This window comes from Manis javanica, chromosome 10 (genome assembly GCF_040802235.1).
Source record: "Manis javanica isolate MJ-LG chromosome 10, MJ_LKY, whole genome shotgun sequence".
Taxonomy (NCBI): Eukaryota; Metazoa; Chordata; class Mammalia; order Pholidota; family Manidae; genus Manis; species Manis javanica.
In genome coordinates, this window is record NC_133165.1 from 21,204,922 (window position 1) to 21,276,546 (window position 71,625).

General features: G+C 45.3%; 1 protein-coding gene and 2 long non-coding RNA genes across 3 annotated transcripts; 1 reads left to right on the forward strand and 2 right to left on the reverse strand.

The window, feature by feature from the left end:
• Positions 1-30,368: 30,368 nt before the first annotated feature.
• On the reverse strand, positions 30,369-58,307 carry LOC140843837 (uncharacterized). Its single transcript, XM_073214247.1, has 5 exons — positions 58,293-58,307; positions 57,594-57,716; positions 56,762-57,437; positions 52,359-52,434; positions 30,369-30,666 (listed from the first exon to the last, which is right to left on the reverse strand). Exons 1-5 carry the CDS (start codon positions 58,305-58,307, stop codon positions 30,552-30,554), a joined length of 1,005 nt encoding a protein of 334 aa, XP_073070348.1. The 3' UTR covers positions 30,369-30,551.
• Positions 31,548-37,547, forward strand: LOC140843990 (uncharacterized). The gene is made up of 4 exons (XR_012122003.1): positions 31,548-31,685; positions 33,436-33,762; positions 35,514-35,840; positions 36,991-37,547. It is a non-coding gene; the product is annotated as an uncharacterized lncRNA (long non-coding RNA).
• A 2,421-nt stretch (positions 58,308-60,728) lies between the features above and the next one.
• Positions 60,729-63,321, reverse strand: LOC140843993 (uncharacterized). Its single transcript, XR_012122006.1, has 3 exons — positions 62,987-63,321; positions 62,572-62,636; positions 60,729-61,610 (listed from the first exon to the last, which is right to left on the reverse strand). It is a non-coding gene; the product is annotated as an uncharacterized lncRNA (long non-coding RNA).
• Between the last annotated feature and the right edge of the window lie 8,304 nt (positions 63,322-71,625).

Consider the following 71,625-nt stretch of genomic DNA (forward strand, 5'->3'; position numbering starts at 1 on the left):
GCACTGCCTCAGGACGGAGTGGGAGAACTGGACTCAAGAACCCTTTCTGGGGTGCCTTGGATCCAAGCTCCCTGGGTGCGGCTGGCGAGAGCACACCATCTGCCGTCCATGTCGCCAGCACGCCTCAGAACACGCCCGGGTTTTCAGGTGAGGTTTGGAATGGGCTCAGTCTGCAGTGCCAGGCGCTGTCTTAAGTGCTGACACAGTCTCCGCATTCGGAGCTGTATGCTGTGGTGAAGATTTAGATGTTATCACAGAAGTTATCTGTAAACAGCGTCAGGTAGCAGTGTAAGCCATAAACGGAGAAGCTATTTAGGTAGTCAGCGGCAGCCTTTCTGAGACAATATCAAACTGTTGCCATGGCCGCAGTTCCAGAGTTGGGAGCAGGGACAGAGGCGGGGGTGTGAGCACGTTGCAGGCACAGGAGCAAAGGGCCGAAGGCAGAGAAGAGCTTATGTTTTCATGAGCAGAGAAGAGCCAGGTGTGGCTAGCGGTTATAAAGGAAAGTGGAATAAAATGACATTAAGAGACACGCAGAAAGGAAGATCATTCACGGCCTTTAAAAAAATTTTTTTTTTTTGGTATCTATCTACAATTACCTTAGGAACGTTATGTTTATGTGGCTCCCCTCTTCACCACGTACCCCGCACAAACCCCATTAGAGTCACTGTCCATCAGCTTAGTAACATACTGTAGAATCACTACTCGTCTTCTCTGTGTAGCCTAGCCCTCCCCGTGCCCCACCACATTATACATGCTAATCATAATGCCCCCTTTCTTTTTCCCTGCCCTTATCCCTCCCTTCCCACCCATCTTCCTCAGTCCCTTTCTCTTTGGTAACTGTTAGTCCATTCTTGGGTTCTGTGATTCTGCTCCTGTTTATTTCCTTCAGTTTTTCCTTTGCTCTTATACTCCAGAGATGAGTGAAACCATTTGGTACTTGTCTTTCTCCGCCTCGCTTATTTCACTGAGCGTAATACCCTCTAGCTCCAAGCATGTTGTTGCAAATGGTAAGATTTGTGTTCTTCTTATGGCTGAATTATATTCCATTGTGCATACATTCATCTACTGATGGACACGTAGGTTGTTTCCATTTCTTGGCTGTTGTCAATAGTGCTGCGATAAACATAGGGGTACATCTGTCTTTTACAAAACGGGCTGCTCTATTCTTCGGGTCAATTCCCAGGAGTGGTGTTGCTGGGTCAAATGGTATTCCTACTTTGAGCTTTTTGAGGAACCTCCGTATTGCTTTCCACAATGGTTGAACGAATTTACGTTCCCACCAACAGTGTAGGAGGGTTCCCCTCTCTCCACAACCTTGCCAACATCTGTTGTGTTTTGTCGTTTGGATGGTGGCGATCCTTACTGGTGTGTGGTGATATCTCATTGTGGTTTTAATTAGCATTTCTCTGATGACAGGCGATGTGGTGCATCTTTTCATGTGTCTGTTGGGCACCTGAATTTCTTCTCTGGCCAACTGCCTGTTCAGCTCCCCTGCCCACATTTTTATTGCAATATTTCCTTTTTGTTTGTTGAGGTGTTTTAGCTCTTTATATATTCTGGATGTCAACCCTTTATCAGATCTGTCATTTAGGAATATATTCTCCCATACTGGAGGATGCCCTTTTGTTCTGTTGATGGTGCCCTTTACTGTAGAGTAGCTTTTAAGCTTGATATAGTCCCATTTGTTCATTTTTGCTTTTCTTCCCTGGAGAGATATGTTCACGAAGATGTCGCTCATGTTTATGGCCAAGACACTTTCGCCTGTCCTTCTCTAAGAGTTTTATGGTTTCGTGGCTTCCATTCAGGGGTTCGACCAATTTTGAACTTACTTTTGTGTATGGGGTTAGACAGTGATCCATGTTTCCTCCTTTTTTGCAGCCATCAAGTCCGGCTTTGGAGCAGTGACCCAGAACACCAGCTGTGGGACCCGTGGTACATCAGGGTTTGGCAGCACCATCCCAGCGCCCTTGACATCCAGGGTGTCAGCAGGCCCCACTGGCAGTGGAGGCTTTGGGACGAGCGTGGCTGCCCCCCACAGCAGCTCCACCACTGGGGCACTTGGCACTGCCTCAGGACGGAGTGGGAGAACTGGACTCAAGAACCCTTTCTGGGGTGCCTTGAATCCAAGCTCCCTGGGTGCGGCTGGCGAGAGCACACCATCTGCCGTCCATGTCGCCAGCACGCCTCAGAACACGCCCGGGTTTTCAGGTGAGGTTTGGAATGGGCTCAGTCTGCAGTGCCAGGCGCTGTCTTAAGTGCTGACACAGTCTCCGCATTCGGAGCTGTATGCTGTGGTGAAGATTTAGATGTTATCACAGAAGTTATCTGTAAACAGCGTCAGGTAGCAGTGTAAGCCATAAACGGAGAAGCTATTTAGGTAGTCAGCGGCAGCCTTTCTGAGACAATATCAAACTGTTGCCATGGCCGCAGTTCCAGAGTTGGGAGCAGGGACAGAGGCGGGGGTGTGAGGACGTTGCAGGCACAGGAGCAAAGGCCCGAAGGCAGAGAAGAGCTTATGTTTTCATGAGCAGAGAAGAGCCAGGTGTGGCTAGCGGTTATAAAGGAAAGTGGAATAAAATGACATTAAGAGACACGCAGAAAGGAAGATCATTCACGGCCTTTAAAAAATTTTTTTTTTTTGGTATCTATCTACAATTACCTTAGGAACGTTATGTTTATGTGGCTCCCCTCTTCACCACGTACCCCGCACAAACCCCATTAGAGTCACTGTCCATCAGCTTAGTAACATACTGTAGAATCACTACTCGTCTTCTCTGTGTAGCCTAGCCCTCCCCGTGCCCCACCACATTATACATGCTAATCATAATGCCCCCTTTCTTTTTCCCTGCCCTTATCCCTCCCTTCCCACCCATCTTCCTCAGTCCCTTTCTCTTTGGTAACTGTTAGTCCATTCTTGGGTTCTGTGATTCTGCTCCTGTTTATTTCCTTCAGTTTTTCCTTTGCTCTTATACTCCAGAGATGAGTGAAACCATTTGGTACTTGTCTTTCTCCGCCTCGCTTATTTCACTGAGCGTAATACCCTCTAGCTCCAAGCATGTTGTTGCAAATGGTAAGATTTGTGTTCTTCTTATGGCTGAATTATATTCCATTGTGCATACATTCATCTACTGATGGACACGTAGGTTGTTTCCATTTCTTGGCTGTTGTCAATAGTGCTGCGATAAACATAGGGGTACATCTGTCTTTTACAAAACGGGCTGCTCTATTCTTCGGGTCAATTCCCAGGAGTGGTGTTGCTGGGTCAAATGGTATTCCTACTTTGAGCTTTTTGAGGAACCTCCGTATTGCTTTCCACAATGGTTGAACGAATTTACGTTCCCACCAACAGTGTAGGAGGGTTCCCCTCTCTCCACAACCTTGCCAACATCTGTTGTGTTTTGTCGTTTGGATGGTGGCGATCCTTACTGGTGTGTGGTGATATCTCATTGTGGTTTTAATTAGCATTTCTCTGATGACAGGCGATGTGGTGCATCTTTTCATGTGTCTGTTGGGCACCTGAATTTCTTCTCTGGCCAACTGCCTGTTCAGCTCCCCTGCCCACATTTTTATTGCAATATTTCCTTTTTGTTTGTTGAGGTGTTTTAGCTCTTTATATATTCTGGATGTCAACCCTTTATCAGATCTGTCATTTAGGAATATATTCTCCCATACTGGAGGATGCCCTTTTGTTCTGTTGATGGTGCCCTTTACTGTAGAGTAGCTTTTAAGCTTGATATAGTCCCATTTGTTCATTTTTGCTTTTCTTCCCTGGAGAGATATGTTCACGAAGATGTCGCTCATGTTTATGGCCAAGACACTTTCGCCTGTCCTTCTCTAAGAGTTTTATGGTTTCGTGGCTTCCATTCAGGGGTTCGACCAATTTTGAACTTACTTTTGTGTATGGGGTTAGACAGTGATCCATGTTTCCCCCTTTTTTGCAGCCATCAAGTCCGGCTTTGGAGCAGTGACCCAGAACACCAGCTGTGGGACCCGTGGTACATCAGGGTTTGGCAGCACCATCCCAGCGCCCTTGACATCCAGGGTGTCAGCAGGCCCCACTGGCAGTGGAGGCTTTGGGACGAGCGTGGCTGCCCCCCACAGCAGCTCCACCACTGGGGCACTTGGCACTGCCTCAGGACGGAGTGGGAGAACTGGACTCAAGAACCCTTTCTGGGGTGCCTTGGATCCAAGCTCCCTGGGTGCGGCTGGCGAGAGCACACCATCTGCCGTCCATGTCGCCAGCACGCCTCAGAACACGCCCGGGTTTTCAGGTGAGGTTTGGAATGGGCTCAGTCTGCAGTGCCAGGCGCTGTCTTAAGTGCTGACACAGTCTCCGCATTCGGAGCTGTATGCTGTGGTGAAGATTTAGATGTTATCACAGAAGTTATCTGTAAACAGCGTCAGGTAGCAGTGTAAGCCATAAACGGAGAAGCTATTTAGGTAGTCAGCGGCAGCCTTTCTGAGACAATATCAAACTGTTGCCATGGCCGCAGTTCCAGAGTTGGGAGCAGGGACAGAGGCGGGGGTGTGAGGACGTTGCAGGCACAGGAGCAAAGGGCCGAAGGCAGAGAAGAGCTTATGTTTTCATGAGCAGAGAAGAGCCAGGTGTGGCTAGCGGTTATAAAGGAAAGTGGAATAAAATGACATTAAGAGACACGCAGAAAGGAAGATCATTCACGGCCTTTAAAAAAATTTTTTTTTTTTGGTATCTATCTACAATTACCTTAGGAACGTTATGTTTATGTGGCTCCCCTCTTCACCACGTACCCCGCACAAACCCCATTAGAGTCACTGTCCATCAGCTTAGTAACATACTGTAGAATCACTACTCGTCTTCTCTGTGTAGCCTAGCCCTCCCCGTGCCCCACCACATTATACATGCTAATCATAATGCCCCCTTTCTTTTTCCCTGCCCTTATCCCTCCCTTCCCACCCATCTTCCTCAGTCCCTTTCTCTTTGGTAACTGTTAGTCCATTCTTGGGTTCTGTGATTCTGCTCCTGTTTATTTCCTTCAGTTTTTCCTTTGCTCTTATACTCCAGAGATGAGTGAAACCATTTGGTACTTGTCTTTCTCCGCCTCGCTTATTTCACTGAGCGTAATACCCTCTAGCTCCAAGCATGTTGTTGCAAATGGTAAGATTTGTGTTCTTCTTATGGCTGAATTATATTCCATTGTGCATACATTCATCTACTGATGGACACGTAGGTTGTTTCCATTTCTTGGCTGTTGTCAATAGTGCTGCGATAAACATAGGGGTACATCTGTCTTTTACAAAACGGGCTGCTCTATTCTTCGGGTCAATTCCCAGGAGTGGTGTTGCTGGGTCAAATGGTATTCCTACTTTGAGCTTTTTGAGGAACCTCCGTATTGCTTTCCACAATGGTTGAACGAATTTACGTTCCCACCAACAGTGTAGGAGGGTTCCCCTCTCTCCACAACCTTGCCAACATCTGTTGTGTTTTGTCGTTTGGATGGTGGCGATCCTTACTGGTGTGTGGTGATATCTCATTGTGGTTTTAATTAGCATTTCTCTGATGACAGGCGATGTGGTGCATCTTTTCATGTGTCTGTTGGGCACCTGAATTTCTTCTCTGGCCAACTGCCTGTTCAGCTCCCCTGCCCACATTTTTATTGCAATATTTCCTTTTTGTTTGTTGAGGTGTTTTAGCTCTTTATATATTCTGGATGTCAACCCTTTATCAGATCTGTCATTTAGGAATATATTCTCCCATACTGGAGGATGCCCTTTTGTTCTGTTGATGGTGCCCTTTACTGTAGAGTAGCTTTTAAGCTTGATATAGTCCCATTTGTTCATTTTTGCTTTTCTTCCCTGGAGAGATATGTTCACGAAGATGTCGCTCATGTTTATGGCCAAGACACTTTCGCCTGTCCTTCTCTAAGAGTTTTATGGTTTCGTGGCTTCCATTCAGGGGTTCGACCAATTTTGAACTTACATTTGTGTATGGGGTTAGACAGTGATCCATGTTTCCCCCTTTTTTGCAGCCATCAAGTCCGGCTTTGGAGCAGTGACCCAGAACACCAGCTGTGGGACCCGTGGTACATCAGGGTTTGGCAGCACCATCCCAGCGCCCTTGACATCCAGGGTGTCAGCAGGCCCCACTGGCAGTGGAGGCTTTGGGACGAGCGTGGCTGCCCCCCACAGCAGCTCCACCACTGGGGCACTTGGCACTGCCTCAGGACGGAGTGGGAGAACTGGACTCAAGAACCCTTTCTGGGGTGCCTTGAATCCAAGCTCCCTGGGTGCGGCTGGCGAGAGCACACCATCTGCCGTCCATGTCGCCAGCACGCCTCAGAACACGCCCGGGTTTTCAGGTGAGGTTTGGAATGGGCTCAGTCTGCAGTGCCAGGCGCTGTCTTAAGTGCTGACACAGTCTCCGCATTCGGAGCTGTATGCTGTGGTGAAGATTTAGATGTTATCACAGAAGTTATCTGTAAACAGCGTCAGGTAGCAGTGTAAGCCATAAACGGAGAAGCTATTTAGGTAGTCAGCGGCAGCCTTTCTGAGACAATATCAAACTGTTGCCATGGCCGCAGTTCCAGAGTTGGGAGCAGGGACAGAGGCGGGGGTGTGAGGACGTTGCAGGCACAGGAGCAAAGGCCCGAAGGCAGAGAAGAGCTTATGTTTTCATGAGCAGAGAAGAGCCAGGTGTGGCTAGCGGTTATAAAGGAAAGTGGAATAAAATGACATTAAGAGACACGCAGAAAGGAAGATCATTCACGGCCTTTAAAAAAATTTTTTTTTTTTGGTATCTATCTACAATTACCTTAGGAACGTTATGTTTATGTGGCTCCCCTCTTCACCACGTACCCCGCACAAACCCCATTAGAGTCACTGTCCATCAGCTTAGTAACATACTGTAGAATCACTACTCGTCTTCTCTGTGTAGCCTAGCCCTCCCCGTGCCCCACCACATTATACATGCTAATCATAATGCCCCCTTTCTTTTTCCCTGCCCTTATCCCTCCCTTCCCACCCATCTTCCTCAGTCCCTTTCTCTTTGGTAACTGTTAGTCCATTCTTGGGTTCTGTGATTCTGCTCCTGTTTATTTCCTTCAGTTTTTCCTTTGCTCTTATACTCCAGAGATGAGTGAAACCATTTGGTACTTGTCTTTCTCCGCCTCGCTTATTTCACTGAGCGTAATACCCTCTAGCTCCAAGCATGTTGTTGCAAATGGTAAGATTTGTGTTCTTCTTATGGCTGAATTATATTCCATTGTGCATACATTCATCTACTGATGGACACGTAGGTTGTTTCCATTTCTTGGCTGTTGTCAATAGTGCTGCGATAAACATAGGGGTACATCTGTCTTTTACAAAACGGGCTGCTCTATTCTTCGGGTCAATTCCCAGGAGTGGTGTTGCTGGGTCAAATGGTATTCCTACTTTGAGCTTTTTGAGGAACCTCCGTATTGCTTTCCACAATGGTTGAACGAATTTACGTTCCCACCAACAGTGTAGGAGGGTTCCCCTCTCTCCACAACCTTGCCAACATCTGTTGTGTTTTGTCGTTTGGATGGTGGCGATCCTTACTGGTGTGTGGTGATATCTCATTGTGGTTTTAATTAGCATTTCTCTGATGACAGGCGATGTGGTGCATCTTTTCATGTGTCTGTTGGGCACCTGAATTTCTTCTCTGGCCAACTGCCTGTTCAGCTCCCCTGCCCACATTTTTATTGCAATATTTCCTTTTTGTTTGTTGAGGTGTTTTAGCTCTTTATATATTCTGGATGTCAACCCTTTATCAGATCTGTCATTTAGGAATATATTCTCCCATACTGGAGGATGCCCTTTTGTTCTGTTGATGGTGCCCTTTACTGTAGAGTAGCTTTTAAGCTTGATATAGTCCCATTTGTTCATTTTTGCTTTTCTTCCCTGGAGAGATATGTTCACGAAGATGTCGCTCATGTTTATGGCCAAGACACTTTCGCCTGTCCTTCTCTAAGAGTTTTATGGTTTCGTGGCTTCCATTCAGGGGTTCGACCAATTTTGAACTTACTTTTGTGTATGGGGTTAGACAGTGATCCATGTTTCCCCCTTTTTTGCAGCCATCAAGTCCGGCTTTGGAGCAGTGACCCAGAACACCAGCTGTGGGACCCGTGGTACATCAGGGTTTGGCAGCACCATCCCAGCGCCCTTGACATCCAGGGTGTCAGCAGGCCCCACTGGCAGTGGAGGCTTTGGGACGAGCGTGGCTGCCCCCCACAGCAGCTCCACCACTGGGGCACTTGGCACTGCCTCAGGACGGAGTGGGAGAACTGGACTCAAGAACCCTTTCTGGGGTGCCTTGGATCCAAGCTCCCTGGGTGCGGCTGGCGAGAGCACACCATCTGCCGTCCATGTCGCCAGCACGCCTCAGAACACGCCCGGGTTTTCAGGTGAGGTTTGGAATGGGCTCAGTCTGCAGTGCCAGGCGCTGTCTTAAGTGCTGACACAGTCTCCGCATTCGGAGCTGTATGCTGTGGTGAAGATTTAGATGTTATCACAGAAGTTATCTGTAAACAGCGTCAGGTAGCAGTGTAAGCCATAAACGGAGAAGCTATTTAGGTAGTCAGCGGCAGCCTTTCTGAGACAATATCAAACTGTTGCCATGGCCGCAGTTCCAGAGTTGGGAGCAGGGACAGAGGCGGGGGTGTGAGGACGTTGCAGGCACAGGAGCAAAGGCCCGAAGGCAGAGAAGAGCTTATGTTTTCATGAGCAGAGAAGAGCCAGGTGTGGCTAGCGGTTATAAAGGAAAGTGGAATAAAATGACATTAAGAGACACGCAGAAAGGAAGATCATTCACGGCCTTTAAAAAAATTTTTTTTTTTTGGTATCTATCTACAATTACCTTAGGAACGTTATGTTTATGTGGCTCCCCTCTTCACCACGTACCCCGCACAAACCCCATTAGAGTCACTGTCCATCAGCTTAGTAACATACTGTAGAATCACTACTCGTCTTCTCTGTGTAGCCTAGCCCTCCCCGTGCCCCACCACATTATACATGCTAATCATAATGCCCCCTTTCTTTTTCCCTGCCCTTATCCCTCCCTTCCCACCCATCTTCCTCAGTCCCTTTCTCTTTGGTAACTGTTAGTCCATTCTTGGGTTCTGTGATTCTGCTCCTGTTTATTTCCTTCAGTTTTTCCTTTGCTCTTATACTCCAGAGATGAGTGAAACCATTTGGTACTTGTCTTTCTCCGCCTCGCTTATTTCACTGAGCGTAATACCCTCTAGCTCCAAGCATGTTGTTGCAAATGGTAAGATTTGTGTTCTTCTTATGGCTGAATTATATTCCATTGTGCATACATTCATCTACTGATGGACACGTAGGTTGTTTCCATTTCTTGGCTGTTGTCAATAGTGCTGCGATAAACATAGGGGTACATCTGTCTTTTACAAAACGGGCTGCTCTATTCTTCGGGTCAATTCCCAGGAGTGGTGTTGCTGGGTCAAATGGTATTCCTACTTTGAGCTTTTTGAGGAACCTCCGTATTGCTTTCCACAATGGTTGAACGAATTTACGTTCCCACCAACAGTGTAGGAGGGTTCCCCTCTCTCCACAACCTTGCCAACATCTGTTGTGTTTTGTCGTTTGGATGGTGGCGATCCTTACTGGTGTGTGGTGATATCTCATTGTGGTTTTAATTAGCATTTCTCTGATGACAGGCGATGTGGTGCATCTTTTCATGTGTCTGTTGGGCACCTGAATTTCTTCTCTGGCCAACTGCCTGTTCAGCTCCCCTGCCCACATTTTTATTGCAATATTTCCTTTTTGTTTGTTGAGGTGTTTTAGCTCTTTATATATTCTGGATGTCAACCCTTTATCAGATCTGTCATTTAGGAATATATTCTCCCATACTGGAGGATGCCCTTTTGTTCTGTTGATGGTGCCCTTTACTGTAGAGTAGCTTTTAAGCTTGATATAGTCCCATTTGTTCATTTTTGCTTTTCTTCCCTGGAGAGATATGTTCACGAAGATGTCGCTCATGTTTATGGCCAAGACACTTTCGCCTGTCCTTCTCTAAGAGTTTTATGGTTTCGTGGCTTCCATTCAGGGGTTCGACCAATTTTGAACTTACTTTTGTGTATGGGGTTAGACAGTGATCCATGTTTCCCCCTTTTTTGCAGCCATCAAGTCCGGCTTTGGAGCAGTGACCCAGAACACCAGCTGTGGGACCCGTGGTACATCAGGGTTTGGCAGCACCATCCCAGCGCCCTTGACATCCAGGGTGTCAGCAGGCCCCACTGGCAGTGGAGGCTTTGGGACGAGCGTGGCTGCCCCCCACAGCAGCTCCACCACTGGGGCACTTGGCACTGCCTCAGGACGGAGTGGGAGAACTGGACTCAAGAACCCTTTCTGGGGTGCCTTGGATCCAAGCTCCCTGGGTGCGGCTGGCGAGAGCACACCATCTGCCGTCCATGTCGCCAGCACGCCTCAGAACACGCCCGGGTTTTCAGGTGAGGTTTGGAATGGGCTCAGTCTGCAGTGCCAGGCGCTGTCTTAAGTGCTGACACAGTCTCCGCATTCGGAGCTGTATGCTGTGGTGAAGATTTAGATGTTATCACAGAAGTTATCTGTAAACAGCGTCAGGTAGCAGTGTAAGCCATAAACGGAGAAGCTATTTAGGTAGTCAGCGGCAGCCTTTCTGAGACAATATCAAACTGTTGCCATGGCCGCAGTTCCAGAGTTGGGAGCAGGGACAGAGGCGGGGGTGTGAGGACGTTGCAGGCACAGGAGCAAAGGCCCGAAGGCAGAGAAGAGCTTATGTTTTCATGAGCAGAGAAGAGCCAGGTGTGGCTAGCGGTTATAAAGGAAAGTGGAATAAAATGACATTAAGAGACACGCAGAAAGGAAGATCATTCACGGCCTTTAAAAAAATTTTTTTTTTTTGGTATCTATCTACAATTACCTTAGGAACGTTATGTTTATGTGGCTCCCCTCTTCACCACGTACCCCGCACAAACCCCATTAGAGTCACTGTCCATCAGCTTAGTAACATACTGTAGAATCACTACTCGTCTTCTCTGTGTAGCCTAGCCCTCCCCGTGCCCCACCACATTATACATGCTAATCATAATGCCCCCTTTCTTTTTCCCTGCCCTTATCCCTCCCTTCCCACCCATCTTCCTCAGTCCCTTTCTCTTTGGTAACTGTTAGTCCATTCTTGGGTTCTGTGATTCTGCTCCTGTTTATTTCCTTCAGTTTTTCCTTTGCTCTTATACTCCAGAGATGAGTGAAACCATTTGGTACTTGTCTTTCTCCGCCTCGCTTATTTCACTGAGCGTAATACCCTCTAGCTCCAAGCATGTTGTTGCAAATGGTAAGATTTGTGTTCTTCTTATGGCTGAATTATATTCCATTGTGCATACATTCATCTACTGATGGACACGTAGGTTGTTTCCATTTCTTGGCTGTTGTCAATAGTGCTGCGATAAACATAGGGGTACATCTGTCTTTTACAAAACGGGCTGCTCTATTCTTCGGGTCAATTCCCAGGAGTGGTGTTGCTGGGTCAAATGGTATTCCTACTTTGAGCTTTTTGAGGAACCTCCGTATTGCTTTCCACAATGGTTGAACGAATTTACGTTCCCACCAACAGTGTAGGAGGGTTCCCCTCTCTCCACAACCTTGCCAACATCTGTTGTGTTTTGTCGTTTGGATGGTGGCGATCCTTACTGGTGTGTGGTGATATCTCATTGTGGTTTTAATTAGCATTTCTCTGATGACAGGCGATGTGGTGCATCTTTTCATGTGTCTGTTGGGCACCTGAATTTCTTCTCTGGCCAACTGCCTGTTCAGCTCCCCTGCCCACATTTTTATTGCAATATTTCCTTTTTGTTTGTTGAGGTGTTTTAGCTCTTTATATATTCTGGATGTCAACCCTTTATCAGATCTGTCATTTAGGAATATATTCTCCCATACTGGAGGATGCCCTTTTGTTCTGTTGATGGTGCCCTTTACTGTAGAGTAGCTTTTAAGCTTGATATAGTCCCATTTGTTCATTTTTGCTTTTCTTCCCTGGAGAGATATGTTCACGAAGATGTCGCTCATGTTTATGGCCAAGACACTTTCCCCTGTCCTTCTCTAAGAGTTTTATGGTTTCGTGGCTTCCATTCAGGGGTTCGACCAATTTTGAACTTACTTTTGTGTATGGGGTTAGACAGTGATCCATGTTTCCCCCTTTTTTGCAGCCATCAAGTCCGGCTTTGGAGCAGTGACCCAGAACACCAGCTGTGGGACCCGTGGTACATCAGGGTTTGGCAGCACCATCCCAGCGCCCTTGACATCCAGGGTGTCAGCAGGCCCCACTGGCAGTGGAGGCTTTGGGACGAGCGTGGCTGCCCCCCACAGCAGCTCCACCACTGGGGCACTTGGCACTGCCTCAGGACGGAGTGGGAGAACTGGACTCAAGAACCCTTTCTGGGGTGCCTTGGATCCAAGCTCCCTGGGTGCGGCTGGCGAGAGCACACCATCTGCCGTCCATGTCGCCAGCACGCCTCAGAACACGCCCGGGTTTTCAGGTGAGGTTTGGAATGGGCTCAGTCTGCAGTGCCAGGCGCTGTCTTAAGTGCTGACACAGTCTCCGCATTCGGAGCTGTATGCTGTGGTGAAGATTTAGATGTTATCACAGAAGTTATCTGTAAACAGCGTCAGGTAGCAGTGTAAGCCATAAACGGAGAAGCTATTTAGGTAGTCAGCGGCAGCCTTTCTGAGACAATATCAAACTGTTGCCATGGCCGCAGTTCCAGAGTTGGGAGCAGGGACAGAGGCGGGGGTGTGAGGACGTTGCAGGCACAGGAGCAAAGGCCCGAAGGCAGAGAAGAGCTTATGTTTTCATGAGCAGAGAAGAGCCAGGTGTGGCTAGCGGTTATAAAGGAAAGTGGAATAAAATGACATTAAGAGACACGCAGAAAGGAAGATCATTCACGGCCTTTAAAAAAATTTTTTTTTTTTGGTATCTATCTACAATTACCTTAGGAACGTTATGTTTATGTGGCTCCCCTCTTCACCACGTACCCCGCACAAACCCCATTAGAGTCACTGTCCATCAGCTTAGTAACATACTGTAGAATCACTACTCGTCTTCTCTGTGTAGCCTAGCCCTCCCCGTGCCCCACCACATTATACATGCTAATCATAATGCCCCCTTTCTTTTTCCCTGCCCTTATCCCTCCCTTCCCACCCATCTTCCTCAGTCCCTTTCTCTTTGGTAACTGTTAGTCCATTCTTGGGTTCTGTGATTCTGCTCCTGTTTATTTCCTTCAGTTTTTCCTTTGCTCTTATACTCCAGAGATGAGTGAAACCATTTGGTACTTGTCTTTCTCCGCCTCGCTTATTTCACTGAGCGTAATACCCTCTAGCTCCAAGCATGTTGTTGCAAATGGTAAGATTTGTGTTCTTCTTATGGCTGAATTATATTCCATTGTGCATACATTCATCTACTGATGGACACGTAGGTTGTTTCCATTTCTTGGCTGTTGTCAATAGTGCTGCGATAAACATAGGGGTACATCTGTCTTTTACAAAACGGGCTGCTCTATTCTTCGGGTCAATTCCCAGGAGTGGTGTTGCTGGGTCAAATGGTATTCCTACTTTGAGCTTTTTGAGGAACCTCCGTATTGCTTTCCACAATGGTTGAACGAATTTACGTTCCCACCAACAGTGTAGGAGGGTTCCCCTCTCTCCACAACCTTGCCAACATCTGTTGTGTTTTGTCGTTTGGATGGTGGCGATCCTTACTGGTGTGTGGTGATATCTCATTGTGGTTTTAATTAGCATTTCTCTGATGACAGGCGATGTGGTGCATCTTTTCATGTGTCTGTTGGGCACCTGAATTTCTTCTCTGGCCAACTGCCTGTTCAGCTCCCCTGCCCACATTTTTATTGCAATATTTCCTTTTTGTTTGTTGAGGTGTTTTAGCTCTTTATATATTCTGGATGTCAACCCTTTATCAGATCTGTCATTTAGGAATATATTCTCCCATACTGGAGGATGCCCTTTTGTTCTGTTGATGGTGCCCTTTACTGTAGAGTAGCTTTTAAGCTTGATATAGTCCCATTTGTTCATTTTTGCTTTTCTTCCCTGGAGAGATATGTTCACGAAGATGTCGCTCATGTTTATGGCCAAGACACTTTCCCCTGTCCTTCTCTAAGAGTTTTATGGTTTCGTGGCTTCCATTCAGGGGTTCGACCAATTTTGAACTTACTTTTGTGTATGGGGTTAGACAGTGATCCATGTTTCCCCCTTTTTTGCAGCCATCAAGTCCGGCTTTGGAGCAGTGACCCAGAACACCAGCTGTGGGACCCGTGGTACATCAGGGTTTGGCAGCACCATCCCAGCGCCCTTGACATCCAGGGTGTCAGCAGGCCCCACTGGCAGTGGAGGCTTTGGGACGAGCGTGGCTGCCCCCCACAGCAGCTCCACCACTGGGGCACTTGGCACTGCCTCAGGACGGAGTGGGAGAACTGGACTCAAGAACCCTTTCTGGGGTGCCTTGGATCCAAGCTCCCTGGGTGCGGCTGGCGAGAGCACACCATCTGCCGTCCATGTCGCCAGCACGCCTCAGAACACGCCCGGGTTTTCAGGTGAGGTTTGGAATGGGCTCAGTCTGCAGTGCCAGGCGCTGTCTTAAGTGCTGACACAGTCTCCGCATTCGGAGCTGTATGCTGTGGTGAAGATTTAGATGTTATCACAGAAGTTATCTGTAAACAGCGTCAGGTAGCAGTGTAAGCCATAAACGGAGAAGCTATTTAGGTAGTCAGCGGCAGCCTTTCTGAGACAATATCAAACTGTTGCCATGGCCGCAGTTCCAGAGTTGGGAGCAGGGACAGAGGCGGGGGTGTGAGGACGTTGCAGGCACAGGAGCAAAGGCCCGAAGGCAGAGAAGAGCTTATGTTTTCATGAGCAGAGAAGAGCCAGGTGTGGCTAGCGGTTATAAAGGAAAGTGGAATAAAATGACATTAAGAGACACGCAGAAAGGAAGATCATTCACGGCCTTTAAAAAAATTTTTTTTTTTTGGTATCTATCTACAATTACCTTAGGAACGTTATGTTTATGTGGCTCCCCTCTTCACCACGTACCCCGCACAAACCCCATTAGAGTCACTGTCCATCAGCTTAGTAACATACTGTAGAATCACTACTCGTCTTCTCTGTGTAGCCTAGCCCTCCCCGTGCCCCACCACATTATACATGCTAATCATAATGCCCCCTTTCTTTTTCCCTGCCCTTATCCCTCCCTTCCCACCCATCTTCCTCAGTCCCTTTCTCTTTGGTAACTGTTAGTCCATTCTTGGGTTCTGTGATTCTGCTCCTGTTTATTTCCTTCAGTTTTTCCTTTGCTCTTATACTCCAGAGATGAGTGAAACCATTTGGTACTTGTCTTTCTCCGCCTCGCTTATTTCACTGAGCGTAATACCCTCTAGCTCCAAGCATGTTGTTGCAAATGGTAAGATTTGTGTTCTTCTTATGGCTGAATTATATTCCATTGTGCATACATTCATCTACTGATGGACACGTAGGTTGTTTCCATTTCTTGGCTGTTGTCAATAGTGCTGCGATAAACATAGGGGTACATCTGTCTTTTACAAAACGGGCTGCTCTATTCTTCGGGTCAATTCCCAGGAGTGGTGTTGCTGGGTCAAATGGTATTCCTACTTTGAGCTTTTTGAGGAACCTCCGTATTGCTTTCCACAATGGTTGAACGAATTTACGTTCCCACCAACAGTGTAGGAGGGTTCCCCTCTCTCCACAACCTTGCCAACATCTGTTGTGTTTTGTCGTTTGGATGGTGGCGATCCTTACTGGTGTGTGGTGATATCTCATTGTGGTTTTAATTAGCATTTCTCTGATGACAGGCGATGTGGTGCATCTTTTCATGTGTCTGTTGGGCACCTGAATTTCTTCTCTGGCCAACTGCCTGTTCAGCTCCCCTGCCCACATTTTTATTGCAATATTTCCTTTTTGTTTGTTGAGGTGTTTTAGCTCTTTATATATTCTGGATGTCAACCCTTTATCAGATCTGTCATTTAGGAATATATTCTCCCATACTGGAGGATGCCCTTTTGTTCTGTTGATGGTGCCCTTTACTGTAGAGTAGCTTTTAAGCTTGATATAGTCCCATTTGTTCATTTTTGCTTTTCTTCCCTGGAGAGATATGTTCACGAAGATGTCGCTCATGTTTATGGCCAAGACACTTTCCCCTGTCCTTCTCTAAGAGTTTTATGGTTTCGTGGCTTCCATTCAGGGGTTCGACCAATTTTGAACTTACTTTTGTGTATGGGGTTAGACAGTGATCCATGTTTCCCCCTTTTTTGCAGCCATCAAGTCCGGCTTTGGAGCAGTGACCCAGAACACCAGCTGTGGGACCCGTGGTACATCAGGGTTTGGCAGCACCATCCCAGCGCCCTTGACATCCAGGGTGTCAGCAGGCCCCACTGGCAGTGGAGGCTTTGGGACGAGCGTGGCTGCCCCCCACAGCAGCTCCACCACTGGGGCACTTGGCACTGCCTCAGGACGGAGTGGGAGAACTGGACTCAAGAACCCTTTCTGGGGTGCCTTGGATCCAAGCTCCCTGGGTGCGGCTGGCGAGAGCACACCATCTGCCGTCCATGTCGCCAGCACGCCTCAGAACACGCCCGGGTTTTCAGGTGAGGTTTGGAATGGGCTCAGTCTGCAGTGCCAGGCGCTGTCTTAAGTGCTGACACAGTCTCCGCATTCGGAGCTGTATGCTGTGGTGAAGATTTAGATGTTATCACAGAAGTTATCTGTAAACAGCGTCAGGTAGCAGTGTAAGCCATAAACGGAGAAGCTATTTAGGTAGTCAGCGGCAGCCTTTCTGAGACAATATCAAACTGTTGCCATGGCCGCAGTTCCAGAGTTGGGAGCAGGGACAGAGGCGGGGGTGTGAGGACGTTGCAGGCACAGGAGCAAAGGCCCGAAGGCAGAGAAGAGCTTATGTTTTCATGAGCAGAGAAGAGCCAGGTGTGGCTAGCGGTTATAAAGGAAAGTGGAATAAAATGACATTAAGAGACACGCAGAAAGGAAGATCATTCACGGCCTTTAAAAAATTTTTTTTTTTTTGGTATCTATCTACAATTACCTTAGGAACGTTATGTTTATGTGGCTCCCCTCTTCACCACGTACCCCGCACAAACCCCATTAGAGTCACTGTCCATCAGCTTAGTAACATACTGTAGAATCACTACTCGTCTTCTCTGTGTAGCCTAGCCCTCCCCGTGCCCCACCACATTATACATGCTAATCATAATGCCCCCTTTCTTTTTCCCTGCCCTTATCCCTCCCTTCCCACCCATCTTCCTCAGTCCCTTTCTCTTTGGTAACTGTTAGTCCATTCTTGGGTTCTGTGATTCTGCTCCTGTTTATTTCCTTCAGTTTTTCCTTTGCTCTTATACTCCAGAGATGAGTGAAACCATTTGGTACTTGTCTTTCTCCGCCTCGCTTATTTCACTGAGCGTAATACCCTCTAGCTCCAAGCATGTTGTTGCAAATGGTAAGATTTGTGTTCTTCTTATGGCTGAATTATATTCCATTGTGCATACATTCATCTACTGATGGACACGTAGGTTGTTTCCATTTCTTGGCTGTTGTCAATAGTGCTGCGATAAACATAGGGGTACATCTGTCTTTTACAAAACGGGCTGCTCTATTCTTCGGGTCAATTCCCAGGAGTGGTGTTGCTGGGTCAAATGGTATTCCTACTTTGAGCTTTTTGAGGAACCTCCGTATTGCTTTCCACAATGGTTGAACGAATTTACGTTCCCACCAACAGTGTAGGAGGGTTCCCCTCTCTCCACAACCTTGCCAACATCTGTTGTGTTTTGTCGTTTGGATGGTGGCGATCCTTACTGGTGTGTGGTGATATCTCATTGTGGTTTTAATTAGCATTTCTCTGATGACAGGCGATGTGGTGCATCTTTTCATGTGTCTGTTGGGCACCTGAATTTCTTCTCTGGCCAACTGCCTGTTCAGCTCCCCTGCCCACATTTTTATTGCAATATTTCCTTTTTGTTTGTTGAGGTGTTTTAGCTCTTTATATATTCTGGATGTCAACCCTTTATCAGATCTGTCATTTAGGAATATATTCTCCCATACTGGAGGATGCCCTTTTGTTCTGTTGATGGTGCCCTTTACTGTAGAGTAGCTTTTAAGCTTGATATAGTCCCATTTGTTCATTTTTGCTTTTCTTCCCTGGAGAGATATGTTCACGAAGATGTCGCTCATGTTTATGGCCAAGACACTTTCCCCTGTCCTTCTCTAAGAGTTTTATGGTTTCGTGGCTTCCATTCAGGGGTTCGACCAATTTTGAACTTACTTTTGTGTATGGGGTTAGACAGTGATCCATGTTTCCCCCTTTTTTGCAGCCATCAAGTCCGGCTTTGGAGCAGTGACCCAGAACACCAGCTGTGGGACCCGTGGTACATCAGGGTTTGGCAGCACCATCCCAGCGCCCTTGACATCCAGGGTGTCAGCAGGCCCCACTGGCAGTGGAGGCTTTGGGACGAGCGTGGCTGCCCCCCACAGCAGCTCCACCACTGGGGCACTTGGCACTGCCTCAGGACGGAGTGGGAGAACTGGACTCAAGAACCCTTTCTGGGGTGCCTTGGATCCAAGCTCCCTGGGTGCGGCTGGCGAGAGCACACCATCTGCCGTCCATGTCGCCAGCACGCCTCAGAACACGCCCGGGTTTTCAGGTGAGGTTTGGAATGGGCTCAGTCTGCAGTGCCAGGCGCTGTCTTAAGTGCTGACACAGTCTCCGCATTCGGAGCTGTATGCTGTGGTGAAGATTTAGATGTTATCACAGAAGTTATCTGTAAACAGCGTCAGGTAGCAGTGTAAGCCATAAACGGAGAAGCTATTTAGGTAGTCAGCGGCAGCCTTTCTGAGACAATATCAAACTGTTGCCATGGCCGCAGTTCCAGAGTTGGGAGCAGGGACAGAGGCGGGGGTGTGAGGACGTTGCAGGCACAGGAGCAAAGGCCCGAAGGCAGAGAAGAGCTTATGTTTTCATGAGCAGAGAAGAGCCAGGTGTGGCTAGCGGTTATAAAGGAAAGTGGAATAAAATGACATTAAGAGACACGCAGAAAGGAAGATCATTCACGGCCTTTAAAAAAATTTTTTTTTTTTGGTATCTATCTACAATTACCTTAGGAACGTTATGTTTATGTGGCTCCCCTCTTCACCACGTACCCCGCACAAACCCCATTAGAGTCACTGTCCATCAGCTTAGTAACATACTGTAGAATCACTACTCGTCTTCTCTGTGTAGCCTAGCCCTCCCCGTGCCCCACCACATTATACATGCTAATCATAATGCCCCCTTTCTTTTTCCCTGCCCTTATCCCTCCCTTCCCACCCATCTTCCTCAGTCCCTTTCTCTTTGGTAACTGTTAGTCCATTCTTGGGTTCTGTGATTCTGCTCCTGTTTATTTCCTTCAGTTTTTCCTTTGCTCTTATACTCCAGAGATGAGTGAAACCATTTGGTACTTGTCTTTCTCCGCCTCGCTTATTTCACTGAGCGTAATACCCTCTAGCTCCAAGCATGTTGTTGCAAATGGTAAGATTTGTGTTCTTCTTATGGCTGAATTATATTCCATTGTGCATACATTCATCTACTGATGGACACGTAGGTTGTTTCCATTTCTTGGCTGTTGTCAATAGTGCTGCGATAAACATAGGGGTACATCTGTCTTTTACAAAACGGGCTGCTCTATTCTTCGGGTCAATTCCCAGGAGTGGTGTTGCTGGGTCAAATGGTATTCCTACTTTGAGCTTTTTGAGGAACCTCCGTATTGCTTTCCACAATGGTTGAACGAATTTACGTTCCCACCAACAGTGTAGGAGGGTTCCCCTCTCTCCACAACCTTGCCAACATCTGTTGTGTTTTGTCGTTTGGATGGTGGCGATCCTTACTGGTGTGTGGTGATATCTCATTGTGGTTTTAATTAGCATTTCTCTGATGACAGGCGATGTGGTGCATCTTTTCATGTGTCTGTTGGGCACCTGAATTTCTTCTCTGGCCAACTGCCTGTTCAGCTCCCCTGCCCACATTTTTATTGCAATATTTCCTTTTTGTTTGTTGAGGTGTTTTAGCTCTTTATATATTCTGGATGTCAACCCTTTATCAGATCTGTCATTTAGGAATATATTCTCCCATACTGGAGGATGCCCTTTTGTTCTGTTGATGGTGCCCTTTACTGTAGAGTAGCTTTTAAGCTTGATATAGTCCCATTTGTTCATTTTTGCTTTTCTTCCCTGGAGAGATATGTTCACGAAGATGTCGCTCATGTTTATGGCCAAGACACTTTCCCCTGTCCTTCTCTAAGAGTTTTATGGTTTCGTGGCTTCCATTCAGGGGTTCGACCAATTTTGAACTTACTTTTGTGTATGGGGTTAGACAGTGATCCATGTTTCCCCCTTTTTTGCAGCCATCAAGTCCGGCTTTGGAGCAGTGACCCAGAACACCAGCTGTGGGACCCGTGGTACATCAGGGTTTGGCAGCACCATCCCAGCGCCCTTGACATCCAGGGTGTCAGCAGGCCCCACTGGCAGTGGAGGCTTTGGGACGAGCGTGGCTGCCCCCCACAGCAGCTCCACCACTGGGGCACTTGGCACTGCCTCAGGACGGAGTGGGAGAACTGGACTCAAGAACCCTTTCTGGGGTGCCTTGGATCCAAGCTCCCTGGGTGCGGCTGGCGAGAGCACACCATCTGCCGTCCATGTCGCCAGCACGCCTCAGAACACGCCCGGGTTTTCAGGTGAGGTTTGGAATGGGCTCAGTCTGCAGTGCCAGGCGCTGTCTTAAGTGCTGACACAGTCTCCGCATTCGGAGCTGTATGCTGTGGTGAAGATTTAGATGTTATCACAGAAGTTATCTGTAAACAGCGTCAGGTAGCAGTGTAAGCCATAAACGGAGAAGCTATTTAGGTAGTCAGCGGCAGCCTTTCTGAGACAATATCAAACTGTTGCCATGGCCGCAGTTCCAGAGTTGGGAGCAGGGACAGAGGCGGGGGTGTGAGGACGTTGCAGGCACAGGAGCAAAGGCCCGAAGGCAGAGAAGAGCTTATGTTTTCATGAGCAGAGAAGAGCCAGGTGTGGCTAGCGGTTATAAAGGAAAGTGGAATAAAATGACATTAAGAGACACGCAGAAAGGAAGATCATTCACGGCCTTTAAAAAAAAATTTTTTTTTTGGTATCTATCTACAATTACCTTAGGAACGTTATGTTTATGTGGCTCCCCTCTTCACCACGTACCCCGCACAAACCCCATTAGAGTCACTGTCCATCAGCTTAGTAACATACTGTAGAATCACTACTCGTCTTCTCTGTGTAGCCTAGCCCTCCCCGTGCCCCACCACATTATACATGCTAATCATAATGCCCCCTTTCTTTTTCCCTGCCCTTATCCCTCCCTTCCCACCCATCTTCCTCAGTCCCTTTCTCTTTGGTAACTGTTAGTCCATTCTTGGGTTCTGTGATTCTGCTCCTGTTTATTTCCTTCAGTTTTTCCTTTGCTCTTATACTCCAGAGATGAGTGAAACCATTTGGTACTTGTCTTTCTCCGCCTCGCTTATTTCACTGAGCGTAATACCCTCTAGCTCCAAGCATGTTGTTGCAAATGGTAAGATTTGTGTTCTTCTTATGGCTGAATTATATTCCATTGTGCATACATTCATCTACTGATGGACACGTAGGTTGTTTCCATTTCTTGGCTGTTGTCAATAGTGCTGCGATAAACATAGGGGTACATCTGTCTTTTACAAAACGGGCTGCTCTATTCTTCGGGTCAATTCCCAGGAGTGGTGTTGCTGGGTCAAATGGTATTCCTACTTTGAGCTTTTTGAGGAACCTCCGTATTGCTTTCCACAATGGTTGAACGAATTTACGTTCCCACCAACAGTGTAGGAGGGTTCCCCTCTCTCCACAACCTTGCCAACATCTGTTGTGTTTTGTCGTTTGGATGGTGGCGATCCTTACTGGTGTGTGGTGATATCTCATTGTGGTTTTAATTAGCATTTCTCTGATGACAGGCGATGTGGTGCATCTTTTCATGTGTCTGTTGGGCACCTGAATTTCTTCTCTGGCCAACTGCCTGTTCAGCTCCCCTGCCCACATTTTTATTGCAATATTTCCTTTTTGTTTGTTGAGGTGTTTTAGCTCTTTATATATTCTGGATGTCAACCCTTTATCAGATCTGTCATTTAGGAATATATTCTCCCATACTGGAGGATGCCCTTTTGTTCTGTTGATGGTGCCCTTTACTGTAGAGTAGCTTTTAAGCTTGATATAGTCCCATTTGTTCATTTTTGCTTTTCTTCCCTGGAGAGATATGTTCACGAAGATGTCGCTCATGTTTATGGCCAAGACACTTTCCCCTGTCCTTCTCTAAGAGTTTTATGGTTTCGTGGCTTCCATTCAGGGGTTCGACCAATTTTGAACTTACTTTTGTGTATGGGGTTAGACAGTGATCCATGTTTCCCCCTTTTTTGCAGCCATCAAGTCCGGCTTTGGAGCAGTGACCCAGAACACCAGCTGTGGGACCCGTGGTACATCAGGGTTTGGCAGCACCATCCCAGCGCCCTTGACATCCAGGGTGTCAGCAGGCCCCACTGGCAGTGGAGGCTTTGGGACGAGCGTGGCTGCCCCCCACAGCAGCTCCACCACTGGGGCACTTGGCACTGCCTCAGGACGGAGTGGGAGAACTGGACTCAAGAACCCTTTCTGGGGTGCCTTGGATCCAAGCTCCCTGGGTGCGGCTGGCGAGAGCACACCATCTGCCGTCCATGTCGCCAGCACGCCTCAGAACACGCCCGGGTTTTCAGGTGAGGTTTGGAATGGGCTCAGTCTGCAGTGCCAGGCGCTGTCTTAAGTGCTGACACAGTCTCCGCATTCGGAGCTGTATGCTGTGGTGAAGATTTAGATGTTATCACAGAAGTTATCTGTAAACAGCGTCAGGTAGCAGTGTAAGCCATAAACGGAGAAGCTATTTAGGTAGTCAGCGGCAGCCTTTCTGAGACAATATCAAACTGTTGCCATGGCCGCAGTTCCAGAGTTGGGAGCAGGGACAGAGGCGGGGGTGTGAGGACGTTGCAGGCACAGGAGCAAAGGCCCGAAGGCAGAGAAGAGCTTATGTTTTCATGAGCAGAGAAGAGCCAGGTGTGGCTAGCGGTTATAAAGGAAAGTGGAATAAAATGACATTAAGAGACACGCAGAAAGGAAGATCATTCACGGCCTTTAAAAAAATTTTTTTTTTTTGGTATCTATCTACAATTACCTTAGGAACGTTATGTTTATGTGGCTCCCCTCTTCACCACGTACCCCGCACAAACCCCATTAGAGTCACTGTCCATCAGCTTAGTAACATACTGTAGAATCACTACTCGTCTTCTCTGTGTAGCCTAGCCCTCCCCGTGCCCCACCACATTATACATGCTAATCATAATGCCCCCTTTCTTTTTCCCTGCCCTTATCCCTCCCTTCCCACCCATCTTCCTCAGTCCCTTTCTCTTTGGTAACTGTTAGTCCATTCTTGGGTTCTGTGATTCTGCTCCTGTTTATTTCCTTCAGTTTTTCCTTTGCTCTTATACTCCAGAGATGAGTGAAACCATTTGGTACTTGTCTTTCTCCGCCTCGCTTATTTCACTGAGCGTAATACCCTCTAGCTCCAAGCATGTTGTTGCAAATGGTAAGATTTGTGTTCTTCTTATGGCTGAATTATATTCCATTGTGCATACATTCATCTACTGATGGACACGTAGGTTGTTTCCATTTCTTGGCTGTTGTCAATAGTGCTGCGATAAACATAGGGGTACATCTGTCTTTTACAAAACGGGCTGCTCTATTCTTCGGGTCAATTCCCAGGAGTGGTGTTGCTGGGTCAAATGGTATTCCTACTTTGAGCTTTTTGAGGAACCTCCGTATTGCTTTCCACAATGGTTGAACGAATTTACGTTCCCACCAACAGTGTAGGAGGGTTCCCCTCTCTCCACAACCTTGCCAACATCTGTTGTGTTTTGTCGTTTGGATGGTGGCGATCCTTACTGGTGTGTGGTGATATCTCATTGTGGTTTTAATTAGCATTTCTCTGATGACAGGCGATGTGGTGCATCTTTTCATGTGTCTGTTGGGCACCTGAATTTCTTCTCTGGCCAACTGCCTGTTCAGCTCCCCTGCCCACATTTTTATTGCAATATTTCCTTTTTGTTTGTTGAGGTGTTTTAGCTCTTTATATATTCTGGATGTCAACCCTTTATCAGATCTGTCATTTAGGAATATATTCTCCCATACTGGAGGATGCCCTTTTGTTCTGTTGATGGTGCCCTTTACTGTAGAGTAGCTTTTAAGCTTGATATAGTCCCATTTGTTCATTTTTGCTTTTCTTCCCTGGAGAGATATGTTCACGAAGATGTCGCTCATGTTTATGGCCAAGACACTTTCCCCTGTCCTTCTCTAAGAGTTTTATGGTTTCGTGGCTTCCATTCAGGGGTTCGACCAATTTTGAACTTACTTTTGTGTATGGGGTTAGACAGTGATCCATGTTTCCCCCTTTTTTGCAGCCATCAAGTCCGGCTTTGGAGCAGTGACCCAGAACACCAGCTGTGGGACCCGTGGTACATCAGGGTTTGGCAGCACCATCCCAGCGCCCTTGACATCCAGGGTGTCAGCAGGCCCCACTGGCAGTGGAGGCTTTGGGACGAGCGTGGCTGCCCCCCACAGCAGCTCCACCACTGGGGCACTTGGCACTGCCTCAGGACGGAGTGGGAGAACTGGACTCAAGAACCCTTTCTGGGGTGCCTTGGATCCAAGCTCCCTGGGTGCGGCTGGCGAGAGCACACCATCTGCCGTCCATGTCGCCAGCACGCCTCAGAACACGCCCGGGTTTTCAGGTGAGGTTTGGAATGGGCTCAGTCTGCAGTGCCAGGCGCTGTCTTAAGTGCTGACACAGTCTCCGCATTCGGAGCTGTATGCTGTGGTGAAGATTTAGATGTTATCACAGAAGTTATCTGTAAACAGCGTCAGGTAGCAGTGTAAGCCATAAACGGAGAAGCTATTTAGGTAGTCAGCGGCAGCCTGTCTTAGACAATAGGAAACTGTTGCCATGGCCGCAGTTCCAGAGTTGGGAGCAGGGACAGAGGCGGGGGTGTGAGGACGTTGCAGGCACAGGAGCAAAGGCCCGAAGGCAGAGAAGAGCTTATGTTTTCATGAGCAGAGAAGAGCCAGGTGTGGCTAGCGGTTATAAAGGAAAGTGGAATAAAATGACATTAAGAGACACGCAGAAAGGAAGATCATTCACGGCCTTTAAAAATTTTTTTTTTTTTTTGGTATCTATCTACAATTACCTTAGGAACGTTATGTTTATGTGGCTCCCCTCTTCACCACGTACCCCGCACAAACCCCATTAGAGTCACTGTCCATCAGCTTAGTAACATACTGTAGAATCACTACTCGTCTTCTCTGTGTAGCCTAGCCCTCCCCGTGCCCCACCACATTATACATGCTAATCATAATGCCCCCTTTCTTTTTCCCTGCCCTTATCCCTCCCTTCCCACCCATCTTCCTCAGTCCCTTTCTCTTTGGTAACTGTTAGTCCATTCTTGGGTTCTGTGATTCTGCTCCTGTTTATTTCCTTCAGTTTTTCCTTTGCTCTTATACTCCAGAGATGAGTGAAACCATTTGGTACTTGTCTTTCTCCGCCTCGCTTATTTCACTGAGCGTAATACCCTCTAGCTCCAAGCATGTTGTTGCAAATGGTAAGATTTGTGTTCTTCTTATGGCTGAATTATATTCCATTGTGCATACATTCATCTACTGATGGACACGTAGGTTGTTTCCATTTCTTGGCTGTTGTCAATAGTGCTGCGATAAACATAGGGGTACATCTGTCTTTTACAAAACGGGCTGCTCTATTCTTCGGGTCAATTCCCAGGAGTGGTGTTGCTGGGTCAAATGGTATTCCTACTTTGAGCTTTTTGAGGAACCTCCGTATTGCTTTCCACAATGGTTGAACGAATTTACGTTCCCACCAACAGTGTAGGAGGGTTCCCCTCTCTCCACAACCTTGCCAACATCTGTTGTGTTTTGTCGTTTGGATGGTGGCGATCCTTACTGGTGTGTGGTGATATCTCATTGTGGTTTTAATTAGCATTTCTCTGATGACAGGCGATGTGGTGCATCTTTTCATGTGTCTGTTGGGCACCTGAATTTCTTCTCTGGCCAACTGCCTGTTCAGCTCCCCTGCCCACATTTTTATTGCAATATTTCCTTTTTGTTTGTTGAGGTGTTTTAGCTCTTTATATATTCTGGATGTCAACCCTTTATCAGATCTGTCATTTAGGAATATATTCTCCCATACTGGAGGATGCCCTTTTGTTCTGTTGATGGTGCCCTTTACTGTAGAGTAGCTTTTAAGCTTGATATAGTCCCATTTGTTCATTTTTGCTTTTCTTCCCTGGAGAGATATGTTCACGAAGATGTCGCTCATGTTTATGGCCAAGACACTTTCCCCTGTCCTTCTCTAAGAGTTTTATGGTTTCATGGCTTCCATTCAGGGGTTCGACCAATTTTGAACTTACTTTTGTGTATGGGGTTAGACAGTGATCCATGTTTCCCCCTTTTTTGCAGCCATCAAGTCCGGCTTTGGAGCAGTGACCCAGAACACCAGCTGTGGGACCCGTGGTACATCAGGGTTTGGCAGCACCATCCCAGCGCCCTTGACATCCAGGGTGTCAGCAGGCCCCACTGGCAGTGGAGGCTTTGGGACGAGCGTGGCTGCCCCCCACAGCAGCTCCACCACTTTGGCACTTGGCACTGCCTCAGGACGGAGTGGGAGAACTGGACTCAAGAACCCTTTCTGGGGAGCCTTGGATCCAAGCTCCCTGGGTGCGGCTGGCGAGAGCACACCATCTGCCATCCATGTCGCCAGCACGCCTCAGAACACGCCCGGGTTTTCAGGTGAGGTTTGGAATGGGCTCAGTCTGCAGTGCCAGGCGCTGTCTTAAGTGCTGACACAGTCTCCGCTTTCGGAGCTGTATGCTGTGGTGAAGATTTAGATGTTATCACAGAAGTTATCTGTAAACAGCGTCAGGTAGCAGTGTAAGCCATAAACGGAGAAGCTATTTAGGTAGTCAGCGGCAGCCTTTCTGAGACAATAGCAAACTGTTGCCATGGCCGCAGTTCCAGAGTTGGGAGCAGGGACAGAGGCGGGGGTGTGAGGACGTTGCAGGCACAGGAGCAAAGGCCCGAAGGCAGAGAAGAGCTTATGTTTTCATGAGCAGAGAAGAGCCAGGTGTGGCTAGCGGTTATAAAGGAAAGTGGAATAAAATGACATTAAGAGACACGCAGAAAGGAAGATCATTCACGGCCTTTAAAAAATTTTTTTTTTTTTGGTATCTATCTACAATTACCTTAGGAATGTTATGTTTATTTGGCTCCCCTCTTCACCAAGTACCCCGCACAAACCCCATTAGAGTCACTGTCCATCAGCTTAGTAGCATACTGTAGAATCACTACTCGTATTCTATGTGTAGCCTAGCCCTCCCCGTGCCGCACCACATTATACATGCTAATCATAATGCCCCCTTTCTTTTTCCCTGCCCTTATCCCTCCCATCCCAGCCATCTTCCTCAGTCCCTTTCTCTTTGGTAACTGTTAGTCCATTCTTGGGTTCTGTGATTCTGCTCCTGTTTATTTCCTTCAGTTTTTTCCTTTGCTCTTATACTCCAGAGATGAGTGAAACCATTCGGTACTTGTCTTTCTCCGCCTCGCTTATTTCACTGAGCGTAATACCCTCTAGCTCCAAGCATGTTGTTGCAAATGGTAAGATTTGTTTTCTTCTTATGGCTGAATTATATTCCATTGTGCATACATTCATCTACTGATGGACACGTAGGTTGTTTCCATTTCTTGGCTGTTTTCAATAGTGCTGCGATAAACATAGGGGTACATCTGTCTTTTACAAAACGGGCTGCTCTCTTCTTCGGGTCAATTCCCAGGAGTGGTGTTTCTGTGTCAAATGGTATTCCTACTTTGAGCTTTTTGAGGAACCTCCGTATTGCTTTCCACAGTGGTTGAACGAATTTACGTTCCCACCAACAGTGTAGTAGGGTTCCCCTCTCTCCACAACCTTGTCAACATCCGTTGTGGTTTGTCGTTTGGATGGTGGCGATCCTTACTGGTGTGTGGTGATATCTCATTGTGGTTTTAATTAGCATTTCTCTGATGACAGGCGATGTGGTGCATCTTTTCATGTGTCTGTTGGGCACCTGAATTTCTTCTCTGGCCGTTCAGCTCCCCTGCCCACATTTTTATTGCAATATTTCCTTTTTGTTTGTTGAGGTGTTTTAGCTCTTTATATATTCTGGATGTCAACCCTTTATCAGATCTGTCATTTAGGAATATATTCTCCCATACTGGAGGATGCCCTTTTGTTCTGTTGATGGTGCCCTTTACTGTAGAGTAGCTTTTAAGCTTGATATAGTCCCATTTGTTCATTTTTGCTTTTCTTCCCTGGAGAGATATGTTCACGAAGATGTCGCTCATGTTTATGGCCAAGACACTTTCCCCTGTCCTTCTCTAAGAGTTTTATGGTTTCATGGCTTCCATTCAGGGGTTCGACCAATTTTGAATATACATTTGTGTATGGGGTTAGACAGTGATCCATGTTTCCCCCTTTTTTGCAGCCATCAAGTCCGGCTTTGGAGCAGTGACCCAGAACACCAGCTGTGGGACCCGTAGTACATCAGGGTTTGGCAGCACCATCCCAGCGCCCTTGACATCCAGGGTGTCAGCAGGCCCCACTGGCAGTGGAGGCTTTGGGACGAGCATGGCTGCCCCCCACAGCAGCTCCACCGCTGGGGCACTTGTCACTGGACTCAAGAGAACTGGACTCAAGAACCCTTTCTGGGGAGCCTTGGATCCAAGCTCCCTGGGTGCGGCTGTTCAGAGCACAACCTCTCCTGTCCACATGGCCCAGTCACCTCAGAACACATCTGGGATTGCAGGTGCGGTTTGGAATGGGCTGTGTGTGGAGTGCCAGTTTCTGTTTTAAGTGCTGAGAGTGTCTCCGCTTTTGGAGCTGTATGCTCTTCTGCACAGTTAGATGTTTTTATATAGTTTATCTCTAAAGAGCTTCAGGTGTCAGTGTACCTCATCACCAGAGGAGCTCTTTTTGGTAGTTAGTCGCAGCCTTTATGAAACAGTAGCGAAGTGAGCCAATGGCCGCAATTCCAGAGTTGGGAGTTGAAACATCGGCTGGGGTTGAGGACTTCGTCGGCACAGCAGCAAAGGCGCGACGGCAGAGACGAGTTCATATTTTCATGAGCAGAGAAGTGCCAGTGTGGCTAGAGGTTTAAAAAGGAAAGTGAGATAAAATGACATTAAGTGACAAGCAGAAAGGAAGATCATTCGTGGCCTTTTAAATTGTTTTTTTTTTTAACAATCTACAATTACCTGAAGAACATTATGTTTATTTGGCTCCCCCCTTCACCAAGTACCTCGCACAGACCCCATTAGAGTTACTGTCCATCAGCATAGTAACATACTGTAGAATCACTACTTCTATGCATAGCCTAGCCCTTCCCGTGCCCTCCCCACATTATATATGCTAATCATAATGTCCTGTTTCTTTTTCCCTGCCCTAATCCCTCCCTTCCCATCCATCCTCCTCAGTCCCTTTCACTTTGTAACTCTTAGTACATTCTTGGGTTCTGTGATTGTGCTTCTGTTTTGTTCCTTCAGTTTTTCCTTTGCTCTTATGCTCCAGAGATGAGTGAAATCATTTGGTACTTGTCTTTCTCCGCCTTGCTTATTTCACTGAGCATAATACCCTCTAGCTCCATCCATGTTGTTGCAAATGGTAGAATTTGTTTTCTTCTTATAGGTGAATTATATTCCATTGTGCATATGTATCAAATCTTTCTCATCCATTCGTCTACTGATGGACACTTAGTTTGTTTCCATTTCATGGCTGTTGTCAATAGTGCTGCAATAACTATAGTGGTGCATCTGTCTTTTTTCAAACTGGACAGCTGTATTCTTAGCATAAATTAGTTGGTTTGGAATTCCTGGGTCAAATGGTATTTCTATTTTGAGCTTTTTGAGTAACCTCCATATTGCTTTTCACAAAAGTTAAATGAATTTACATTCCCAACAAAAGTGTAGAAGGATTTCCCTTTCTCCACAACCTCTCCTACATTTGTTGTTGTTTGTGTTTTGGATGGCGGCGATCCTTACTGGTGTGAGGCGATATCTTATTGTGGTCGTATGACGTGGTACAGCCATGCCAAGTCGAGCAGGTCCTGAAGTGCGGAAGGGGGGGCGAAGAAAGGAAAGAAAGACAGAAAGTGCTGGGAGGGCTGACCCTCCCGTGTGTCGCCAGCAAAACTTTATTGAAGGTCCAGGGTTTATATAATGCAGTGGGGTTACATGATTCCAGGACATAGCATTATCCAATAGACAATCAAGCAGAGTATTGACATCAGCGGTAGCCAGGCAAAGGTAGGCTCAGCAGGGGTCCAGTTAGTTGCTCATGGAATGCGTAAGCAGTATGTTCTTTGTTCTCCATTAACCGCCACATCAGCAAGTGGGGGAAGGGCATAGCCAGAAGCAGGGGCGCTGTTTCCACACATCTTCCAGGTCTCCCTATTTTCAGAGTGAGGAGTCTTGGCTCACCTTCAAAGACAAGATATGTTTTTGTGGACAGGTAACTTCCAAGGACTGCACCAGTTGTTCTCAAGCTTGTGCTTTCCCGTCCTGCATTCAGATGTGGGGGAAGGTGCTTTCCCATTCTGCCTACAAACATGTGAGAAGACAAAGTAAAGAACACCATCAGTCCCCAGCAGTCTTAATTGGCCTTTCTCTGATGATAAGCAATATGATGCATGATTTCATGTGTCTATTGGCCATCTGAATTTCTTCTTTCGAGAACTGTCTGTTTAGCTCCTGTGCCCATTTTTTAATTGGAATATTTGCTTTTTGTTTGTTAAGCTGTTAGCTCATTATATATTTTGGATGTCAACCCTTAACCAGATCTGTCATTTATGAATATATTCTCCCATACTCTAGGATGTCCTTTTGTTCTGTTGATGGTGTTCTTTACTTTTCAGAAGCTTTTAACCTTGATATAGTCCCATTTGTTCATTTTTGCTTTTGTTTCCGTTGCCTGAGGAGATACATTCAAGAAGATGATGTGGATGTTTATGTCTAAGAGATTTTTGCTGTCTTTGTCTAAACGTTTTATACTTTCATGGCTTACATTCAGGTCTTTGATCCATTTCAAATTTACTTTTGTCTATGGGTTTAGACAATGATCCATGTTTCCTCCTATTTTGCAGCAATCACCTCGGCCTTTGCAGCTATGACCCTGACCACCAGCAGCGGGACCAGTATGTCAGTGTTCAGCGGCACTACCTTATCACCATTTACATCCAGGGTGTCAGCAGGTCCCGCTGGCAGTGGAGGTTTTGTGATCAGTGTGGCTGCGGCCCACAGTAGCTCCACCACTGGGTCATTCGGACTTGGGTCACGATGTAGTAAGACAACTGGTCTCAAGAACCCTTTCTGGGGAAGGTTGAATCCAAACTCCCTGGGTGCAGCTCGCCAGAGCACACTCTCGACTTGCCACGTGACCAGGACACCTCAGGACACGTCTGAGATTGCAGGTGAGATTTGGAATGGGCTCAGTCCGCAGTGCAAGGCGCTATTTTAAGTGCTGACCCAGTCTCTGCTTTGGTAGCTGTATGCTGTGGTGAAGATTTAGATGTTATCACAGAAGTTATTCATAAACAGTACCAGGTAGCAGTGTAACACATGACTGGAGGAGCTATGTAGGTAGACAGCAGCAGCCATTTAGAGACAGTAGAAAACTGAGGCCATCACCGCAGTTCCAGAGTTGGGAGCAGGGAAAGCGGCTGGGGGTGAGGATATTACAGGCACAAGAGCAAAGGACTGAAGGCAGAGACGAGCTTATGTTTTCATGAGCAGAGAAGAGACCAGTGTGGCTAGAGGTTAACAAAGGAAAGTGGGATAAAATGACATTAAGCGATAGGCAGAAAGGAAGATCATTCACGGCCTGTAAAATTTTTTTTCTTTTTTTGGTATCTATCTACAATTACCGGAAAAACAGTATGTTTACTTGGTTCCCCCATTCACCAAGTACCCCGCACAAACCCCATTAGTGTCCCTGTCCGTCAGCCTAATATGATGCTGTACAATCACTCCTTGTCTTCTCTGTGTAGCCTAGCCCTCCCCATTCACCCCATTATGTATGTGAATCATAATGCCCCCTTTCTTTGTCTCTGCCCTTATCCCTCCCTTCCCACCCATCCTCCTCCTCAGTCCCTTTCCCTTTGGTAACTGTTAGTCCATTCTTGGGTTCTGTGATTCTGCTGCTGTTTTTTCCTTCAGTTTTTCCTTTGCTCTTATACTCTAGAGATGAGTGAAATCATTTGGTACTTGTCTTTCTCTGCTTGGCTTATTTCACTGAGCATATTACCCTCCAGCTCCATCTATGTTGTTTTAAATGGTAGAATTTTTCTTCTTATGGCTGAATTATATTCCATTGTGCATATGTATCACATCTTTTTTATCCATTCATCTACTGGTAGACACGTACATTTTTTCCTTTTCTTGGCTGTTGTAAACACTACTGCGATAAACATAGGGGTGCATCTTTCTTTTTCAAACTGGGCTGCTGTATTCTTAGGGTAAATTCCTTGGAGTGATATTCCTGGGTCAACTGGTATTTCCTTTTTGAGCTTTGAGGTACCTCCATATTGCTTTCCACAACGGTAGAACAAACTTACATTCCCACCAACAGTGTAGGAGGGTTCTCCTTTCTCCACAAACTGACCAACATTTCTTGTTGCTTGTCTTTTGGATGGTAGCTTTCCTTACTGGTGTGAGGTGATATCTCATTGTGGTTTTAATTTACATTTCTCTGATGAGAAGCAATGTGGCCCATCTTTTCATGTGTCTATTGGCCATCTGAATTTCTTCTTTGGAAACTGTTCAGCTCCCCTGCCCATTTTTTGATTGGATTATTTGCTTTTTGTTTGTTGAGGTGTGTTAGCTCTTTATATATTTTGGATGTCAACCCTTTATCGGATCTGTCATTTATGAATATATTCTCCCATACTGTAGGATGCCCTTTTCTTCTGTTGATGGTGTCCTTTACTGCACAGAAGCTTTAAAGCTTCATACAGTCTCATTTGTTCATTTTCGCTTTCCTTTCCCTTGCCTGGGAAGATATGTTCATGAAGAAGCCGCTCATGTTTGTGTCCAAGAGATTTTTTCCTGTTGTTTTCTAAGTGTTTTCTGGTTTCATGACATACATTCAGGTCTTTGATCCATTTCAAATTTACTTTTGTCCGTGGGGATAGACAATGATCCATGTTTTCTCCTTTTTTGCAGCCATTACTTCGGCCTTTGCAGCTATGACCCTGACCACCAGCAGTGGGACCTGTAGCTCCATGTTTGGCAGCAACACCTCATCACCATTCCCGTCTGGGTTGTGAGCAGGTCCCACTGGCAGAGGGGGCTTTAGGATGAGCATGGCTGCCCCCCACAGCAACTCCACCACTGGGGCACTTGGATCTGCATCAGGACGGAGTGGGAGAACTGGTCTCAAGAACCCTTTCTGGGGAGGGTTGAATCCGAACTTCCTGTGTGTAGCTGGCCAGAGCACACCACTTCCCTTCCACGTGGCCAGCACACATCAGAACACGTCTGGGATTGCAGGTGAGATTTGCAATTGTCTCGGTCTGCAGTGCAAGGCACTGTTTTAAGTGCTGACCCAGTCTCTGCTTTGGGAGCTGTATGCTGTGGTGAAGATTTAGATGTTGTGACAGAAGTTATTCATAAACAGCAGCAGGTAGCAGTGTAACTCATGACTGGTGGAGCTATTTAGGTAGACAGTGGCCGCCTTTCTGAGACAATAGCAAACCGAGGCCATGGCCGCAGTACCAGAGTTGGGAGCAAGGACAGCGGCTGGGGGTGAGGACGTTGCAGGCACAAGAGCAAAGACCCGAAGGCAGAGATTAGCTTATGTTTTCATGAGCAGAGAAGAGGCCAGTGTGGCTAGAGGTTTACAAAGGAAAGTGGGATAAAATGACATTAAGAGACAGGCAGAAAGGAAGATCATTCATGGCCTTTAAAATTTTTTTTTCTTTCTAGGTATCTATCTACAATTACCTGAAAAACACTAAGTTTACTTGGTTCCCCCCTTCACCAAGTACCCTGCACAAACCGCATTAGCGTCCCTGTCTGTCAGCCTAGTAAGATGCTGTACAATCACTCCTTGTCTTCTCTGTGTAGCCTAGCCCTCTCCATTCACCCCCACATTATGTATGCTAATCATAATGCCCCCTTTCTTTTTCTCTGCCCTTATCCCTCCCTTCCCACCCATCCTCCTCCTCAGTCCCTTTCCCTTTGGTAACTGTTAGTCCATTCTTGGGTTCTGTGATTCTGCTCTGTTTTTTCCTTCAGTTTTTCCTTTGCTCTTATACTCCAGAGATGAGTGAAATCATTTGGTACTTGTCTTTCTCTGCTTGGCTTATTTCACTGAGCATATTACCCTCCAGCTCCATCTATGTTGTTTCAAATGGTAGGATTTTTCTTCTTATGGCTGAATTATATTCCATTGTGCATATGTATCACATCTTTTTTATCCATTCATCTACTGGTAGACACGTACATTTTTTCCTTTTCTTGGCTGTTGTAAACACTACTGCGATAAACATAGGGGTGCATCTTTCTTTTTCAAACTGGGCTGCTGTATTCTTAGGGTAAATTCTTTGGAGTGATATTCCTGGGTCAAATGGTATTTCCTTTTTGAGCTTTTTGAGGTACCTCCATATTGCTTTCCACAATGGTAGAACAAATTTACATTCCCACCAACAGTGTAGGAGGGTTGTCCTTTCTCCACAACCTCGCCAACATTTCTTGTTGCTTGTCTTTTGGATGGTAGCTTTCCTTACTGGTGTGAGGTGATATCTCATTGTGGTTTTAATTTACATTTCTCTGATGAGAAGCAATGTGGCCCATCTTTTCATGTGTCTATTGGCCATCTGGATTTCTTCTTTGGAAACTGTTCAGCTCCCCTGCCCATTTTTTGATTGGATTATTTGCTTTTTGTTTGTTGAGGTGTGTTAGCTCTTTATATATTTTGGATGTCAACCCTTTATCAGATCTGTCATTTATGAATATATTCTCCCATACTGTAGGATGCCCTTTTCTTCTGTTGATGGTGTCCTTTACTGTACAGAAGCTTTAAAGCTTCATATGGTCCCATTTGTTCATTTCACTTTCCTTTCCCTTGCCTGGGAAGATATGTTCATGAAGAACTCGCTCATATTTGTGTCCAAGAGATTTTTTCCTGTTGTTTTCTAAGTGTTTTATGGTTTCATGACTTACATTCAGGTCTGATCCATTTCAAATTTACTTTTGTCTGTGGGGTTAGACAATGATCCATGTTTCCTCCTTTTTTGCAGCCATCACCTCGGCCTTTGCAGCTATGACCCTGACCACCAGCAGTGGGACCTGTAGCTCCATTTTTGGCGGCAACACCTCATCACCCTTCACGTCTGGGTTGTGAGCAAGTCCCACTGGCAGTGGGGGCTTTAGGATGAGCATGGCTGCCCCCCACAGCAATTCCACCACTGGGGCACTTGGATCTGCATCAGGACGGAGTGGGAGAACTGGTCTCAAGAACCCTTTCTGGGGAGGGTTGAATCCGAACTCCCTGTGTGTAGCTGGCCAGAGCACACCACTTCCCTTCCACGTGGCCAGCACACATCAGAACACGTCTGGGATTGCAGGTGAGATTTGCAATTGTCTCGGTCTGCAGTGCAAGGCACTGTTTTAAGTGCTGACCCAGTCTCTGCTTTGGGAGCTGTATGCTGTGGTGAAGATTTAGATGTTGTGACAGAAGTTATTCATAAACAGCAGCAGGTAGCAGTGTAACTCATGACCGGTGGAGGTATTTAGGTAGCACTGGCCACCTTTCTGAGACAATAGCAAACCGAGGCCATGGCCGTAGTACCAGAGTTGGGAGCAGGGACAGCGGCTGGGGGTAAGGACGTTACAGGCACAAGAGCAAAGGCCCGAAGGCAGAGATTAGCTTATGTCTTCATGAGCAGAGAAGAGGCTCGTGTGGCTAGAGGTTTACAAAGGAAAGTGGGATAAAATGACATTATGAGACAGGCAGAAAGGAAGATCATTCATGGCCTTTAAATTTTTTTTTCTTTTTAGGTATCTATCTACAATTACCTGACAAACACTAAGTTTACTTAGTTCCCCCCTTCACCAAGTACCCTGCATAAACCCTATTAGTGTCCCTGTCCGTCAGCCTAGTAAGATACTGTACAATCACTCCTTGTCTTCTCTGTGTAGCCTAGCCCTCCCCATTCACCCCCACATTATGTATGTTAATCATAATGCCCCCTTTCTTTTTCTCTGCCCTTATCCCTCCCTTCCCACCCATCCTCCTCCTCAGTCCCTTTCCCTTTGGTAACTGTTAGTCCATTCTTGGGTTCTGTGATTCTGCTGCTGTTTTGTTCCTTCAGTTTTTCCTTTGTTCTTATAGTCCAGAGATGAGTGAAATCATTTGGTACTTGTCTTTCTCCCCCTGGCTTATTTCACTGAGCATATTACCGTCCAGCTCCATCCATGTTGTTGCAAATTGTAGGACTAGTTTTCTTTCTATGGCTAAATTAGATCCCATTGTGCATATGTATCACATCTTTTTTATCCATTCATGTACTGATGGACACTTAGGTTCCTTCCATTTCTTGGCTATTGTAAATAATGCTGTGAGAAACATAGGGGTTCATTTTTCTTTTTCAGGTTTTTGCCTGTTTTTTTTAAGAGTTTTATGGTTTCATGACTTACATTCAGGTCTTTTATCCATTTTGTATGTACTTTTGTGTATGTGTTAGACTGTGATCCATGTTTCCTCCTTTTTTGCAGCCACCACCTCGGGCTTTGGAGCTATGACCCAGACCACCAGCAGTGGGACCAGTAGTTCAGTGTTTGGCAGCACTACCTCATCGCCCTTCACGTCTGGGGTGTCAGCGGGCCCTGCTCACAGTGGGGGCTTTGGGATTAGCATGGGTACCCCCCACAACAGCTCCACCACTGGGGCGTTCGGCTTTGGGGAGGACAGAGTGGGAGCCCTGGAGGCACGACCTCTTTCTGGGGCGGATTGAGTAAGAACTCCCTGGGTGCAGCTGGCCAGAGCACACCCATTCCCTTCCATGTGGCCAGCATGCCTCAGAACACGTCTGTGTTTGCACATTAGATTTGGAATGGGCTCGGTGCCGGAGTCCACCTCCAGCTGAGGTGTGGGTCACGAAGGAAAGGACAGCGTCGGCGAGTGCGATCAATGAGGAGACGAAACACCCAATGAAAGTTCTAACATCAAGAGGCAGGGTCTTTATTTTTGTATCTTTTTACAGTTTACATAATTTTGAACATTTTTTAAAATTATGAATAATACAATCCTTTTTCTGTCAGTTTACATAATTTCAGCTTATTACCCTTAAGGAAATATCACCATTTCTTCTAATAGTAGCCATTTAACATTTAACTTTTACTTTCCCCTAGTCTATTGTGATTAGTAATTCATGTAAGCTACGTGCTAGGTGTTAAACAGAAAATGGCGTAAGACAGTGTGTCAGTTAAGCATGTGGGGTATGATTTTTATTTTAAGCATGTAAGATTATATAGACTTTGAGATATGTGTCTAAGGTATGTGTCTAAGGCTATATAAAGTTTAAGCAGGTTATATAAAATGCAAGCTGTATGCCTTTTGGTTATTAAGTGTAACTATATTATTAATTAAATGCTATCCGACATGTGGGTTGAGGCTTACATCTAAAATCTAGGGCTGGTACTCCTGTCACCCATTCCTTAACATTCCTATGAATACAATAAAAACACCTTATTCTTTTATAATATTCATTCCACAATTTCAGATGTTTACACCTTTCCTCCTGCATCTACAGGCACCAGGGCCTTGCAGTCAGTCCTCTTTATCCTTTATATAATAACATTAAATCTGCTCTTACTACCTTACTATTAATATAGTAGTATTTTATAAATTTATCATAAACTTTTATATATGGGATATTTATAAATATAAATTTTATTTTGCTCATAAATTCTTTCTATGAGGGGGTTACCAGAGGTGTCTTTTAATATTATAAGCAACATAAGGGGGGCTCTGGGCAGTGGAGACTATTAATCTTTATTACTTTGCTGTTTCATATAAGTTTCTTAGGAGAATGGGTTTTTCCATGGCCTACGTTCCAATAACTCCTTCTCTGCCAATATTCTAAAGAAATCCCGGTTAGTCATGTTTGAATTGTTACAAAGGGGAAGACAAACTGCATCTAGGTTTAAGAGAGGCCTGGGCTGTTCTGCCTCACTTATTTGTGGCAGTATGCCTGGAACAATTGGTCCTGTAACAGTGCTTTCATTTCCAGAATTGCTGCTTTGATCAATATTTTGGGTTATGTTATTTACTAAAGATGAATAATCTTAAGTACATAAGATTTCCCATATATGAGCCCAATCACCAACATCATAACTGCAAAAATAAGTGCAGGAATTAGCAGGGGCCAGCTATGAGGTTTCCTGTTTTCAGGATTCCTCCTCATGCCTGGACCTTGTCAAACACTGCACCAGCTCGGTCTACAGTGCCAGGTGCTGTTTTAAGTGCCGACACAGTCTCCGCTCTAGGAGCTGTAAGCTGTGGTGAAGAGAGAGATGTTATCACAGATGTTATCTGTAAACAGTTTCAGGTAGCGGTATAACTGATGACCGGAGGAGCTATTTACGTAGTCAGCAGCAGCCTTTCTGAGACAATAGAAAACAGAGGCCATGGCCATAGTTCCAGAGTTGGGAGCAGGGACAGCGGGTGGGGGTGAGGATGTTGCAGGCACAGGAGCAAAGGCCCAAAGGCAGACACAAGCCTAATGTTTTCATGAGCAGAGAAGAGCCAGCTGTGGTCAGAAGCTTAAAAAGGAAAGTGGGATAAAATGACATTAAAAGACAGCAGAAAGGAAGATCTTTCATGACCTTTTAAAATGTTTTTCTTACAGTACTAATGGAAGTCACTATAGAATTTCAGGCAGAAGGAAGTGATTTTATTTGCCATGTGGAAGATGCATGATGAGTACTTTGGGCCCTGGTAGCTTCCATTTTCCTCACTGAATGTAAGAGCTCCTTGGTGTGGGTTAGGGGGAGATGTATACCAAGGAGGGCCTCTCAGTAGTCATTTTGGAGAGGGGGAGAAAACGCCATGTGAGAGCTGTGCCGGGCAGTTCTGACGTCTGGGAAACTGTGGTTAGGAATTTGAAGCAAGGCTGGTCAGCACAGTTGTGTCTGCCCAGCAACATTCAGTCTTGAGGTATGGACCTAAAATCAGTGGATAGAGAGTAAACCCAACCTGGTTAAATGGCACAGGGAGCAGGAGGGGCAGGGGGCTGACTACAGGCCCTGATGAGGCAGAGGATCTGGAGTGGGTGCGGTTGGCACGGGAGCAGGGACAGCACTGTGTTCGCAGCTGAGATCTGGGGGCAAGAGCAGTTGCTGGTTGCGATAAGGTGTGACCCCCAGAGGTTGGGTGTGGGGGAAGATTACAGGCAAGGTCAGCACCTCGAGGGGCACCCTCCCCACCTCAGGCCTAGACAGATACAGTTACATGTGAGAGGATCTTCCCAGAGAGCCGCTGTGGAGGGTAGCCCAGCACTGGGCAGGAGCCTCCATGAGGGCAAGCATGTGCAGGAGACCGAGTTCAACTGGGCCTGTGGGAGGATGGGGGCTGACTGTGGGGTGGGGCTAAGGTGAAGTAGAGGAGAGGTGGCAGGCAAATGGGGAGGAGACATAACATTAGTCCTGAGAGAAGAGAGGTCCCCTCAGTGTCCCCCTCAGCTGCATTGTGGTGCCCAAGGCAGTGCAAAGGTTCTCCTCAGGTGCCCAAAGGACAGCTCAGGCTGTACTGCAGTGGGGGGTGGGGGGGTGGGCAGGCTCACCTGGAGCACAGAGGTTAGGACACAGTCACCTTGTGTGCGTCCTTACCAAAGGGTGAGTGGGATAGCGGTGTGGGCTAAGGGATCCTGTGGGGATGCGTTTGCAAGCAGGCCTCCCCCCAGTCCATTACCACCTGCTTGACACCTTTTGCTTTTGGGCCTAGTTTCCAGTTCTTTGCAGTCTCTCCATGCTAGGCACATTCACACCCACCTTTGGTCAGAACACCCCTGGAGTAGGTGCATCGGGCAGCAGCCTCTCCTCTGTGGTGTCCCCAGCACCTGCCCAGGGCTTTGCTGGACATGGAACCTTTGGTAAGCTGCAAGTCTCTCTAGGCAGGGTGACCTGCATATTCCTTGAAGATGGGATAGGGTTGTTGGGGAAGCACTGTCTATTTTCCTTGGTCCTTGTCCCCACCGCAAAAAAGAATCAAAAGGCAGAGACACAGTAGTGAAGCAGAGGAAAAGTTTTATTTAAAGTTACTTACAGAAAAAGTGCATGCAACTTCAGAGAGAGACAGCACCCTGAAAGGTTGAAAAGAAAGTTTAAAGTGAAAAGGTTATGCACTTAGGAAGTGCAGGCGACCTCAGGGAGAGGAGTGCCCTGAGAGCTTGGGGGTTCCCCCTTTTAAGGATTCTTCAGGAATGTGACTAAGGGCTGGGGTTGCAGACCTGTTAGGTGGTCTCTGAATAATACTTAGAACTAACTTAACACAAGCAACTTCCTGCTGTGATTTCTCCCTGGGAGCCAGAGCCTTCTTGGTCTGGGAGCATATCAAACAAGACTGCTTCCCCTGCCCCCGAGGGTGGGCTGAGTTATTGTCTGTTTGCTAAAGAGTAAGTTAAGAATCTTCTCAACTTCCTGGGTATTAAAACACAATCTTATTTTTAAGATGAAATCCTTCCTGCCTGTGACTATGTTGTTTATGCTGGGCTTACTTGCCATTATTAATTGCCCAGAATGCAAACTACTTGATTAGGGCCAAAGGAGAAAAAAAAAAAAAAACAGCATGTAGGTTAAGTCAAAAAAATAAGCTGGGCCTGCATGATTAACACAATAAAGCCATGGGCTATGCTGACATATCCTCCTTTCTCTGGGGAATATTCAAACATTCCAGGCCAAGTTGCTCCAGGCTTTTTGAGTTTTAACTGATCCACTCTGGGTCATTTTTAGTGGGCTTTTTCCTGGCCTTATTCTCTTTCCATCCCACTCATATCTATTTTCATGCCTAACAGGGTGTGGTCCCTTCCTCTCTGGGAAAAAAACAGGCTAATAAGCACAAGAAAGATGTGACCTCACTGGCAGTCAGGTGCCACTGAGGAGCCATTTCTGGCAGAATTTCTCCCAAGCCACTGGAAAGCCAGGTGGCCTCCTGCATCCCAAGGAACCCAGCCTGGGAAGCCCTGTTGAAGCACCCAGTGTTCTGTTGGCCTGGCCCTCCACAGGGTATGGCACCCAGAGAAGCAGTCTCTGGTAGTAGCCTCCCTGATGAAGTCCTTTTCCATTGGTGTAGGATCAGGGACCGAAGAATTCCAACAGAAAACACAAGCGATAAGCACATTGGCAAGAGGTAGCCTACATCCCTTGCCCCCATCCTGGACCCCTTACCTGGATAGGGAGTTCGAAATAAAAATCATCAACATTCTAATGGAGGTATGGAAAGACATTCAAGAACTCAGGAATGAATTCAGGTCAGAGATCCAACCGTTGAAGAGCACAATGGAGGGTACTAAAAGCAGGTTGGATATGGTGGAGGAGACAATGAATGAAATAGAAACTAGAGAAGAGGAATACAAAGAAGCTGAGGCACAGAGAGAAAAAAGAATCTCTAAGAATGAAAGAATATTGAGAGAACTGTGTGACCAATCCAAGCAGAACAATATTCGCATTATAGGGATACCAGAAAAAGAGAGAGACAAAGGGATAGAAAGTGTCTTTGAGGAGGTAGTTGCTGAAAACTTGCCCAATCTGGGGAAGGAGATAGTCTCTCAGGCCATGGAGATCCACAGATCTCCCAACACAAGGGACCCAAGGAAGACAACACCAAGACACATAGTAATTAAAATGGGAACGATCAAGGATAAGGACAGACTGTTAAAAGCAGTCAGAGGCAGAAATAAGATCACATACAAAGGACCCATCAGGCTAACATCAGACTTCTCAGCAGAAACCTTACAGGCCAGAAGGGAGTGGCATGATGTATTTAATGCTATGAAGCAGAAGGGCCTGGAACCAAGATTACTTTATACAGCAAGATTATCATTTAAATTTGAAGGAGGGATTAAACAATTTCCAGATAAGCAAAAGCTGAGAGTTTACCTCCCACAAACCATCTCTGCAGTCTATTTTGGAGGGACTGCTATAGATGAAAGTGTTCCTAGGGTTGGATAGCTGTCACCAGAGGTAGTAAAACCACGGTAGGGAGGGTGGAGCAGCTGATAGCTAGGCAAATGCAAAATTAAAATGACTATCCCCAATGTCAATCAAGGGATAGACAAAAAGTACAGAATTTGATACCTAATATATAAAGAATGAAGGAGGAAGAAAAAGGAGGAGAAATAGAAAAGAACTTTTAGATTGTGTTTGTAACAGCATACTAAGTGAGTTAAGTTAGACTCTTAGATAGTAAGGAAACTAACCTGGAACCTTTGATAACCACAATCTAAAGCCAGGGTATTATGCTCAGTGAAATAAGCCAAGCGGAGAAAGACAAATACCAAATGATTTCACTCATCTGTGGATTATAAGAACAAAGGAAAAACTGAAGGAACAAAACAGCAGCAGAATCACAGAACCCAAGAACGGACTAACAGTTACCAAAGGGAAAGAGACTGGGGAGAATGGAAGGGTAGGGAGGGTTAAGGGCGGGGAAGAGGGGGTATTATGATTAGCATGTATAATGTGAGGGGTGGGGGAAAGGGGAGGGCTGTGCAACACAGAGAAGACAAGTAGTGATTCTACAACATCTTACTATGCTGATGGACAGTGACTGTAACGGGGTTTGTGGGGGGACTTGGGGTAGCGGAGAGCCTAGTAAACATAATGTTCTTCATGTAATTGTAGATTAATGATAACAAAACAAAAAAGAAATGGGTCTAATTTAGGAGGGATTAAAAATGAAAGGCCTTATCCTACAGTAGGGGAGAATATATTTGTAAATGACCCATCTGATAAAGTGTTAACATCCAAAATATATGAACTCATGTGCCTCAATACCCAAAAAACAATAACCCAATTAAAAATTGGGGGGGGGGACATGAACAGACACTTCTCCAAAGTAGAAATACAAAGGACCAACAGGCACATGCAAAGATCCACATCACTAATCATAAGGGAAATGCAAATTAAAACCACACTGAGTATCACCTCACACCAGCCAGGATGGTCACTATCTGAAGACAAGAAATAACAAATGCTGGTGAGGATGTGGAGAAAGGAGAACCCTCCTACACTTTGGTGGGAATGTAAATTGGTGCAAGTGCTGTGGAAAACAGTATGGAGGTTCCTCAAAAAACTGAAAATAGAAATACCATTTGACCCAGTAATTTACCCCCCCCCCCAAAAAAACAAAATCCCTGATTTGGAAAGACATATGCACCCCTATGTTTATTGCTGCACTATTTGCAATAACCAAGGTACAGAAGCAACCTAAGTGTCCATCAATAAAATAAAAGATAGATAAATTTAAATAGAATAAAGGATAGATAAATTTATCTATAGGATAAAGAAGATGTAGTACAAATACATAATGAAATATTATTCAGCCATAGAAAGAAAAGAAATACTGCCATTTCCAACAACATGGATGGATCTCGAAGGTATTATGCTCAGGGAAACAAGCCAAAGACAAATACTGTATGATTTCACTTATTTGTGGAATATAAAAACAAAGCAAAACAGAAGGAATAAAACAGCAGTAGACTCAGACACTGAGAAGTCACTAGTGGTTACCAAGCTAGTGGGGAAAGAGGCTGAGGGGGATAAAAGGACACAATAATTCACAATCACAATATAATTTGGTCAGAATAGTACAGCATGGAGAACATAGTCAATGATTCTGTAACATTTTTCTACATTGATCGACAGTAATCACACTACAGGGGGTAAGGATTTAATCATATGCAAAACTGTGGAACCACTGTGTTGTATATTTGAAACTAAAAGACTGTATATCAGTTATACTTCAATTAAAAAAAAAAGAAAAGCCTTTTAATTAAAAAGATTTTTCAGTATTAGAATACATTACTAAAGGTCAACCATGGTGTTTCCATATCTTCTAATCTTAGCATGTTAGCCAACCACCTATCTTTGATTATAAATTTAAGGAGTTGATGGATTAGAAAAAAACTTTCCCCCATGCACCTAATTCAAGAACTGCTTTTCATTACTCCCAAGAAAATTATACTCAAAGCAGACTGACATTTCCTATGATCTAGGATTCTGTATTAGTTTTTATTAAAAAATCTAAAACACAGCTTTCATATATCCATTTATGTTCCTGGTGGTGATGACAGAAGATTTTAGAGAAGACCTAAATTCCATCAGAAAATACTAACAATGATCACCCTGCAAAAATTACTTAACATCAGCTTTCCCTACAAGTAATGTCATTTTATTATTAATTTTTCTTAAGTTGGGTAACCTGTTTTATCTTCTTTGTGTGAATGTTTGCAGTGCCCAAAATATTCCATTAAATTCACTCTATTATTTAACAGAAAATACTTACATTATTTGTACTTACTTACAATACTTGCCAGCATCTAAAAGTAATCATCAACAATGTGTAAACCAGGTGTAAAAGACAAAAACCCCAAATAGCAACAATTAAATACACCAACAACTGAAGGCATCATTTAGCTGATATAATTACATCTTGCAACAGCCACTGAAATGATAGGAATTTGGGGCACACGCTCTGGCTAGTTACCTTCTTCTTCGTAAAATGAAGCTGCTAAGATCCCCTGCAGTTCAACAATGACTGAGAACTGCTTTACTGATAAAGAAATGAATTTTTGGACAGATTCCTCCCTGACCGTTAGCTTAGAGCACAGCAACCACAGAATATAAATCACCCCAGCAGAGCCTCAGTGGACAGCAAGAGCAGAGCAGGACTGAGAGCTCCATTTAGGTGGCCAGCCTGCCTTTCACTCTTAGCAGATACAGGTGTGCTTTTACAAATTTCAAAAGGGTCCTCGCTACTGAAAAAGAAGAGGGGAAGCCAGAGATCAAGAGAAGAAAAAAGGACACATAATCCTGTATTTTCCTTTCACAATTTTGGGAGTAAGTCAGACAGAGAACACCTGAATAAATAAAATAGGGTTTTGTTTTGTGCTAAACCAGCAACCTGACTAGCATGCAGAACTCACTCCAATTAATTTCTCACATTATGCAAAATCAAACTACTTAGTAAAGTCAATCCTATAAAGTTAATAGAATAACTGAAGTTCACACACAAAAAATAGGCACATTTTCTAGAATGTTAATAAATGTCATAATATGCTGAGCCATCATCAGTGGTCTAGAGACCAATTATGCATCATACAAATATCCTGTAGCTTATTTTCTTCCAGCTTCTATTCCATTATACAACTGTTAATCGGCCCAACCTTCAAGTTAAAAGTCAAGACATTTAGATCAATTCCAGTTTCACTAAACATCTCCAAGTAGCCAAGTAAGATGTTCTGTTTGTTGTACACAGTAACTCTGGTCATTTCTTATTGCTGTGAACGCAACTTACCTACATGCCCGATGAATACTACATTTACATGTTCCTTCTTAGGAGCACCTGGTGGTGTAACCACAGATTTGGGTTTTGGTATCTCCTCTTCCTCCTCCATCAACTCCTGGGCACTTTCCTCTGGGGGCCTTCCACCTCCCAAGGAGCCACCCACTGGCTCTGCTTCACTGATTTCTTCTTTGTGTTCCCATGATTCTTCTGGGGACATTTCTGTCTCCCCATTTTCTACTTAAATAAGGTATTTTAACTCAGTATTCTGGTAAAAAATTTAGAGTCTATACTTTAAAACACAGATGCTTTTAAACAACAAATAGAACTTTGCATATTTAGTTCCAGTTTCCAATGTCTAGTGACACATAGGAAAGTAGCATACACAGATTAGATTAATGATTTTGCTCAACAAAGACACATTACTTCTCTAGTTTCTCTTGGTAGCTGTAGTCAAAGAAGGCTATGATTAGCCCTTTTAAAATTCTATAATCATACATGTTTTACCATCAAGATCCTTGAATAAATTCTATTTGATACCAATAAAGTAAAAAGGACATTCGTATAAAGTCCCTGAAATGTGAATGGGCCCTTGCAACATCTCAGAAAAGATGATTAAAATGACACTGGCTTTGTCTCTCTACTAGAATTCTAAGATCTAGCAACAATCCACTTTCCACAATTGTCACACTGAAAATCTACTTATGATATCACTGAAAGAGATGTATGAGAAATATATACTGACACTTAAATGTTTAAGTTTCTTTTTATATCTGAAAGCCTAATGATACTCTGGTATGAAAGTGCCCTTGCTTTAAAGAATCTCCAAGATGCAAAAAAGACACAACAATTTGAAGTCACATAAATCCTGCACACCAATAAACACTGAATTGATAATCTGCCAAAGTTATATTTAAAATCACTTCCCTGGAGTGTTAAGACATGTAAGCTAAAGTTTTCAGCCCAATCTTCTATAACATGCAGTAGTGAAGAAAGGAGTTTCTTGCCCCTGAAAGGTAAAGGGCAACCAAGATCTCTTGAGAAGTGACATGCTTAGTGTCACTGCTGCAGATGATCCCATACAGTGGCATTTGGATGACCTTAGAATGGAAAGACACCTCAGCCAGCAACACCAGCATGGCTCCCACCGCGGCACAGTGCAGCTGGAGAGGAGAGGCTAAGCACAGAGGTAACAGGGGCAACACCGGACAGGTGCAGGAAGGTAGAGTGAACGGTCTAAGACACCCCAACCTATGCGATTAGCAGGATGTTAACAGAAATGGAAAAAGGATTTGAACTAGGTTTGGAAGGAACAGTAATTGTACTTCACAAAAATTTTTTTTTCACTTCCTATTTCAAAGAAAAGTTTACGGGTATAGTAAGGAAAAATTACTCAACTTCCAGAGAAAGTCAGGCAGTGCTAGGTGATCAGGCTGACATGCCAACCTCAGGATGGAGGAAGCGCAGACACTGGTGCTGAGAGGCCAGCACTGGGCTGACTCCTGGCTTTAAAGCCTAGAGTGCCACGTACAAGTGGTGAGAGGCAATTATTTCACTGAATCATGGAAATGACATGCCAGCTGCCTGACAGGATTGCTCAGAGCACTGAATGAGAGTATGCATTTGTTTAGTTGCAATTAAAGAACTCCTCGCACCTAGGAGATATTCAACAAGTGACTCCCCACTCCCTAATATGAAATGAGCCGTCAGTTCAATTCTATCAACTAACATATACTGCACATCTATTATGGGCCAGACAGGGATAGAAACACTCACAAATCCACACAGTGCTGGAGGCAGGGTTGGAGGTTGTGGCAAGTTACCCTAAATCCACTTAAATTTTTATTGCGCCCTCATGTGCTGATTGCTATCTTATTTAACCACCCCCCCAACCCTATGAAGTAAGCGGTAACTTACCTAACACTCTGACATATTAGAATGGGCTCCTCCAAGTTACACAAATGCCACCTTGCCCTTCCTCACACAGCCCCTGCTGAAAATCCCTTAGTAAAAGTAAACCAAGTAAGTGACGACACCGGATGGTCAAGCATTGTAAGGCAAGGAAGACTGAGACAATCAGTATGGGGGGCTCTCTCATCACTTATAAGACATCCCAAACTGCAAATGGGCTTTATAAGACCCAACAGTACACACACCTCAACACCTGGTTCTACAACCAACTCTTAGATTTACAAATACACAATACATGCCTAAAGCTGTAAGGCACCTCTCAGGACAGTGACATCAGTCATAAGACTACCTCTATGGCTGCATAATGCAGCATAATAAAAATCTGTTCATGGTTTTTTCAAAACACCCTACATTTATAACACATTTGTCTTCAGTTTGTACAGCTTACAGAGGCAGAGACAGGGTCAAGTACAACCAGCAATTAAGTTATTAATATACACATAATGATGACATTAAAGGGCCTCAAAAATCAGAAGCTGACAATAGTTACCCCAGGATGGAAGAAAAAAAGCTTATCCTTGCATTCAAACCACGGATCACATTACAATTCAAATAGCAATGGTGGCAACATCTGCGAACTGATGTTTTTTGAACAATGAACCAGAAAAATCACAGATACAGCAACATGTTCTTTACACTGAAACTTGTCAGTGTATTTGTACCCAGTCTCTTCTCTCACACACATACGCATTCACACACATCTCCAACCCTTTCTCATTCTACTCCTATTATTCATAATATACATCACATCCAGATTTACTGGCTACTAATGCGCATAGGCTTGTAATTCTACCAGGTCCAAAGTCACTTATTCATGGCTGGCAAACATACCCATTGGGGCTTGATTTCCAAGTCCTGCACGCTTCGTATCTGCTAGTCACGGAGAAGTTAGTAAACCTCCCAAGGAATGAAAGCAGTTTCATATTTTCTAATGGCATCTCCATGTGCAGAAGACACATCCTCATCAGGAGCACACCCTCATTCAAAAAAGAACAATTCTAATTAGGTGGGAAAGTTTATCAGAAGTGTTCTAGTTAATAAAACTGCCATACCTCATATTAAAAGAAACTAATGCTATTCTTTATGATAAGGGAAGATTAATGAACTGGCTATGATACAAGGTATATTACCTAAAATTTTAAAACAAGTGAAAGATTTTACCAAAAGACAGTCAGGCAACAGAACTGCCTATGGTTTAACACAAATGATAATGTGAATCCTGAAACTGTTACTTAAAATTTGATAATGGTGCAATAAGCCAGACACAAAAGATCACATGTGCAATTCCATTCACATGAAATATTCAGAATAGGTAAATTCATACACATAGAAATTAGATTGGTGGTTGCCAAAAGTTGGGAAAAGGGGAGTGTTAAATGACTGCTTAAAGAGTATGATTTCCTTTGGAGGCGATGAGAATGTTTGAAACCTTGAGGTAGTAAGCTGCACAACGCTGTGAATGTACCAAATGCCACTGAACTGTTCACTTTCAAGTGGCTAATTTCATGTCATATGGATTTCACCTCAATTTATGGATCACCTTGATTATGGATCAAAGGACTTTAACACAGAGACTCTTACTTGGCCAGTTCATGGGTACAGTGAAGGCCACACTAGTGGTGGGCTGTGAAAGCCAGGTTTCAATTCAAGTTATATTTTAAATATAACGTCTGGCCAACTCTTAAGGTGCTTAATCCACATAGTCCATAAATCAGCAATTTAAGTGTGTACTGCTTTAGATATATAAAACTAATCTTTCATCTCTTTACACACAAAACAACAATATGTAAAAGTCATCCTACTCAAATTTCTTAGTCCTGTTAGCTAAATGGTGTTCACTATTAATGAATAAAAACTGCAGTGCCCATCGCAAACGTCACAAGTGTCTCACACTACACTGAAGTAAGAAACTGTGTGACAAAATTCTGTCCAACACAAACTTCTGCAATGATGGAAATGTTCTGTTTCTGTGCAGTGATATGACCGTCACTTAGCCACATGTGGCTATTAGGCACTTGAAAGGTGGCTGTGACCAAGGAACTGACTTTTAAATTGAAACATTTAGTTTTACTTAAAGAGCCATAAGTGCACAGTTCTAGATCCTCTTAAGGATTCTCCTCAATTGTAACACAAAACCTTCCACTTTTATCCCACCCCCCCACACACCCCATTACCCAGCTTAGGATGGTTCTTCTGAGCTTCCTCTAGGGTAGGACACTTCTTGCAGCTGTAAGCACACCTACACACAGATCTCAGTTCTGGTTCCCTAAGACATTAGAAACTTCCAGAATGACTGTGGTTTTCTGAAACACAGAGCCTTTTCCCACCTCCTGTAAAGTCTCCACAGGCTGAAACGGTGTACATACCGAGTAAGTATGTAATTCATTGGGCCTGGACTGCAGCCGTTTCTTTTGGTTTTCATAGGTCACTAGTTCCTTATAGTCTTATCACTTCAGTTTTCTCACCATCTGTAGCAGTCCACCTATATATTTACTGCATTTCCTTCAGGGTTCAATAGACTAAAAACAACTTTGTATGTGTCAGTTTTCCAAGAAGGGGTTAGAGAAACAATACTGAAGAGATGCTCAAGTACAATTTGCGTAAGGAACTAAAAATTCTCTAGCAGCCAGATGACCATACACTCCCAACCAAATCCGCCTGCCTGAGGTATTTCTCTCCCACAGACAATACTGAGAACCAGTAAAGGCAGACATCACAGCCAAATGCCCACACAACACATGAAATGTCCATGGTTTTGCCTTAACTACCTATGCTCTCAAAATAAAAAGGTACAATGCTATAGCGGTGAACAGAGCTGTTTCAAATGATCTCACATTATTTCCTAAAATGTAGGAAGAAGTAATTTCAAAGTAGAGCATTGCCTACTTATCACAATGTCACCCTGCTACTACTGAGACAGAACAGGGAGGCGGTGCCATAGGCCACAATCTCATGGACTCAGTTTCTGAAAAAGTGTCTCAGCCAAAAAGACCTTTTCATAGCAAATAAGAGGGAGAAGACTACCTGTGTTATTACTACTAGAATAAGCTTTGAAATCAGATGTAGAGTCTATCCCTGGCTCCTCCACTTACTAGGAGATGTCAGCTCATTTATTTAGCTTTTCTGAGCCTTATTTTCTTATCTACAAAAGGGCTCAACATAACCTCAAGAGATTGTTGTGAAGATAAAAGCATATGAAGCAGGTAACTGCTCAATAAGTTTATTATTACAAGCTTTTCAAAGCCCCATATTAACAAAACTTTTGAAGAATAAACACAAGAAAGGCAAATTCTAGGGCCTCTCTCAGGAAATCCATGCTGGTTGGTGGTCAAGATGTTAGCCCCAGGGATGCCCTTCTCCCCAGTCAACAGCACAGTGTAATGGAAAGGGCACTAAGCTAGCAGTTGGCAAACAAATTCCAGACTCCACTGTCACTGAATCAGTCACTGAGTATCTGTACGCTTCAGTTTCTTTCTCTGACAAGACTGTACTACTGCCAGGGTCACTTTCAGCCCTAACATTCTACGAACTATTCATTCACTAAAAGCAATGACACACATCCACCTGAGTGGGCTTTCTGTAGGGTAACTGAGATCCAATATGTTTTTCAAACAACCGTAAAACATAGGTTTATTTATAACTTATACCCCATTTACTTCAAAAATACTGTAGGTGAACTTAAAATACTTTGCAGACAACCAACCATCCAAAGGAGCTGGACACACCACTGAGCAGTACAGTGGCCCACTGTGCTTCTATAGAAACGGTCAACCCAGAAGCTGCCCCAACGACATTCTAAGGCATGCACTTTCTGCTTGTTTCAAGGCGAGTGGCTTACAATTACCGGGCTGGAATGTGGTTTGGATTGGGTGTAACCACTCTTTGGTTAGGCTGGTGAAAGATGCTCAAGAAATCCTTACTGTTTCTCTCACCTAGAAAGCAGAATTAAGATGGGGAACTGGCTCCACTTGGAGTACTGTGACAACTAGATTTCCTAAAACAAAGTCACTTAGAAAAAAATACACCTACAGCATAGCCTGCTTTGTTATAAACCACTGAAAACAAGGACACCACTTTTAAGAAGCTTTGGTATGAATCCACAAATGACAGCTTAAAAAGAAGCCTAAGGATGTCAGAATAATCAAGAACTTTCACCTAGTGGCCATATTCTTGCTTCCCAATAATTTAAGAACTGTGAATTTAATGATGAAATTCTTAATTAACATGCCCAATAGACATACCAGTAAAGAAAAGCTGCTCCAAAGAGCGTCTATTCTCAATCAAAATTTCATAATGGCAGTAACTCACTGTTAGGTATGAGCACCAAGCAGTGTAAAAAGGTAACTGATGCTCTACTCCAGCAATTTCCTAGCAAGCTGAAATAAAATACCGAAACACAAGAAACGTAAATTTTATGTGAATTATATCTGAACTTAAAAAACACTTATGGTATTAACAAAGAACAGTACCAGAAAATGTATCTCTAGGTTTATGATTAGGACAAGATTGAAATGAGTTACAAAGGGCACCTATGAACAACTCCTCTGCTCAGCTTTGAAACCCTCTCAACCATGTTATGTCTTCCAGTAGAGTAAATTGGGGGTCTGACCTCTTTCTAGACTCCAGGACCACGATTAATTCATCTTGTGGTGTCACTTCAAGTGCCCAGCACAGTATCCTGCGTTCTGTAAACACAAAAATGTTTGTTCATTAATTGCTATACATCATTCTGAGCACAAACTAGACTTACATCTCAAAAAATTCCATTCTAATACTGCCAACTCACCACAAAAGACTATCGAATCCTTTTCATTCCTTTCTCTTCGACTAGAAAAACATTAATATTTTAACACTTTAAGACATTTCCTCCCCAGCAAACAAAAACAAAACAAGGCTTAAAATTTGTCATCTTCTCTACTTCCCTAACTCGCCCTCAGAAATTTTAATCACTATCATTTCTTGCAGTACAATTCCAGAGAAGGTGAAAAACAAGGGACAGAACAAAGCCATGTTCAAAACCTGCAGTAAATAAAAGCTGCTCCAAAGAGGGTCTATTCTCAATCAAAGTTTTTTACCAGTTCAAATCGCTGCTCACAAGGAAAGCACTGGTTCATGTAATGCCTTCACTTACTCCCTAAATCCTCACGCTGGAGCCATAGCAAGCATGTAAAGTCAGGAAATAGGAGCCCAAATCTAATAATTGGTTAAGTCAAGGTAAGAAATAACTAGCTAGAAAATGAGGAGGGAAAAGAAATAACACTCCTGGAACAATATTTTCCCCTCACCTTCTCTGCCTACTTTACTTACTGTCCCACTGAAGACTTTGTTACTGCAGGGATTTCAGTCTCATGGGAAAGGGAAAATCCAGTCAAGAACGTCATCTATCTTCTGTCTAAACTTATCTCTCAGTCAACAGGTATCATTTAAAATCATAATAAAGCCCAAGAGCCCTTCTGAACAAAACAATTATGTAAGATTCTGCACTCTACTCTTGTGACCGTGAGGTCACCTTTGAGACTACTCAGTGATTAACAAGCATCCACCACGTTCTAGTGACGGTTGCATTAACTTTGTGCATATACTAAGAACCACTGAATCATACACTTAATGGTGAATTCTGTGATATGTGAATTATATGTCTGTCACTAAAAAAAGAAGAAAATCCCTTCCCCATAAAAAGACATCCATCAAAAACCAAGTACTATGAAACAACATTTCTCTTTAAAATTCAGATTCCATAATACAATGTGCTACGTTTTGGAGATAGTTCCTCCTCTGAGGACTGCTGGTTTTATTCTATACTCACTTTTTACTGGCAGAGTTCTGAGAGATGCTAAGGGTGGGATGGTGGAAAGGACACCACACCATTACTAGAGAAGCCTGGATGTTCTACAAGTCCAAGTTCTATGCTCTAAAACTTTTGTGTCCCCCTCAAAAATTCATGTGTTGAAATTCTAATGCCCCATGTATTGGACTTAGGTGGGGTTTTTTGGGGGCCGTAAGTCATAACAGCAGAGCCCTCACATATGCATTTCACAAACAGCTCCTTTATAAAAGGCCCCCGGGAGCTCCCTTGCCCCATCTGCCATGTGAGAACAAGAAGCCAGCAATCTGACCTGAGAGAGGAAAGGAGGCCCTCATCTGACCAGGCTGGCACCCTGATCACGGTCTTCCAGCCTCCTGAGCTGTGACAGATAAATTTTGTTGTTTACAAGCTACCCAGTCTGTGGTACTGTACTACACAGCAGCCCAAATGGACTAAGACACCAAGTAATCCTAAATTATATCACTAAACTTACTTCTCCTTCAACAATAAAAAAGAATGAACTGTGTGCAAATTGAAACTCAAAATAAGTACATTCTAGCATAGAAAATGTTTGTTCTCTTACACACAACCCTTGTCTTCCACATTTTCATTCATTTCAGGACCTCTACTTTAAAGAGTATCACGTAGTCAATTTACTTGGATCCACAGAGAATTGAACTTAAATTACACTTTTTTACACTTAATTTGTATTCTACTTAATCATTCTGTTGGAAACCTGTATTACTTTTTCAGAGAGCTAAGATCAACACTGAATCCCAAGTTTTTACTTGGGAGGCTGGAAACAGGCATAACCACCCAGCAGCCTTCTACTTAAGGTGGATGACGCTGTGCAAAAACTTTTATGGTGACTGGTTGCTCAAGGAACCACCAGAAAAATCCAACTAGCGTGTTTTCAGGAGACACAACAGATATTCACCCTGGACAGGAACAGTTAGGAAGTCATTCAGTGTTCTACCTCTAGACTTCCTCCTTCAAGAGCTCTTCCTCCTAATCAGCTTAAAAACAGGGACCCACAACAAATCTCAACAAGGGCTTAACAACCAAAGAAAAGATGCTCCCCTTCTGTTCATTTCCTCACTATAAAAAAACTTGCAACTTTTATGGCTCCCCCTTTGTCAATTTCTAAGCGCTAGTTCCAATTTTTTTCTCTGCTTCTTCCACGCATAGTTGTCTGCTATGATGGTGGTACTTTATGGACCTGAATGGGTTCAAACATGCAATCCAACAGTCCCACATCTCTCTGGACCTGAATTTAGAAACCATTCTTTTCCAAATAGACAACCCTAAAGAGGACACTTTTAAAAATATGAACTGGCATTTTGTAGAAGCAGTTGACAAAGTCAGGATCACCAAAATAGTTTGATAAAACTGAAAAAAACTGACCACCAAGTAACAAAGAAAGTACTTTTCTTATAACCACTTCCTTACATATTTTTACATCTCCACTTCTAACAGTGTCACAGAGAGAAGGATTAAGAAGAAACCAGCAAGTTGGCACATGCCAGTAAGAGGAAAGACAGCTCTCCTACCTAACAGGTAAAGCCTAGTCACCCAACAATGCCTACTCCAGATCACTGCTCTGAGGATGGCTGTCCCTTCCTGACTCACTGGCTGATGGGTGGACAAGCTGGAAATGGAGTTCCAAGTCTAGCCAGAGTGGTGCTGGTGGCTCCAGAGTGAGGAGGGACGTCCAAAAAAGAAACAAGAAAATGGCTGGATAAAAGGAATCTGCATGATAAGGTATGGGGAACCGCGCACTTTTAGGGGCTGGTAAGTGAACTTTATTTAAGTAGGCCAAACTGCTTGATCTAAGCAAAGAAATAAAAACAAAGTTTCCTTGTTCAAAGGCAAAACATCAAGAAAATCAAACAACCAAATTAAAAGTGTGCTCACATATGTACTTACTTCACAGAAGTACTTCTCCAAACTCTCTGCCTCTACACAGAAAACTGTAGCAAGTTTCTGAAGAAGCTAAACTCCCAGAGCACTTTCATGATGTCCACTTATCTAGGAAATACAACGTGGAACTTCAAAGAGAAATCAACAATCTATTCTCACGAATTGCTAGGAACATCTGTGATCCGGTTCACCAATACCCTGGCTCACCAAGGTACATTCCTTTCTCTCTTTAAGCCAATATTGACAGTTCCGAAAATAAGCACTTTTTTATACAGGGGAGAATAGTTAACTTCACTCATTAGACATTCCCAGAAGATCAGTACCCGAAAGCCTGTCATCCTATCACTTAAGCAGCCCCTAAATACAGAAAGCTTTTTAAAGAACAAAACTGACTTGAAAGCACACAACACATGCTACAAGCTATGGTCAGAATGGCATGTGACAACTATTAAGCTATAATACCAAGTATCTGAACAGACTAATTACTGACACGTGAACATAAAGAGTGACTTACAATACTAAGCAGCCTGAATAAGGTATCCGATTTTGAAACATTTAAAATTCTAAACGCGTCATTAAGGCGAGAAGTCCCACTTAAGAAAAAGGGAAAACAAATCAATGTAGTTTCCTATACACATTACGGGAGGAACTCTTACTTTTGACACTGTGAACTTCACAAGCTTACACAATGCTGAGGACTAAAAGATCTCTGAAGTGATGGCCAACAGTTTCTGCGGGATCACAAGACTGCAATGCATCTTGGGATTCCTTCAGGACACTTCGGTGCCAGATACCCAAAACGTTAATTACAGTTTCAAAAATAGAAGTTGGAGCAAGAGACGCTCTCTCGCCTAGGCATAAGGTGAAGGGAAAACTCCGGCGCTCGTCCTCCCAGCTCCTCGGGTCTGGCTCGCTCAATGCCCACCCACCTCCTGGTTCCAGTTGTCCCACGTCTGGGCCTCGTGGCACTGATGGCCACGGGCCCTGTCTGTCCCATACGGTTCTCAGTTCTGGTGGGTAACTGCGGCCCCCGAGGAGGGGACGAGCCCCAGATCCCTCCCGTGTCACCGACACCCGGCTACGGCTCCTCCAGGCCCTCCGCCGCGCCCGGGCGGCCCCACCCAGGGCTGCCCGCGCCCAGCGCCGCTGTCAGCGCCCCGCGTGCCGCCGGGCTTCGAGGCCGCGCGTCCCCCGCCCTGCGAGGCGAGCCGCAGACCCGTCCCCCCACCCCACCAAGGTGGGCTCCGGCCTCCCGCTCGGCTGCTCCCGCGTCCCGGCCCCTTTACCCGAAGGGCCTCCCGCGCCACTGCCGGCTCCGTGGTGGTTGGCGCCGGCGCCAGCCGGGGGTGGCGACGGCTCGGCCGGGCCACGCAGGAAGGACGGCACGAACTCGGCGGCGTGGACGTTGGGGACGAAGGGTTTGGCGCTGACGTGGAGGTGCCGGCTGAAGGCCGCGCTGAGGTGCTCACGGTGGGCCTCGGCGGCCGCCGCCGCACAGGCCCGACCCGGGGGCTTCCATGTCCGCCTGTTCCCAGCAGTCGGGCGCTGAGTCGCTGCTGCTTCCGTCGCCGCCGCCGCCGCCGGCACTGCCCGGATCCACGATCGGGGGACGGGGGCCGCGCGTGTGATGAAGAGAGGGCGGGAAATGGACGAGGGGGCAACAAGCCGGGGAGGAGCAGGCTGCACTGACCTCGGGAAGTGGGAGGCAGAAGGGCTGGGGGCTAGTGACAGAGTCCCCGGAGTCGCTGCGGCAGCAGCTCCAGTCCCCACTCCGCACTCGCGACAACGGCGGCGGCGGCAGCAGCTCAACCCTGCTCGTGTGGGCCAGCCGATGTCCTTCCACCCAACCCAGGCACCTCCAACTGCCTCACCGGCCACCCAACGCCCGGCGCAGATTGACCCCTCACCGCCTCCCGTACCTTCGCCTCGGTAGTTCTCAGCCCCGTTCGTCCCCGCTTCCGGCTATAAAGCACGGCCAAAGACGGAACTACGAGTTCCGACAGGGCCCGCGCGACCCCGCTGCGGTTTTCCCGGGGGCCGATGGGAGTCGGAGTTCCGTGGTCCGGAGCAACCGGAAGAGGTTCCGGCTCCCGGCAGGCAGAGCAAAGAGGCGGGGACCTGGTCGCCCTCGCGGCTCCGCCTGTCACCGGGTGGGGCAGCGGCAGGGTTGAATCTTGGCGCGGTTCCGTGCGGCGCCTCCGATCCAGAGCCTTTCAGCCCTCGGGGGCGGTCCACTCTGTCCTGTGAGGCACAGGATGAGGGAAAACCGACAGCAGTTCTACGGGGGGGATAAAGCTTTCAACCCCTGGACATCCCTTCCTTCCCTTTTACCAGCCTCTGAGCGTTCTCTGTCGCACAGTCTCCCTACCTTCATTCTCTTCCCACCTTTCTTCTCCCCGCCTTGAGCAAGATTTTGTCCTACATTAAGACGCCCAACTTAGAGCGTCTCTCATTTCATGTATTCATTTGGTAGAAGAGACAATAAACCGTAAGACATTATAACAACCTACAATGTGGCTAGTAAGGCGCTCGGGTCCAGGCTGAGCGCCAACAGAGGGCATTATTAACTGGAAACCCTTGACGATTCACTGTCTGTTTGACGAGTCTTCCAAACTTTTCCATCCCATCCTCCTCCCGTCCAGGGCTTTGCAAATTAAACAGGATTGCCATATTCCATGACGTACCCAGCTGTACCCAACTATTAGGGTGAGTTTGGTGCGTCTAGCTTCTTTATGCACCATTACATGAAGTGGTTTTCTTTTGAATGAATAGATTTGCTCTAAGTATAACCGCAGTACTTCACTGACTGCATCTCACCGTGACTGGGTTCATTTAGGTAAATATGGGAAAAGCACGAATGAAAGACAAAGATAAATACTTAGACCCAACTGCATGAAGTAGGAAAATAACGTTTCCCTGAGCATCTGTTGTTTTCCTGTAATTCGCTCATGTGGAGTCCAAATCAGATAAAAACATTGTCGAGATTTTTCTGCAAGGAATCTAGACAGAGTGCAACTAACCTTCTAAGAATTACAGAGCAAAGGCTTGGACACATGGAAAAGATGGTTCTTAACTTTATGTTAAGGTCCAGATCTCGATTTAGAGGTGAATTTTATTTTTTAATATCTGTATTTTAAAGATAAAAGGGAATTCAGCTTAATGAGGTAGGTCAAAAATGAAGCTGTCAGGTATGCATTAAAATAAGTCTTACACTAAAGTGGTTTGAAATTGTGTTTAACATTAAACCGGCAATTTTATGGATACTTTAAAAAATACACAACACTTAGGCAACTGTAACTGTAAAGAAACCTCTTTCATAATAGCAAAGCTGACTTTCAGTGTCTCCTCAGGCCTGTGGTCCATAATCCCTGGAATCTGGACATTGATTTTTCCCACCAATAATAGATAATGTATTCCTCTGATTAATACAAAGTTCTGGTTACAGCTTATTAATATAGTTCTCTGAAGACCCAATAGAATCTTTCCTAAGAGTGTCCCACTTTCAAATGATTGTCCTCAGATGTACAGAAACATATTAACAATTGACATAAAAATCAGACCTTCATATATGGGAAACCTGCTTTACTCTTGAATTAGTTAATATTTTTATCTTACATTCACAACAAAAATAAAATACGGTGTGTTTAAAATAAAGCACCTTCTCACTCAAGGTTTGCACCCCATAACCTACTCCTAAGAAAATTTCAACGCAAGCAGTTTACTCAAATAGTGAACCACACTGTAGGATGCCATACCTCAAGATATATCCCCCAAAGGGCTCCATATGATCATGTTGATAGGTTAGTTCTTCACCTCTAATTAAATTAGCAGTGTTTCTTTGTGCCTGGTACTTTTTCTAGGGACTAGGACAGAAACTGCTAAGCCTGCAGATGAGAAAAGCAGTAGATGTCATTAATTTCCCTGTCCCTGAATAGAATAATTATGGATATTCAGGAAAGAATCCACTCCATTGGTTTTCAAATGCTTTGACCTGCCAGGGTTGAGGCACTGCTCCAGCAGGAAAGTGAGAAGCTCTTCTTGATAATTACTGTCGTGCTAAAACTGAGCAACTCGAGGTCAGGGGCTTTTCTTCATCTTCTTTATGTTTCCAATGCCCTATAGAATGCCTTGCATAGAAAACATGCTTAGTAAGTGTTTAATGAATGAACGGGTGAATCAATAGGGAGTTTAGGAGGACACTGCCCTTCTATACTCATCTAGGGCTGTTGAGACACAGGATGATCAACTTTAAGAGAGTTTTTCCAAGGACATCCTGCTATTTTCTGTGAATGTGCACAGGGGGTTAGCTTAACAACAGCTTTACTTTGGAAAGCTATGCTTATTCATGGTCAGAGGCATTTTACGACACATCATTCCCATTGCCAAGTGCAAATTCCACCACCTGGCATTCCTAGTAGTTACTCTTGTTCTATGTGGTTTTCCTCTCCTCCCTTAGCTATTCTACCTTTAAATTTAATCAGGGTCTCAGCATTTGTAACTTTCAGTCAACTGCACAGTATTTTGTTTGTTTTTAAAATCTTTTTATCTTTTTTTTTTAAGCAGAGTAAATGTTTCATGTAAAATTGGTTGCTTAACAAGAGAAAATGTGCAGGCGACCTCAAGGAGGACAGGCGCCTTAAAAGGTTTAAGTTTTATTTGAAGAAAGAAAGTGCACACTCAGAGAAAGGGGAATGTGGGCTACTTCAGGGAGAGAGATACGCTGAAACATTGGGAAAAAGTTAAAAGTGTGGGTGGCCTCAGAGAGAGAAGCCAATCTTTTTTCTCTTTTAAAAAGTCTTTTTCTCTTTTATACTTCTGAACACAAGGCCAAATGAAGGCCACAGCCGTTCCAGGGTTTAGTGGGTGAAAACGCATTCACGTGAATGGACCCTGGTGCAGCAGTCCCGACTCCTGGAAATGTTTTCTATGCCCAAGGGTGAAAAGCTATCCTTTCCAGCATGTTTGCAGTAGCTCCAAACTTGAAACAACCTAAATGTCCCTCAACAGGGAAATGATTAGCTAAGTAATAGTATATCAATATTATGGAATAATATGCAGCTATTAAAGGAGTGAAAGAGACAAGGTGCCAACATAGAAATACATTTATAATATATGGTAAAGCAGGGAAAGAACAATGACGTAGTCGTGGAAGAAACAGTAAATCAATCTCTCTCATACAATCCTATTTCTTTAAAAGTATCTAGTTTTCCCCTCTCTGGAATGCTCTTTCCCTAGATCTTCACCTCTCCAGCTCATGCACATTCAACTCAGACACTGTGCCCTCAGCTCAGAGGCCTCTCCTAGCCACCCTGGCCCTCCACCAACCCATGTCACTCTCTACCTTCTTACCTAGTTTTATTTTTTCACAGCACTTACACAATCTGAAATTTCTACTGGTTCCCATGCTTACTGCCCTTCTCCTCCTACCAGAAAATTAATCCCATCAGACTGTGCATCATTGCCTGGCATGGATAAAGTGCTCAGTAAAGTTTGGGAGAGAAAGAGACACATGCATCATAAACCTTTTAGAAATGTGGACAGTTAAATATTAAACAGTTAATCGAAGGTGTATTAATGGAGTGGGATTGGATGTGGAGAGGAGAGCAGCTGGGAGAAGAAAGTGCAATTTTGTACTTATACTATTATATTTGGGTTTTCCTACAATAAGCAAATTGCTTTTTTCAAAAAGTTTTTAATGAGGTGAAATTTATATAACATAAAATTAACCACTTTAAAGTGAACAAGTCAGTGGTATTTAGTGTAATCACAGTGTTTGTACAGCTACCACCTTCATCTAGTTCCCCAACATTTTCACCGTGGCACAAGGGCGCCCGTAATCATTATATGAATGCTCCCCATTCCCATGGGAACACGCTCCCCTTTCTCCTGTCCTCCTTGTCCCCATATCCACCAATCTCGTTTCTAACTCTAGGATTCACCCATTCCAGTCATTTCATACTAATGGAATCATACAATAGATAAACTTTTGTGTCTGGCTGCCTTCACCAGCATCATATTTTCATGGTTCATCCATGTTGTAACAAGTGTAAGAGCTTCATTCCTTTTTATGGCCAAATAATATTCCATGGATGTACCACTTCTTATTTATCCATTCTTCCGTTGATGAGCAACTTGCTTTTGTAAGTTAAAGACATTAAAAATAAAAGAAAGGATAAACAGGTAAATCACAGTAAGGCATACAGTCTACTTAATTGTATCAGGGCAATGTCAATTTCTTGGTATTGATAGTGTATTATAGTTACATAAGGTGTTACCATAGGGGAAAGTAGGGTGATGGGGGACCTCTTGTAATATTTTTGCAATTTTGGGGGAGTCTTTAATTATTTCCAAATAAAAAGTTGGAATGTTAAAAATGCTCATACAACAAAAAAGAGAAGTTTCTGAATAAGTAAAGCCCACTTGTAATTAAACTGACTTTAGCCTTGATTCCTATGTCTTTATTGAAGGTTTTTTCTGCCTTCCTTAGTTAAATTTGTTTGGGCCATGGATAGCCCTGGGGAAAGGATCTTTTCACTTTGAGAATTTGTAAATATAGAACAGTATCAGGAATCACAAACACATACCTATGTAGAATCCCCAGATTGTCCATTGTTAACATCTGATCACCTTGTTTTATGTTTTAAGATTAGGAATAAAATAGTCCTAATACATATGTTGCCTCTTTTACTCCCATCCCAGTCAAATTCTACCCTCCCCAACAGGCTATCATGTATGAAATGTGATCCATTTAATGTATTTAGAAACATTCACATATACAACATATAAATCAATGAAAATCACCTTATTGTTTTAAAATTCATATATCATACATAACACCTGTTTTCATGCCATGTGTTTCTCTCTTAACTGTATTAGAGTAACTCCATCAATGTTTATACCTCTTCTTTATTCACCCATTTCCCTTTTAGGCTTTTAGGTTATTTCCAAATTTTTGTTATACCCACAGTACTTGTACAAGTGTCTGGATACTGTCAGAAGCAAGTTACAGAAATTTAACTGGATTTAATCAGAAGAAATGTATTATCTTACATAACCATGTTAAAAAACAAAATTCAAGTGAATAAATTTTAAATACCTTGTTGTCGCTATTCAACAATTCATGAATCGGGCAGCATCCAATGGAGCAGATAGAATGGAGCTCTAGGGGGTTAAACCAAAGGAAGGACTTTTATGGGCAGAAGGGAGCAAGAACAAAGCAGTTACACTAGCAACAGGTGGATTGGTGTGGCAAGGTTTATGCCCTCAGGGGATGGCAGGGGTCTATCAGGCAGGGTATACCAGTAGTGTTGACCAGGTGAGCCCTGACTGACTGGTTTCAGATCGTATTTCTGGGGGAGCTGAAACTGTAACTAAGTTTCAGTTTGGTTATGTGGGGCTTAGCATAAATGACTCCATTTTGGACCTAATGTCCTGTTTCTAAAAACCATAAGCCCTTAGATAAGACTGACTTGAGTCCCTTGTATCGGAGCTTAATGACCTCAAGGACTTACACCTTTCCATCTGTCTGCTGCCCTGCATGTTGGCTTCATCCTCAGGCTGGTTCCCAGATGGCTAGAGTCCTAGATGTTAGGTCTGGAGAAGCAAGGGAGTGCATCTCATCCTGCAGCTGTCTTCTAGGATCAGGAAACTTTTCTCAGAAGCCCACCAAGAGCTATCTCCCCCCATGTCATTGGCCTGAATTGAGTCACATACCCAATTTTGAAAAGGAGATCTCTCTCTCCTTATTGTGGTTAAATATACATGACATCATATTGTTTCCTCATTGGCTGTACCATTACACATTCTCACCAGCAACATTATTATCCATTTTGCACAAGTGTTCCAATTTCTCCACATCCTCTCCAGTACTTGTTATTTCCTGTTTTGTTTGTTTTTAGTAATAGTCATCCTAATGGATGTGAAGTGGTATCTCCCTGTGCAAAGGGGATCTCTTGGTGGTTGTACATTAAAATTGCCCCAGGAAATTTTACACCGAACCCACCTCTAGACTCTGATTTAACGGGTATTGGTTAGGACCTAGGCATTGATACATTTGAAATCCACCCCACTGTAGGGCCTCTGATTGAGGCCAAGCTTGAGAACCACTAGCCAGAGACAAATCTTCCAGCAAAAAAGGGATGTTGGGGAATCAATTGCAGTGTTCAATACTACTCAGAAGTAAAATTGCTGAGTCCTCAGTTGGATTTCTGTACTTACTTTGTAGATCCAAGTCCGAATTATTCCTAGAAATTTAGAACCAGAAGTAAGTAGCCTGTTAACCCAGGTAAGCATCAGGGACAGAAAATACACTGCTTGCTGCTTAATTTCCTCACCTAGCAAACTTTGTTTTTGTCTGAATTGGCAGCAAATTAATACATTTCTTTACTTCAGTGGTTCCACTGGTGAGGCTAGACAGAATCCAAGAAACATCTGTAATATGGTTCGCTTTACTTCCCCAACTCGTTTAGTGTATAAGCTTCATCAGGCGGCCTCCCTCTCCCCACCTGCCAGAGCCGTCTTCACTGGAGGGTGCCAGGTCCAGCTCTGGCCCACCTGCAGCAGCTCTGATGTGCATCTGATGGGGTCGGGGAAGTGGTTTATCCCTGAAGCTTTACCGTGCTGGGCTAGCAACTGGTTTTCCTCTGGTCCCTTAAGGGGACTTTTGTTTCTCCATTTCTTGCTGCTTTGCTCCTCACTGGGTCCTTGCAGGATCTCTCTTTAAATAATCTTGAATCTGACTTTGCCTTGGAGACCTGTGTGGGTGGTGCCACCTGTGCTGTTCTGCTTCCTCCTGCCAAGGCCAAGTCAGTGTTTTGCCCCAACCCTCTGCCAGTTTGGCCCCTAAAAGCTTGGTGGTTCAAGACTGTTAGCCTGGCAGATCCTGGGGCAATGCCTCGATCCAAGGAGGGAAGAAGCCCTTGGGGCAGGCAGGGTGCCCGCTGCCACTTTCAGCTACTGCCTGGCCCTCCTTGCCACAGGCCTCACCAGGCTCAGCTGCCTCCCCGGATTGTATGTGTAAACCTTTGTCCTGGTACTTTGTCTCATGCTTGTCTATTGCTCTTTAAATTGAGTTTACAGGAAGTATCAAATGGTGTGAGTGGCAGCATGTTGGTAACGCTGGACTTAACTGTTTCAAGTTTCTGGGGCCTAGAATTCAAAGTGGACAGTAGCACCACTTTACAGCTATTAAATGGTGTTTTGACTTTAAGGGCTGGCAGCCCAAGAGAATGGGGCTGAGGGGACACAAAGACCTCTTCCCTCTGCTGTTTCTCCCACCTACCTGAACTCACTCTAGGCCAGATGGCCCCGAGTATGTGTTAGGAAACCACACTTAAAAATTCTTAAGTTTTTTTCCCTGTAGGGCCTCCAGCCCTTCCCCATTCTTCCATCATTCCAAAACCACACATCCCGGGCCCAGGAGCCATGCTGCCATGCCCAACCTCTTCGGGAGAAGTATGAATGCATGTGTCTTAAGTTAATAAAAGAATATTTAAACATTGTTTAACAAAATAAAATTTTATTTTTGTATTTAAGCTAAATTTCCTTTTAAATTCCTTCAAGCTTGGTTCACTGAGGTGGTTAAGTACAAATGCTACTGACTAGGAATTACCTATATAGTTAAGCTATGCCTGTGTGAAGAGGCTCGAATGCTGTCCCTGGCAGCTTTCCTCACGGACTAGAGCTCCTTCTGGACATACATAGTGTCATTCTTACTTTATAAATAATGTGGTGTAGACGTAGCCAGTCTCCCCCGCCCCCACTGTGTGACAGAGGCAGACTGTTGTGGTGGGGATGACGACTCCCATCCCCACAACCTTCTGTACATGCTTAAGACTGGCACTGAGGAGGGAGGTGAACCTCAAGTCCCAAATACCTGCTCGGGTCTGAGGGGTGGGAGCTGGGCACAGGTCTAGCAATCAAGCTTCTAGTTATACCCTACGTAAGGCAGAGCCTCTTAGTTTAGTGCTCAGAGCTTGTTTACCTCAGTTTCCAGGTAGTGAGACAGGGACCATAGACGTAGTCAGAGTAGGGTAAGGGCCTCCGGAGGAGGCAGGGTGGGATATTTGCAGTCAGAGCAATGTAACTACATGCAAGGAAACACCCCCTACTAAAACTCTATGTTAAACAGTAAGATCTAGAATCATTCTTCAGTGAGATCAGTTAATGCTCCCCAGATAAAGAAGAGTAGCACATGTTTTATGATGCTAATCATTTGTAACCCTGTGTAAGATTCCCTTTCGCACACTAAAAGGCCCAGGCCTATGTGCTGTCTTTCCTCCTTCATATCTAAGGAGGTGATTCTGCAAACTGAGCAACTAACTTAGCTGCAGACCTAGCTGTAGATGGTATGGTAAAGGGCAGGAAGAATTCCATCTTCAAGATAAGATTACATTTTAACAGCCAGGAAGTTCAAGAGGCAAGATTCTTTAGCAAATAGACAATACCTCAGCCCACCTTGGGGACTGGGCAGGCAGCCTTTTGATGTGCTCCCAGACCAAGGCGCCGGCATCCCAGAGAGAAATTAAGGCAGGAAATTCCTTATGTTAATTTTTAATATTCAGGAACCACTTAACAAGTCCACACCCTAAACTCTTTCACATTCCCAAATATCCCCCTAGACAACGCACCACTACAGACTCTCTTGTCCCCTCCTGGCGTGAGTCAGGAGCTCTGTTCTTTCACTTCATCTCTAAATAAAAGCCTGTACCTTGCTCTCCTACCTTGACTGTGAAGCTCACTCTTCGGCTTCATGAACAAGAACCCCAGCATCAGTAGGATGGCTGGTCCAGGAGCTGCCAGGAAAGGTGTTCTGGCCCAGCCTGAGTGTGAGTATGAGTGTGTGTGTACATGTGTGTGCACTGGACAGGAACGGGAGGCTGGGACTTTCCATTAAAAACTTAATTTCTGTGAGTCTAGTTGGAATTTTCAGTATGAATGTGACATTTTTCTCCTTGCTTACGTCATTAAGAATAAAAAAACTGTGACCTATTGTAGACCATGTCGTGCCTTTTATTTTTGTGGGCAGCAGAATTCTCTCATCATTATGAATGTGACCCATGGAAGGGACCCAAAGGACAAAGAAATCCACACCTTTCCAGCTGGAGGAACAGGGTGTAAGTCTAGGGAAAGGAAATCCTGGGGCAAAATACCTTTAAAAACCGAAATCAGTCAAAGGGAGAAATAAAGTTTAAAATCCGTTTATTGCTTACAAAACTGCAGTTCAGCCCATTTGTCTCCTGCTCAAGCAGCAGCAAAAACCGGCCCTCCCCTTCACCTCTCAGGTACAGATAAGCCCTCCCTTGCCCAGGTAATTACCCACTGATATGGAGATGGAGATGAAGTTCTCTCCACCCAGGAGGAATAACGCAAATGCACTAAAGCCAGACTTCTTTCCACCTCTGAACGCCTATTGATATGCAGATGTACCAAAGCCTGGTGGGATATTCTGGAAATATTACCATTTTACCCACATCGTCAGTGCAACTCTATGAAACGTGTATGTGAAGACTGAGCAAAGGTTACAGAGGGAGGCCGACCTAAACTAGGGTTTCGTTTGGCTGGGAGATTCAGACACATCACTCTTTAATTACAATAACAAAGTAACAATTGTAAAATATAATCCTGAAAATGGGAAAAAGCACCCCATCAACCAAACACACAAGTATTTTCATTTTGACATTGTCTCAACCCTAACACATGGCCACGTTCTGGGGCAATTGTAATCATGGTGGACACACTATTTTGCATGGGGCTTCCTTAATGTATTATCATTGGCCTTCCCTGCGTTTCCATCATCGTTATAATTAGGATTTTCAAACTACTACAAGAAATCCCTTCCTTGTGAAGAGGGCCATGATTTGCTTAGCTAATTCTCTGTAGTGGAGTTTTGGTGCTTTCCACTTTTTCACTATTATAAACGACACGGCAGAGCATCTTTCTCCAAAGAGCTCTGGACTTCTGCTGAGTTCAACAGACAAATTCCTAGGAGCCAGAGATTTCATGCTGAAAGGCAATGTGGTAGAAAACTATGAAGCTGTGGGTTACACTGAACTGGGCTGGAATTCTGGCTCCATTCCCCCGTGGGGGGGGGTGCTCCTCCATTCTGTGTTCAACTGTGGATCAAGACTTAGTGGATCAATCATTTTCGTTAGCATTAGAAAGAAAGAAAAGTAGAAGAGAGTATATTACCTACAGAAGTGCTTTGTTAAAGGTCTCCTAAAATGTGTGTACTGGTTGTGATTTTTTTTTTCTTTCTTGGAGTTGCAGGCGAACAGGTTGGGAGAATGTTCCTTTTATCTTTTCTGGGTCCCATTTTCCCAATCTGTAAAATGAGGCAGTACCCTGGACTTCCCGAAGATTAGTGTGAACACGTATTCTCAGGCGATCCATCCACCCCATCTCCATGCCACCACCAGCCAGGCTTCAGGCACTGTTACTTCCCGCTGGTCAGCAGACAGCAATGGCCCCTTCACTCTGCGCCACTACAATTCATTCTCAACCCAGGAAGAGTAACGGTCTTTAAAACCTAATTTAGATTGTGTCACTTTGCTTAAATTGCTGCAACGGTTTTTCTTTTCCTTACCTACTGAGAGTTGGTAGAACAGTCCAAATATGGTAAGGGGTTACCATGGCCTGCAAGGCCCTTCGCTACCTCTTCAAGCTCCTCTCACCACCCTTTCCTCTCTCACGCTCTCTCCAGTCACCCCCTCCAGGCAGGGTCTTTGCACCTGCTGCTCCTTCTGGAACCCCTTTCCTGCGGATCTTCCGGAGCCGTCTCCTTCTCATCCAGATCTAAGCCCAAAAGTCGTCTCCTTCGAGTCGCCCTTCGGGGCTGCCCGCCTCCTTGTCCCGACGTTCTGGCCCACGACTCGATTTCCCTTCTCGGCATCCGGCGTTCTGGAGCGATGTGGTCCCATTCCTCGAGGCCTGGCTCACGGTCTCCGACGGCTGTGGGAACCCGCCCGGCGGGGAGGCGTCCTGTTTGGCCGGCCGCCTCCTGACGCTCCGGGGGCTCTCCCACAGGTGGGCCCACAAGCTAGGACCCCGCGGCTTCGCTGAACGCCAGGAACCGCAGCCCCGGGGCCTCCAGGGCGCCCGCATCTACGTTCCGCGTCGGGGGGCGGAGCCGCGGCGGCGGCCCTCAACTTCCGGGGCGGGGCGGGGCGCGCTGTCTCCCGGCCTGTCTGGAGCTCCGCGGCGGCAGTGGCGGCAGTGGCGGCGCGCGGGGGAGGCACCGGCCCGGGGAGCGGCACCATGAGCGGTGAGTGGCGGCGGCGCAGCTGTGACCCGCCCCGGGCGCCTCGGCTCGGCTGCTCCAGCCGCGCGGTCCGGCTCCGGGGTCCCCGCGTCCCGCTCTCCGCAGACCCCCGTTGCAAAGCTCCCGGTTCCCTGATGCCAGGCACGCCCAGTTCCTGGCCCCGGACACCCGCAGTTCTCAGGCGTCCCGAGTCCAGGCACGCTCTAGTCCCTCACTCTTGCCCATCACTTACAACCAGCTCCTAGACATCTGCCCCCCGTTTTCCTGCCTCTGCCAATGCGCCGACCTCTCTGCCCCGTTACCAGACCCCCAGCCCTCAGACCTCCAGTGTCTCAGTCCCTCTTAACCCCTAAAACTACTGAGACCCAGTTCCGGCCACCCCCCCTGCTCCCCAGTCATTCCCACCACCAAGGCCTCTTGTACCCATTAACTCCAGTCTCCGTACAGGCAGAGTGTCATCTCTGGAGACTTAGCCTGCTGATTCCTGAGCCCCGTGACCTCCTAGCTCTCAGTCCCCAGAGGTCTCTGAGTTCTCCAGCCACTTCGTCTCCCCTGTCCCTTCTATTCTCTTGTATCCTGTCCCCCGGTGCTTTGCTGTTCCAGTCACCAGTTGTTCAGCCTGAGTTTCCCTTTCTGGTCCTTGCCTCTTATGTTTTGGTTATTTTTTCATTCTCCAGCCCCTTCTAGTTCTTTTCCTAGCTTATTTGAGGTCTCCCTTGTCCATGCCTGCAAATCTTCCCTTCTTGTCCAGTGCTGAGCCCATCTGGGGACCATCCTTTGGTTTTCCCAGTCCGCCCCTCTCCCTCCCATCAGTGAGGGATGTAGTTTTGGTGGGGAGGTTGGGAGGGACAGGGAAGTGCTTGTGGACAGCTTGTCCTCAGTGTATTTGAAGTTTAGTTCCTGGACTTGGTGGTATTCTCAGTCCTTTCCTCTGAAGAGGTCTCTTGGTGTTGTGGTGCTAAGTCATTCCTGGGTGTTGTATGTGGAGGTGGGAGTGACTCAGGGAAGCCTCTCAGCTTGCCCACCTGGGATCTGGATTTACTTAGGAGGACCCACCTACCCTCACCATCTGTTTTCTCCTCTCTGTGGAATCGCCTCTGAAGAGTCCTTGTGTCCAGCCCCCTTGGCCCTAGCCTTTAAGCCAGGAGTTTCTGGAGGTCAGAGGGATCTGTCTCTCTTCATTTTTCACTTTCTGGTTATCTGGATCATGTTTTTACAAGTTGTGTGCCTTTTGTTTTGCTAGTCAAGAACAAGATTTGTGAAATTGATGGTCCTAATGAGGGAGCAGCCAAGGGGGTTTCTAGAGAGGTAGTCCAGCTTCTGTTGCCAGAGTGAATGATTTTTGGCCTAATTAAAGTTTTTGGTCCTTGAACATTATTGATACCACAAAAATGTAGATGTAAACAAATTGGCAGGAGCAAGGATACTTGCCACATGTGGTGGCTGTATTAGGGGGGTAGTGGTCAAGATTTATTTTTGTTTTCTTAAAGAATTCAGTAGGTGGGAATCCTTGATTACCAGTGCTGCAAGATAAGGAATTCTGATTTTCATATAATGATTTTATTCTTACTGGAAAAGTAGACCTTGTAAGGACAGAAAGTCATTGTGATTCTTAGCACTGTCTTTTGTAAGGTCCTCAGTGCTCACTTCCATTAGTAATTATCCTGTCAAGAATCCTTCTTAAGTTAGAAAGACACTGAAATCCAAATTTCAAGAATGGGGAAACCAGGCCCTGAGAAGTCAGATAATTTGTGGAAAAGACAAGCTCTAAGGGTCTGATACACCAGAGTTTGGGGCTCTGTGGGTAATTTGCTGCTGTTTCTTGCTTGATGTTTATGTACATTTTGGCAATTTTTTTCTTATTTTTCTGGAATGTTGAAGGTCATGCTTTTCTCTTTGTCATTGACTGGGTCATCTCCAGCAGTGGTCTGTAGTTGGCATAAAGAATTGGCTGCAATGAGCGAATGAAAAAGAATATTTGTGGTTTTCATTCAAAGCAGAAAAAGTGATAATAAAGCCTAAAAGATTTAACATTTTGCTCTTTAAAGAAATGTTCCCTGACTCCTGCTCCAGAGTAAATTCTTTGCCCATTTATGACCCTGCTGTCGACTCAGTCTTTGATCTTAGACATCACAGAGCCACTTGAATGGTTGGAGCCTTGAAGCAGAGCCTGTCTCTCTCCATTGTGCCGTGGTGGACAGTGTGTCCTTTTGTTCGCACCCGGCTGTGCCACTTTTCCGCACAGTCCTGGGAGCCAGCACCCTGACTTTGGGGAAGAATGACGTCCATTTCATCGGTTTGTGTGCTAATGCCGGAGCAGACGGAACTGCCGCTTCACTCAGTGTTACACACGCCAGCTGCCCCCCAGTCCTGGTGCGTTCTGGTTCTCTCTGTTCAAGGCAGCCCTGGAGTCTTGGTTCAACGACTTGAGTTCCTTCTGGGAGCAGGGTTGCTTTAGGGCTCAGTTTCCTTCCCTGAGAAGGCTCACAACCCAGGGGAGATGCCAGGAGCAGGGTCATGGTTCCTGCAGTCCTTCCCGTCTTAGAGACTGTGTCAGGGCCATGGTGTGGCTGGAGGGCTGTGGGAACACCATTTAGAGGACGGTTTATCCTGCCTGTGGTGGGAAGGCCACTCAGAGAAGGTGACATCTGAGCCAGCCGTGGGAGGTTGGTTTGTCTTTGGTCGTGCTTTGCAGTGGGATCTGTTTTTCTGTGCAGAAGCTGAGCTGCTCAAGAGGTTAGCGTGGTCTTGTGGAGATTGGAAAGCATGGACTTTGGGACAGTGTTGGGTCTGTCTCGGAGCCGTTCCTTGGGCAAGTGATCAGTGTTGCCCAGTCTCAGTACCTTAATCTGTTACAACAGGGCTGCCAGCACCCGCCTTGCAGGTGGTTGT

Bases quoted from the DNA above. Each gene is read 5' to 3' on its own strand.
- LOC140843837 (XM_073214247.1), bottom strand. The intron at 57,438-57,593 runs GTCCCCGCCTCT...CGTGCTTTATAG, and splicing joins GGAGCCGCGAGGGCGACCAG to CCGGAAGCGGGGACGAACGG. The intron at 30,667-52,358 runs GTCAGACCCCCA...CTCTGAAAATAG, and splicing joins GTCCTGGAGTCTAGAAAGAG to GGAGACCTGGAAGATGTGTG.